Source organism: Cyprinus carpio, chromosome A23 (assembly GCF_018340385.1).
Source record: "Cyprinus carpio isolate SPL01 chromosome A23, ASM1834038v1, whole genome shotgun sequence".
Classification (NCBI taxonomy): domain Eukaryota; kingdom Metazoa; phylum Chordata; class Actinopteri; order Cypriniformes; family Cyprinidae; genus Cyprinus; species Cyprinus carpio.
The window spans coordinates 24,847,772-24,905,310 of record NC_056594.1 but is presented as its reverse complement, the minus strand read 5'-3'; the positions used below and the strand labels follow the sequence as shown (position 1 = coordinate 24,905,310).

Sequence of the window (57,539 nt, the reverse complement as noted above, 5' to 3'; positions counted from 1 at the left end):
TATCAACTTTTTGACTATATACTGTATGTGAGTCAGCACAGGTAACAATGCATGACAAAACTTTATTATAAAAGTAATACAGAACATATACACTAATGTTCAAATATATATTATATTCTTACATAATATATATTCTTATATGACTATGTATTTAGTAGCCTACATAATACCAAATATATACATATACCGATATAATATAATAGATGTACTTTGTTACATGGGTCTAGTAAGGGAGTTTTGGTTACGGAGCAGTTTCTTGGCGTTCATGTTGGGTCCTACTCAGTTCTCTTTAGATGATTTGAAGAGAATTGTATCATCGTTTTGGGTGTCAGACGTTTTTATGTAGGCTGGAAAATATTATCAGTAAATGAGGAAGAGTTGTCCTTGCCGGTCCACACTAGATGGTGAAGGGCTGTGTTTTGGTCACGAGTCAGTAAAACATGAATGTTTCGATATATGTGGGCGGGGGGGGGAGGGGGCCTGCCACTCTGAACTTGAAAAAGCTGAGAAGCTGTGATTCACTGCTTCATCCTGAATTATGCTTGAGTCGATTGAAGACAGTGGTCCGACCAACACAAGACAGATTATAACCGTATTTGTTAAAGAGGCCCGAGCTGTACTGAGCTTTTAATTTTGAAGTTTTCCTGTTATCAGCCAGGGTTTGGAATGCGATGCCCATCCGGATTCAAACACTGTGCTGATTCACCGGGGAAAAACTTCAAAATAAAGCTCAGTTACCGCGGGCCTTTTTAACAGCAGCCCCCAAGGATGTCTAAAGAATTGGGAAATCCTGTACATTATACAAAGGGCAAGCCATTTCAATCTGGTATCGCAGGTAGGCTGTACAACCTTTGCCACAGGTCGCACATAAGACTTGTCCTTACCTTTTCACTTCAACAGTCCTGATTCTATTGTCAAACCCAGGGGAATACTTCAGAGATCTGACCATGGGCCATAGGGCCCTGGGAAATTGAGGGTCCACAATCATAACAGTTTAGTTCCCACCTTGATATCGGGTGACTTCTCGCTGCCACTTGCTGCGAGTCTGAAGACCAGGCAAATAGATTTTGATAAACCGCCCCCCCCCCCCCCTATCCCCAAAAGCTTTTTGATCTGCTATAATTTTTTTTTTTTGGGTTATACGCTTACAACGACGTCGACTCACAGTTCACTTTGGGGGTACATCACTGATGAGGAAGAGACGAATCAGGCGCGCCCCATAAGAAGCGAATTAGGAGTAATAGGATCTGATCAGAGGCATTGATGATGTATACCCAGGGGTTTAGAATTTAGAATCCCTTCAATCCGCGATGAGCACAGTTTGAAGCGTTTCCTCTGGTATTGGTTTGAGTGTTCCCAGAGTGACTTGTATAGCCTGTTTCAGGGAACGAATGTCCCTTGTCCCAGCACCCACTGAACTGGTGTGGAATGAGGCTGGTGAAAATCGAAAGATAATCTGCTGACTGGCAATTTGGTCCCTGAAGCTCCCTAACGTAGTTCAGCATAGGTTCTGATGCAGCTACGCCTTTCCCCGTCCGCCTTTATAAAATTAAGATACCCTGATCACATAAAACCGCATAACTAACGGGTTTTACCCACGTCCCTGTCTTATAAATCCGTCTGAGGGCCATCAGGAATGAGTCTGTGGTCAAGTCTTGGGAGAATATCAATAATGGAGCCCAGCGCGTATAAGTCATTGCACTTGAAATAGAATACTCCCGGCCACGCCTGGTTAGCGCTTAACTACACCCGTTCGATCTGGTCCAAATCGTTAACTTGAATATGGCCCTACAACAGTCCAATGCCAATGGAATAGAAGGCATGTTTAAAATAGATGTAGTCGGTTGGGAGCAGGTCTGCCATCCTGGGTAGTCCTGGGGGGTTATTAGCGAAACTTCTGACAGCCCTAGGACAATCGTTGTTGCGCGTTTTTATGACGTCGGATTGCTGTCCCTCACCAGCCGAGAGACTCCAGTATTGTTCCCTATGCCATGCTCCCGCCAGTATTCTCTCGAAAAGACCTGGGTGAATAGCTTCGTGGCATAGATCCTGTAATGCGTAGGGGACTCTGACCTGGTATGCAGGGGATCACGGATAATATGAATTTCATATCCGACTCAGCTTCAATCCCCCCACCCTTCACAGCTCGTGAATACGACCCTCGGGCGCTATCCTTAAGATTTTGCTTGGCAGGCGCAAGTTCGTGGCAGATTGCCGAAGCAGTCAACTGTGTGGTCCTTGTGTGGTTTCCCTGCCGTAAGCTTGGCCAATCTCATGAAGGAAGCTTTCTCACCCTCGAGCTTCGCTGAATGATAGCCATTTCAGACTGTCGAAAGTCCTCAGCTGATACATTTGAGACCCATGTTTCCTCCATATGAGATTCTATCCTATGTGCGGCAATAAATCCTGGAAGGTCGAGAATTGTGAGGTTTGAATGCATTGTGATCATGGATCAGACAAACGAATTACAGATTATGAGTCAGACCACAGAACGTCAGAGTTTCTCAAGTCATCATCCTATGGAACAAGGGATGGCGTGGAACCGGCCATGATCAGATTGGAGTGTGAGGTACCTTGGTACCGTATTCCAACGGCTTTGTGGGCCCTAGTTTCTGCCAGCCTTTACCTCGAGTGCTGTCATCAGCAGGGTTACTTTCTGATATGCACATGCGCCATTCACAGAAGTGGTAAGGTTTCTGCCATCTCTGTTATTAGGTACAACTAAAAACATTGAATCCCGGCCAGAATCAAAGATTGAATCCAGGTCAAAACTGTGAGTGGAATCAGACCAAGAAAAACTTGATGGAATGGGCAAAGTCAATTTGTTCTGCAGGATCTTTGCTAAACTGGGCACCTCTGTCGGGCTGCACATAGCTCTAAACACGCGGGTATTTACAAGACGTTTCTTAGGAAGCCACGTCTTGATCTGGCCACTATGAAGGTGATCTCGACGACTTTCTCCACTCTTTCCTTTTGATCTTCTGTTCGACAGATATGCAACAGCCACCCCATAGGGCACTCTCCAGATGGCGTGTCACAACAAGATATGGATCTCATTCCGCTGGCTTGAAACATCATCCTTTGGTGCACTGGGGCAGCTAGCATCTGGGTTCAGACTATCTTTTGTAGAATCACTGATCTCTTCATACCCTGCCCACACTTATTTCCACTACATTGACTAAATTCTCAATGTAGTTTAGGATTCATCCCAGTCCCTCTTCGTACTTTTCCCGCTTATCGCTGACAACTATTACCTTTGCACCGTGTGGTATATGGGATGCATGTAGCCGAGAGGATCATATTTGTGGGCTAGCAAGCACGTTGTATAGATGTTGCGCATGGGGTAAACCTCTCGGGCGACAGGTCGACACGCACGGAGCTTTATAGGACACGGTATCAGTTTTCACAGTTCCACTGAAGTCCAAGCACATGATTCATGTGTTGATAGGCATTACCCTTTGCCATCCATTGCTCAGTACACTGTCAGATCTGGATGCCACTGGTAGATTGACTAATTGCCTGAAGGGTGTATGCTGGGCCCTTGCCTGAGTTCAGAATCCTCCCCCTGCTAAACATACTGAAGCAGGAGTCAACGGTTCTACCTAGCCTTGCGTCCATTCTGACAAAAGGCAGACTTTGCAGATAATTGTCAACATTACAACACGCCCTTTAGTACGGCGTTTATCGTACCTTTCAACCAGGCTGACTATTCTCCAAGTTCGATGGTGCTTTTGCTCTGCACACCGGTGCAAAGGACAGCAACAACATGGGCCTACTAGGTGGTTCCCAGGAAGGGAAGACACTTGCCATTCATTGCGTTTTTAATTGGGAGATTCTAGGGCTCCAACTTCTCTTCATTAAGATCTCTCCCATACGAAACGGGAGAAGGGGCCCGATCCTCTGGAAGATAGTCTAACCTGGTGGAACAATTCCTTTAATGTCACTACTGATAGAGCGATTGAGTGCTCCCCCCAAGTAGTAATCTTAGTAGCACCAGCCAGTAATGAAGAAGTCAGTGTTGGACCTGGAAGAAGGTTAAACAATCATTGAGATGTGTTCCCTTGAAACTGGAAAGAACAGTTGAAAAACCACCGCCGATGTTTCCATTATGGTTCACACATGTGATGTGGGATATACCAACTTATTTGAGTGGTCTTCCCTGCTCCTAGAACTGCAATGCAAACAATCCTAGTCAATAGCCTGCTCTTCGCTCCATTCTTTCATAATCTGAGCTTGGTAGACGTGATTGTGGCTGTGTTCTTTTGGCGCAGGGGAAGCTTCCTGAGACACACGCTCTAGGAAGAAGAGCTAAGGAAGAATGACAAGTTCTTCACTTGAGGCAATGTACTGCGTCTTTAGGTCAGCAAAGAGGGGGCATATTGTGTGGGACTCTTAGTGCAGTGGGGTAGCATATCGCTTAATCCCCTCAAACTGTGTCGCTAACAATAATGTGTGGAGTGGTCTTTTGGTTCCAGGTAAATATTCTATTGACATGCTGGTGCTGTGAGGACAAAAAAAAGAATAAAAAAGAGAGGTTATAGTCATCCGTTTCTCATCCCTGTACCTGAGCTCCGTGCTCTCCAGTGTGTGTGCGTGACCTCGCCGACGGTTGCCATATAGTCTTTCAACTTGTTCATGCAACATAGCAGAGGGTGACCAACTTGTTGTGAACAGACACTGTTGCTCTCTAAGAAGATGTTGCAACGCTTGAAACTGGTCCTTGCATAGTCCATCCAAGGAGAGTTCTAATTGCAGCAGGACCCCCTGGTGGACCCAAGCGAACTGGCTCAACCGGGGTAATTAAATGAGGGCAGTCAGATCCTATGAGCAAAACTGGATGAGCAGCTTCAATTTCTTGGAGGGGAAGTCCTTTAAGATGACGGTACCTTTTTCAAGTAAAGCCTTGACAGGATAACAGTGCACTCCAAGCCCCAACTCCGTGCTGCAGTGAATGCTCCATTGATCCGATACATCTTGTTTGGCTGGCAGGCTGGTAAAAGGTTAAAGGAAACAGCCACGCCCCATGCAGGACCTTTAATTCTTGTCTGACAGTCTGGCACCGCGAGGGGCAAGTCTCTCTCTCCCTTGCTTACCTTTCAGTTTCAGCTGGGTTGCTGCAGTATCTAACAAGATGGTTCTCTCGGAGCCATCATCCAGAATGGCATAAGCATTCATCGATTCGACAGGCTGAAATGGCTATCCTTCAGCAAGCTCAAGGGGAAAGCTTTCCTTCTGAGATGGCACAGCTTACGGCAGGGAAACCACTACAGACCAACAGTCGCACTGCTTTGCCTCAGCCTCAACTTGACGCTGCAAGCAAACTCTTAAGGATAGGAGGGTCGTCTTCGCCGCTGTGAAGAGATTGAGCCTGAGTCGATGCATCCTATTATCCTTGATCCCCGCATCCAGTCAGTACCCCTTCTCATTAAGGACTATGACACGAAGCTATTCCACCCAGGTCCTGAGAGAATACTGGCGGAGATGCGAGGGAAATACTGGATTCTTCGGGTAGGGGAAGCAATCCGACGCTATCAGCGCAAAGATTGTCCAGTGTGTCAGAAGTTTCGCGCAAAAACCCCAGATACCCAGGATGGCAGACCTGCTCTCCCCCCAGACTACGCTCTATTTAAACCTGCCTTCTATTCTACTGGCATTGACTGTTTTCGGGCCATATTCCGTAAAGATTGGACTTAGAGGTGAGAAGCTGGGGTATTCTTATTCAAGTGCATGACTATATCGTGCTGTGTATATTGATCTTCTCCCAAGACTTGACACAGACTCATTCCTGATGGCCCTCAGACGACGATTTATAGCCAGACGGGAAACCTTTTTTGAGGTTTTATGTGATCAAGGTACTAATTTTAAAGGAGGGGAAAGGGAGCTGCATCAGACATATGCTGAACTAGTTCCGGAGCTTCAGGAACAACTTGCGCTACAGTCAGAAGATTATCTTTCGATTCAACCGCGCCTCATGCCCCACATTTCGAGGTGGGTGTTGGGGAAAAGAAATTCCCGAGCTCCCTGAAACAGGCTCTACAAGTCACTCTGGGAACTCAACCAATAACAGAGGAAACCCTTTAAACTGTGCTCATCGAGATTGAAGGGATTCTAAATTCCAAAACCCCTGGTTCTATACATCATCCAATGCCTCTGATCCAGATCCTATTTACTCCTAATTCGGGCTTCTTATAGCGCCTGATTCGTCCCTTCCTCAAGTGATGTACCCCCAAAGTGAACTGTTGAATCGACGTCGTTTGGCATGTCATAGCCAAATTATAGCAGATCACTTTTGGAAGCGGTTTATCAAATTCTATTTGCCTGGTCTTCTTCAGACTCGCAGCAAGTGGCAGCGTAGAGTCACCCGATATCAAGGTGGGAACTACTGTTAGCGATGTTGTGGACCCTCACTTTCCCAGGGCCCTATGGCCCATTGGTCAGATCTCTCAAGTATTCCCTGGGTTTGACAATAGAATCAGGACTGTTGAAGTGAAAGTTAAGGACAAGTCTTATGTGCGACCTGTAGCAAAGGTTGTACAGCTACTCAAGTATACCAGACTGAAATTGACTTGCCTTTTTATAATGTGCACAGATTTCCCATTCTTTAGAAATCTGGGGCGGCTGTTAAAAAGGCCCGTACGCCAAATGAGCTTTTATTTTGAAGTTTTCTGGTGATCAGCCAGTGTTTGAATGTGATGTCATCAAGAAAGCAACCTAAAGACACTACGCTCCCGCCCATTTCCAGCATGTGGCAGTGATTAGTGTTTGGTAGAAATAGCCTGCACAGAGTAGGTGAAAGCAAATGGACTCGAGGCTTTCTCAAGTGTTGGTGTTGGTGTTGGTGTTGGTGTTGGTGTTGGTGTTGGTGTTGGTGTTGGTGTTGGTGTTGTGTGCGTGTGTTAGATGAACCAAGTAAGTTTATTTATGTACTTCAGCTTTTGATAGCTGTGACCCTTCTGAATTTTAGTTTATATTCATTGTTTAAGGGTACTTTAAATGCAATTACTGGTTGTCATCACACATTCTTATGTAGGTTGTTCATTTAAGTGTATTTTGCTAACTTCTTTGTATGAATTTACCTACTTTATTGATTTGTTTATACTAATTTGTTGTTATATCTTTTGTTAAAGACCACACACAGATGGAAACCCCAATGTAATGTCTGCACTTACGTGCTCAACATTTATGGAATTGTTGTGAAGAAAATAAATGCATCAAGGACTTAAACCTGCATCTTTATGTCTCTTACCGGACATCTGTGGTGAACTAGTCCCCCCACTGGCAACCCCAACTGGTTTAGTTGTACCAGTTTCCTTTACAAGTTATGAGCCTGCTGAAGGGACTGTTAGTAGTTATGAACATAAAGAATTTTGCATAATACCTAACTATAAAATGAATTTACATTCATTTGTTTTCTCCTTGAGGACCACTGCCACTAGTGTGAAACTAATCAATATCTTTCAACTTAGGTTGGCTCATTATGGGTTCGCGTCTAATGGCTACAATACAACAATATAACAAGGTCAGATAATAAAATAAAGACTCTGTAAGCAGGTTCCCACTAGACTGAATACATTCAGCAGAAAAAAAAGTGTATGCTGTGGTACTTGGTCATGCAAGAGTATTGATTAGATTTCGTGTAAATATTGTAATTACGACCATTTGTCGGAATTTTTGGTTGATGGTAATCCATTAAATATCAAAGTTATCTGACAGAGAGTATGAATTTGTTCTGGACACGAGGTTCTTGTCAGATTTTATCATCATTTTTTCTAAACTCAGCAATAAAAGTTGTCATATGAGAAAATGTGAAGGTGTATGAATAAATTTGGGTTTGACTGTATATTTATTAAGACTGTGCAGTGCTATTTTACATATGATATTCAGTTTCACCACCTGGACACACAAGCTTGGAAAAACTTAATTATTGTGTACAAAGCACAAGGTAAGTAAACAGAACGAACATACAAATTTTTTGAAATTTCAACAGGGCCCACTGGTAAACCTGCCAATGGGGTCCTCGCAAACCCAGCTACGCCCCTGATTATGTGTGGTTTTTCTGTTCAGTTTATTTTATGGTTGTTTTGAAAATCCCATGTTTGAGTAACATTTATAATACAGCATTCTGTGCAATCATTAGAAATGAACTTAAAAAACCAGGGAAAGTGAAAAACTTGCCACACTGGTTTTAAGAAACTGGTTACTTTCGTATGACTTCACTGTTTGAATCCTTCCATAGGGACAGTGTTTTGTATATGTGATTATTTTGACATGCTGTGACTTTGCTCCTTTTTTCCTTTGGTCAAATTTAGTCAGTTAAAACATCACTCCTAGCACTTTTTCCCAACATCGATTTATAGCAAGATATCAATCTTGACCCTCGGTAGCACTACGGCTAGACTTTGTAGTCAAAGAGCGCCCACAGGATCTTAAGGGATAATGCTCTGGGTTACAGCGCGTCATAATATATTCCAAATTCAAGGTTACAACTTTTAAAACACAATTATCATTGTCATCATTGCGTCTCTAATTAGGAAGTTTTCACCTCCAGTGCGGCAAATGAAAGTGGCACATCCAGTCATCATTCTGTCATTTATATTCTGGCCCACATATTAGGATATCGCATACTTCAAATTTCGACGCAAAATTTGAAAGTTTCTGTGGTAACTGCGGGTGGTGACAATCGGCATTGTACCCTATGCACACGCTTCCTATATCTTTGCTCTTGAGACTACGGAAACAAATATAAACGTAAAGATATTTTACCAGTCTTTTTTGATTACTATATACTTTTTTTTGCCGTGGCTGTAATGTTGGATCAGTCAAAAATGTTATTCCATAAGTAGACCTTATGATGGTTTGAGAGGTGCCTGGTTGTCTTTTGAAATGACCTGTTCAAAATTAGGACACTTGATTCACTCCAACTGAGGGTCATTAAAGTATAAACAACATGAAACAAACGACCTACATCACAATGTAAAACCCGAAACTTGTTATAGTGACAATGATCCATCTCCTAAACATAAAATGTACAAACCCAATTCCAAAAAAGTTGGGACACTATACAAATTGTGAATAAAAACAGAATGCAATGATATGGAAGTTTCAAATTTCAATATTTTATTCAGAATACAACATAGATGACATATCAAATGTTTAAACTGAGAAAAGTATCATTTTAAGGGAAAAATAAGTTGATTTGAAATTTCATGGCATCAACACATCTCAAAAAAGTTGGGACAAGGCCATGTTTACCACTGTGTGGCATCCCTTCTTCTTTAATAGCAGTCTGCAAACTTCTGGGGACTGAGGAGACAAGTTGCTCTAGTTTAGGAATAGGAATGTTGTCCCATTCTTGTCTAATACAGGCTTCTAGTTGCTCAGCTGTCTTAGGTCTTCTTTGTCACATCTTCCTCTTTATGATGCACAAAATGTTTTCTATGGGTGAAAGATCTGGACTGCAGACTGGCCATTTCAGTACCTGGATATCCTTCTTCTAATGCCCAGCCATGATGTTGTAATTGATGCAGTATGTGGTCTGGCATTGTCATGTTGGAAAATGCAAGGTCTTCCCTGAAAGAGACGACGATCTGGATTTAATGTGGCATAAACATTATTCATACCAGAAATATCATAACAAACATATTTATATCCTATAATTTTAATTTTCAATACATTAATGTTCTTATGTTGCATAAATGAGCTTCCATTTATATCTGATAAATCATTATAATTAATGGTGTGACTGCCTTAAGTACTTTTTAATATTATATAAAGAATAGATAATCTACAGTCAGTTCTGTGTCACCTTGTCACATTTTATTTTGTGATAATGACTGACTGACTATACATTATCCTAGATTAATAGAAACTAAGATAAAATATCAAATTCAAATTTTCTCCTCCAGATATTCAACCTGTCTCTACAAATACAACACATGAGCCTGGTAACACCACAACAACAGTATCCACTGCCGTATTTCAATCCACAAGACCTCATGTTGTCCCATGTGGAATTTTGGCAGTATTTTTGCAATACTATTTGGAGTCAGTAGTGGCGTAATAATTTCACACTTTACCAGTTAAGTTTTCTGTTAATGTTTTTCAATTTAACATACAGCTAATAATATAACACTGCTTTCATAAAAAATATGCTACATTTTGTTGAAATTTTCTTAAAAACGAAGCACAGTCTGGCTGATTAAAACTAACCTGATAAGCACTAATTTTCCTTTGTTATTTACATTTACATTACATTTACATTTATGCATTAGCAGATGCTTTTATCCAAAGCGACTTTTTTTTTTACCAGTATGTGTATGTAAATTTTACATGGAAAGTGGGAATGCTTTGGTAACCTTGTCATGGTTAATTTCTATACTTTTAGGTATTTTTATTACAATGTTAAATATTTATTCAAAAACACCATCTGTGTTTGTTTGTAAACCTGAAATGAAAAATCCATTTAACCCTCTTGAAATTTCAAAATGATTAATGAAAAACATTGTTAGAAAAAATGACGAGGACGTTGAAGATCTCGATTAAGATGTTTATTACAGTACAGCATTGACAAAGTACATGTAGTACCTTGGGTTCAACAGAGTCATAATGCTCCTTGAGCATCCTACACACAAACCTTTTATACAGTTAGAGTTTACTACCCTTAATGTAAATGAGGTTGCTCCTTTCGTAACAGCTGTGATCTGTATGTTACTGAAGTTCTGACACCTAATTGTCTAAGACGGTTCTTGGTGTCCCCACACTGTCCCATTCTACAATTGGTCACCATTTGCTCAAGATGTAATCATACCAAATGATCTAAAAACAACATAACTGTTGACTTTCATCCTCTCTATAATAATTTAACCATTTTGGCAAATAAGCAGGATTAAACATATATTGTGGAGTGGAATCTGGGTCTCTTAATATTTCACTGAAACAATAAATCACTTAAGTCTAACACTAATCTACTGGCCCATAATGCAAGCTTTGAAAATGTACCACAGCACTAAAATCTGAATGAATGTACACACTATAAAGGTAACCAAACAAGCTCTATTTTGAGCTCAGGGTGTTTGAGATGAATCTCAGAAGTTAGTCCAAAACACCAAAGCAGCATGTCTGATAATGTAATGTCATAAATATTAACCGGGCATTTTGAAGCAGACTTAACCAGAGTTAACTAGTTCAGTCATGTCCTCTGCACCCATTAACATTTTAAAATACAAAAAGACACTCAAAGCTCCTGAAAATTATAATAATCTAGAAAACTATTAATCACTAATTAACGATCCGTTCATTATCCTCATGCCCATTTGGTCTGATTTATCCACATTTATTCACGTAACGTGTTTTTTTTAACTGTGTACAGTATCTTTTATGAGCTCAGTTGAAGCGTAATTGTGTTTAGCAATGCTGTTAGGTTGTGTTTGTTTACTTTGTTATTCAGCCAACAAACTTACAGTAACTGGCTGGACTAATCATTACTCATGACAGATGCAACGACAAATATCAGTACTTACAGGTCAGGGTAATAAGGTTTGAATAGAAATACATACAGTATGTATTTAATATGACATTAGTTACTGTAGTGTATACTGTAAGTCACTTGGGATAAAAGAAATTGCCAAATGCATGATGGGTGTGTAGTGGCCTTGAAATTGTAATTAATATTCAATAATTCCCTTGAAATTTTAATTGCTATTTATTAATTACGATTATCTCAATTTACATTGAATTATGTATATACCATTGTTTGATACAACTGCATGCCGTATTTTTATATGAAAATAAGCTGAAAACACTCTAACTGAAAAACTTTTAGTGCTTTTCTATAGTATTAAGCCTCAAATGTCAACTATACATCGGATTGGTTTCTTCTTTAAATTATAAAAAAGTAAAAATATGAATGGTATTATAATGTTATACTAAAACTAAAATAATGGGAAAAACCCTTAAGATAATATGTAGAAAGAACAAATGCATCTTAAGCACACAGAATAACATAAGTGGACTTTGAACAATCAATTGCTGCTTTGAACGATTACGTATTTTTGGAACCCATCATTTTAATTGCGATTAGAAATTCCATTAATTGTGCAGCCCTACATGAATGGACGGACATACCCTGCTGTCAACAAAACTGGACATCTCGGTTGTTGTCCTTGTAGTGAATGCTTTTGCATTTCACCAAAGAAAGAAAGTCATTACAGGTTTGGGACAACATGAGGGTGAGTAACTGATGGCACAGTTTTATTTTTTGGGTGAAATACTCCTCTAGAGTGAAGAAGGTGTGAAGAGCAAAGTTAATAGCTATCAGAAACTATAGCCTGGAGTGAATGAGTCAGGTCAGCTGAATGAGTAATTTAGGCCCCGTCCACATGGAGACGGAGCTTACCCCAATCCGATCTTTTTTTTTCCTTCGTCCAAGAAATATCCGCGTCCACCACGAAACCGCAAAAATGATGTAGTATACATGCCAGACCAGCATGTGGCGCTGTAATTCTGCCACAGAGAGACACTAAAAACGGAGAAGAAGACATGGGGCACGTTTCAGCTCACACCGGTGCGCAACGTTTTGCTACGTTTTCCGGGTTTTGAAACGACACGTTTCCTGGAAACGGTGTGCAACGGTGTGCAACGGTTTGAAGATGCTTTTTCTCTTTGTTTGGTGGGGTGTGTCAGAAACGTCGGCCCAATCAGCGGCAGCATGTATATAAACCACGCGGTATATTAAAAGAGACACCTCTCACAATGGGTCCTAGTAAAGTAGTTTACAAAATGTGTCCGCTGCAGCTCGGTATATGCAACAATTGAAAGACATTAGAAGACATGTTTTGCCGTAAGTTTTATAGTAAAATATAGCATATCACCATGATGATGTAGTTGTTTATCATTTTTAACTTCATTGCAAGGCAAGTTTATTTATATACCAAATTTCATACACAGTGGTAATGAGTGCTTTATCACAAAAATGAGAATGATAATTAATACAAGGTATTTTAAAAATTAAGAACTAGAAATAAAATAATTTAAATTAGAATTGATTAGCTACCAGAGATAAAATAGATGTGTTTTCAGTCAGAATTTGGTAAGATGTTCTATTTCATTCATCTGGACGGCAAGGGCAGTGACTGTAACATCGAGGGTACTTTGCAGTATTAAACAAGTATTTATATCAATATCATCAGGGCTGGGCTCCGAAAATTCTTCAAAAGAACACAGAGAATGGCCTTCCTCAGCTGCCATAGTTGCAACGCTTTGCGTCATCACAACAGGGTGCTCTTTTTGTAGGGCGGTAGATCTTCAGGAACAGGATTGGACACCCATGAGCTAGATAGTATTGAATAGAGTGCTGCATGCTCATAAACCTTGCGCGTGGTACACAAACGAACATGGAACAATTACATTTATTAATCTGGTGTAAATGTTAGTTAATAAAAAGACAATCGTTCAGTGTTTGTTCATTGTTTTTGTTGCTGTTACGCGGACGTAGAGGTTGTCTGACTTGGTGGAGTCGTGGGCTGATGACCGTCATCGTTTCAGAAAATATACGGATTAGCCGTCCAGACGAAACGCAAAAAGACGGCGTTTTCAAATTTATCCCATCCACTTGGGACCCGGTTTCAAAAAATAGCGGTTTCGACCTTACGAAAACGCCGGATCCCGTGTGGACGAAACGCCTATCCAATAAAAAAAAATTGTGAGTATTCACAGAAACAGCCGTCTCCGTGTGGACGGGGCCCTATAAAGTAAATCCATTACATACACATTTTAGTATTTTTTAGAAGAAACTGCAGGGGGTGTTCTCTAATCATACAAATGGAAAAAATTAAAATTATGAAGTTGTGATCATCCTGTCAGTTTATTGTGGGCCATAATGATGAACAGTCATACAGACAAGTGTTCTAACCTGACACTGTCTTTGACATTTGCTTTGTCCATTACGGTTCTCATACAGAGGGTGTGTAAACCACCTGGTTGTGACCTTGCTCAACAATACAACAGTATGTATGGTGGTAGGTTACCTTGTACCATTTTACCAGTGCACGCCATCTCTGTTTTATCAGTTACTAAGGACCTGCAAGTGTGTGGCACACAGGATGACATGCAAGACTAATGACTATGGACTAACAGAATGACATGCAAAAACTAGCAGAGCTGATCAAGACAGTTACAGAAGTGCAGATGACAGACTCTGACTGTAAAGTAGAACTGCAGAAGGGGCACCTGTGGCAGGTTGGACTTCCTCAGCTGGCAAAGGAAATAGAGGTTGTAACCTCTGCTGGGCCTTTTCACAACTGAACCTAAAGGCCCCGGTATACTTCAAACAAAGTTTGTTTTCGTTCTTCATTTTGGGGCAAAAAGAAGTTAGAAAAGACTGAGCGACAGTATACTGTTTTCGAACATTCCAACACCCCCGCACTGCTGGAGGCAGGGTGTAGATTAATGTAAACATAACTTGCGACGCTCGTGCGTATCCCCTAAACACAACAACGATGAAATGATGAAGTTTAGGCAATCTAGGTGTGAGATGGGCACCAATGGTCACAATATTATAGACAAAAGAATAATGATTAGCAGCAGTTCAGAGTTAAGTATCATGTTTGCAATACAAAAGAACCATAACGAGTCCTTTATGGGAAGTGTGAATGTCTCAAAGTCTGTAAAACTTTAGCATGATGTGGAAAAAAAACATTGGAGTCAGTTTGTTACTTTATTTTATTAGTTTTCATTTATTTTATTGAACTGGGTACATTTTTACACCTTTTTATATTTTATGTGGTGGTCTTCATTTACTTTTGATAAAAACAAAGGATTATTATTGTATGTTCGTTTGGCATTCCATTTACTGTACATCCTTTAAATTCGCTTACTGAAAGAAAAACAAAAACAGCAGCAGCAGCAGTATGGTGTAACATTTATTTGAAACATGTATTTGGTACTTGCTACCTTATATCTTTACTCTTTCCTTTCATTCTTTCCAAGGCTTTGGAAAACTTGTCTCGGATGCTTCTCTACGTCGCTTTTTGCATAACTCCGGGTCGTCGACACCAAGCTTCGTTGTATTTTCTTTCTAAGAATTAAATGCTTTCTCTGAATTTTTAAAGTCTCTCCGCGAGTGATCGTACAAGTGTGGATATATCTGTGCCAGCTCAGCTATTCGATACTCCAGTGTATTCATGGTGCTAGTGACTAGGCCAGAGATATTGTTCTCTCTTGCCTGACCTCCGTCGATTTAGAAACAAACCGGGAAAAAAAATTGCACGTCAAAGAAGGTGGAGTTTCAGAACACAGATTGCGTAACCGCCACGGACCAATGGAAGCTCAAGGTGTTTAGGAGCTAAACGAACTCCCCCAGAAAGTTCGCTGTGGTCAGCTGTTTCGAACTGCCGAAACAAACTCAAAACGAACTTCGTTTCGGCCTGATTTTGTTCGAAATGATGTCATATCAGTTCGTTCTTCGATTTCGTTTGAAGTACATCAGGGCCTTAAGTGAGTTTCCTATTCAGGTCCTGTGAGATTATAGTGTCCAAGAACCTGAATGACTCCACTGTTGCCACAGTGCTGTTCATGATGGTAAATGTGGGTAATCCTGGGGTGTTTCTCCTAAAGTCATCTCCACTGTTTTGAGGGTGTTCAGCTCCAGTTTGTTATGACTGCACCAGACAGCCAGCTCCTCAACCAGACTTGTCACCATCATGGATGAGGCCGATGACTGTCATCCGCAAACTTCAGGAGCTTGACAGAAGAGTCTTTAGAGGTGCAGTCATTGTTGTAGAGGGAGAAGAGCAGTGGGGACAGTACAAATCCTTGGGGGGCACCAGTGCTGATTGTTATAGGGGTTGGATATGAATTTCCCCAGCCTCACTAGCTGCTGTCTATCTGTCAGAAAGCTGGTGATCCACTGACAGATAGAGTTGGGAACAAGTAAGGGTACAGTAATGTTCTTCAGGTGGGTCAACACTAGTCTTTCAAATCACTTCATGACCACAGATGTTAAAGCAACAGGTCTGTAGTCATTCAGTCCTGTGATTTTAGGTTTCTTTAGGATGGGGATTATGGTGGAGCATTTGAAGCACAGCTCCAGTGATCTGTGAAGATCTTGTGAAGATAGGGGCCAGCTGGTCAGACCAGGATTTCAGACAGGCTGGTCAAATGCAATCTGGGCCTGGTGCTTTCCTTGTCTTCTGTTTGTGGAAGACCCGACACACATCCTCGTCACAGATCATAAGTGCAGGAGGGAGGGAGAAGGAGGTTGCTGGAGGTGTTGATGAATGTATAGAGAGAAGGTCAGAATGGGTGTTTTGGGGTGTGAGACCGGGTTTTGCAAACTTGCAATAAAACTTATTCAGGTCATCAGCCAGTTATTGATTCTCCACAGTGTCTTGAAACTGGTGATGTCTGCCTTTCCACGCTGATGCTAGGGTTAATGGCTGAAAACAGTTTTTTCAGCTTTTCACTTAGCCAGTCTAATCTTCTTTGTCAGTGTGTTTTTGGCCTGATTATACATGCATATCATCCCATGCCTTCGTTGCTAATTCCAAAACATAATTTTAGACCAAGGAACGGAGGCTTGAGCCGTAAATAGCAGTTTTTACTGCAGCTATTAGAAAGAGAGAGAGAGAGAGAGAGAGAGAGAGAGAGAGAGAGATTATAAAGCCAGTCAGCATCCCATCACAATGACATCCTCACAGTGCACTAACCTGTCTTGCAAAAAAACATTTTGATAGACTAATTAAGCAGTTCTTCTGGCTTCCCTTCTCCTTTCATGATGTTACTGGTAACCAGATTTTTTCCCCTAGCAATTTCAGTCAGTCTCTCTTCCACTGTAACATTACTTCTAACTTCAACTGTTAGATTAGGTGTGCTACTTTGATGTCATACACCAATCGGTCTGTGCAGCCAAGTCAAACAACACTATTAATAACCATCAGACTAAAACATTTTTATGGAGGGGAGAAAGGAGATATTTGGAAAGCATTTTTAACTAAATTGCATGTTTTTTAGGTTTTTATTAAACTCTCAGGCTTAGGGGAATATATAGCATAACTACTGGATTTAGTGGGCAGTGGGGGTCCCTATAATTGTTATATATATATATACATATATATATATATATATATATATATAGGGGAATATATAGCATAACTACTGGATTTAGTGGGCAGTGGGGGTCCCTATAATTGTATAGGTTGCTGTGTACGTGTGTGGATTTTTTGTGCATATTTGTCAAAGGAACTGAGACTGTATACACTCCATAAATCTCTTATTTACCTCATGTTACATTGTGTTTGTTGTAATGAGAGATGCCCGAGTGTGCAGCACTGAACAAAACTGTGGCTTTTTGAGTGGTGAGTGGACTCTTAACATTGCATTCATGGCCAATCAACTGAAAATGTTGTGACTGGCTACATTGATCAATGCTACAAAAACACGTTGAAAACAGAAACCTTTGAAGCTCTCCAAAGTTCAAACACAAATATACACTGGAGTATTTGGAAAATGTTTCCCCAGTATCCTATTTCTATAGCTTCAACTCAGGTGCTCTTTCTTTCTGCGGTGCTTACAAGATAAACAAAAAATCTATTACAATTACAAAAGACTGTTATGACTGCAACAGTCGATTTCCTAACCATGTGTCACAATATCCAGGACAGATGACAGAAAGCAGCCGTTTCAGGGAAATTCAGTTGTTTGTTTTGCTTAGTCATCATTGGTATTATGCAGGAGTGAGTTGTGTGTGTTATATAAACGATAACTCCTGTCTTTGATACAGCAGTAGCAGACAGAGTTTCTTGACGGATACAACCATCACATTATAATGACCAAACTAATTTTTCTAGCTGGTAAGTGATTGTTGATCTTATAGTATGAATTTTTAACAGCTTCATGGCCTCGGAGTGTTTTATATGTAAACATTTCTTTTTATCTTGTTTCAGGCTTTTCCCTGGCATTGTGTCACTTTGGTATTTTTTTTTTCTTTTAATTTGTTGTTTCATTCCTAATTCATTCCTAATAATAATAATAATAATAATAATAATAACAATAATAATAATAATTTATCCATTCTGCAAACCACTTTTCTTATTAGGATTGTGGGAGTGATAAATACTAATAATTGCTTTTATTATTATGCATTACTAATAATATTTATTATAATGAATATTTGTATATTATATTATGTTATATTTTATTTATTTATTTCAGGTTGGGCCTCCCAGCTCGCATGCTACTTCACAAACTGGTCTCAGTACAGACCTGACGTTGGCAAGTACCTGCCAGAAAATGTGGATCCACATCTGTGCACTCATTTAATTTATGCTTTTTCCATCATTAATCAGGCAAATGAGTTGGTCAAGTACGAATGGAATGATGAAACTCTCTACAAATCTTTTAATGGACTAAAGGAAAAGTATATATCTGATGTTTTGTTTGTGAATGCATTTGATAAAATAAAATGCATTACGTAATGTTATTTTGAATAATGATGATTTGTCAGACAGCAACACAGCAAATAATGATTCAAATATTTGACAGAAATCCCAACTTGAAAACTCTCTTGGCTGTCGGAGGATGGAACTTTGGCACAGCTCAGTAAGAATGCTGCTCAAAACACTGAATTTTGAAGGATGTGTGATAAACAGTTAAGTTTATTTCATTTTCATGAAACTTCTCGCCATGACTTCAGGTTTACTATCATGGTGTCCACATCAGCAAACAGGCAGACGTTTATTCAGTCCTCCATCACATTTCTGAGGAAACATGGCTTTGATGGTCTGGATCTGGACTGGGAGTATCCAGGATCTCGTGGAAGTCCTCCAGAAGACAAGCAAAGGTTCACTCTGCTCTGTAAGGTACTGTAGTATTTACAGATTTTTATATATTATATATAAATACATTATTATATAATATTTATTGTATTTGTATTTAGATTTAGAATTAGATTTTATATTTTGAATGACATATTTGACATATTGGACATATATTATATATATTTGTTTCTTAAAAGAAGAAAAAAAAAACATCTTAATCTACTGCAAACCTGTGACTATAACAGGAGCTCTTTGAAGCTTATGCGGCAGAGAGTGCTGCCACTGGACGCCCCAGACTCATGCTCAGTGCTGCAGTGGCTGCTGGGAAAGGAATCATTGATGCTGGTTATGAAATTGCAGAAATCGCCAAGTATGTCTTCTGAAGAGTTTTTGTTCATTTTAAATCATGAAATACCAATATGTTTTGGACAGCATACCTTAAAACACCAATCGAATTAATATTTAATGATTTTATTTTGCTTGAATGTCTTGAGCCTGAACTAATGATTCTGAATTTGCGTTTACCTTCTGGTAATGCAGGTATTTGGACTTCATTAATGTGATGACCTATGACTTCCATGGCTCATGGGAAAGTGTCACTGGGCACCACAGTCCTCTGTACCGTGGCTCTGGAGACACAGGAGACAACATCTACTTCAATACTGTGAGAAGGCCTTATATCCTACTGTATTCTTATCTTCTGAAATATAACATCATGTATATCATATAAATGATTGCGAATTATACTATGAGTCATTGTAAATAACAAGAAGCTGGAAACATGCAACAGGAAATAAGTGATTTGTCATGACAATGCAGGATTTTGCAATGAAATACTGGAGAGATCAGGGTGCTCCTGTGGAGAAGCTGAGGATGGGGTTTGCAGCATATGGAAGAACATTTCACTTGACGTCTGCAGCCAGTGGAGTTGGAGCTCCAGCTAGTGGTCCTGGTTCAGCTGGAAAATATACCAAAGAGGCCGGATTCTGGTCCTATTATGAGGTCTTATCACAACCTAAACACATGCACTTACATTATAGTATGTTATTTGATTGTACAAAATAAAATCAGAAAGAGTTATGGACCAATATTTTCCTATCAGGTCTGTACTTTCCTTCAAGGAACCACCGTGCAATGGATTGATGATCAGAAAGTTCCTTATGCAACCAAGGGTCAGGACTGGGTGGGATTTGACACCAAAGAAAGCTTTGAGACTAAAGTAAATACATCATAAAAGTTACATAAAATGTAATGCAACTCTAATGTTCAGAATAACTAGATCTGGTTTTCTTCAGGTGAACTATCTAAAGGAGAACAAGTTTGGAGGAGCTTTCGTCTGGAATCTGGATCTTGATGACTTTACAGGACAGTTCTGTGGGCAGAGCAAATACCCTCTCATTGGACATCTCCGTACACTTCTTAATATTGGTATGTCTCATATCTTAATGAAACCCATTTCTGCCACAGAAGACAAACATTTTTTTTTTTTTGTTTTAGTAAAACATTTATAAAATAATTAGAAATTAAGAGATACTAAGCTTAATATTCATGAGACAAAAAGTCGAAGTTATGAAATCATCATTAGGAGACAAAAAGTCTTAGTATCTCACAATTCCGACTTTTGATCTCGTAACTGACTTAATATGCCATTATTTTTACTTTTTGACCTTTTGACCTTGACCTTTTATATCATTATATTTTTATGCCATAATTTTTTTATCATGTGGCAGAAATGGGCTTCCATACATGTCTTATACATCACATCTGTACAAAGATTATAAGTCAGTTCTCTCGCCCTGACACAATTTATTTTGTGATAATGACTGATAGACTGTACATTACCCCCGCTTATTGCACGACTACACTCTTAAATTAATACATGTATGTGAAATATTGATTTGACTTGAGATTGGTTCATAATGGTTCATTACCTGTATTTATCTTAAAGTTTTTGCTAAAAAAACAAACAAACAAAAAAACAATAGTCCATTACAGTGTACAAAATGATCGGCCGAGCAACAAGACAAACAATGCAACAATATCACAGTAATTATCACAGATGCATTTGTAGACGTGACAGAGCTTAATGTATGAGATATGACAGTATCACTGATTTCAGTCACAGTGTTGCTATGACAAAGCCAAATATTAGGAAATATCAGACAGCTGGATGCCACGACTGACCAATCAGAATCAGGTATTCCAGAGAGCAGTGTAATAACTTAGATTAATAACTGGAAAACTAAGATAAAATATCAAATTCAAATTTTCTCCTCCAGATATTCAACCTGTCTCTACAAATACAACACATGAGCCTGGTAACACCACAACAACAGCATCCACTGCCGTATTTCAATCCACAAGACCTCATGTTGTCCCGACAGCTCCGTCAGAGTTTTGTGTAGGCAAACCGGACAAGATATATGTAAACCCAGATGACCCTACGACCTTCATTCAGTGTTCTAATGGCAGGACCTTTGTACAAAGCTGCCCTACAAAGACCGTCTTCAATCCTGACTGCTTGTGCTGTGATTGGCCTAAGAATTAACCTTGTGTTGTCCCTGTTCCACTCCTATTAAGAAATTGTGTGGATTTTTTTATTACTATTAGGGGCCCAGTAGTGGTTTAAAATCTTTACACTTTACCTTGAAGTATTTTGATCATGTCTTTCAATTTAACAGACAATCAATGATATAATACTATTTTCTAAAAATAATAATATGCTACATTTTGTGTCTTAAGAAAGGAACACAACCTCTCTAATATGTCTTAATAAAACTAACCTGATTAAGCATTAATTTTTTACATTTTTTACATTTTTTTCTATATTCGAATATTTATTATAAAAAAGACAGAACACACATCTACGTTTGTATTAAAACAATTTATTAATTTAAACTTGAAATAAAAAAAATTATTTAACCTTCTTAAAATTTCTAATTACTGCTTAATGTTAATTAAACATTTTTAGTCATTTTCAGTCTCAGCACAGACCATATCAGTGCCAAAAATAACTAAGGATTCACAGGTATCTGTGTTCAGCAGAAATGCATCACTTGTCTTACCAGGGGCCACCGTGAGCTGAGGAAACATGCTCTGCACCATTTTCTTTATGATCTGGAAGCCAAACGCCTGCTCATCATAGGAGCTGATGGGCAGCGGGTCGAATCCATTGACCAGCTCTACCTTCACACGCTCATCTGACTTGACTAACTCCAGAACCTAAAACAAGACATAAGATCGAACTATGAAATAGTTCAGACAGAAAGGGTTTTGTTTCTAACCATTGTAAATAGCATTTGAATCAAAGGGATAACCCACCCAAAAATTCTCCAAAAACTCTTATGTCTATCCAAATTATAAATGTTCCTTTTTTTGCGGAGAACTGAAAAAGATTTTTCGAAGATCAATGATGTGCTAACAACACTGGACTGTCACTGTTTGGACACACATGGGAACATTTTTCAATTACTTTTGCGTTCCACCAGAGAAAGAAGGTCATACGGGTTTGGGATGACATGAGGGTGAGTTACAGATGACACAATTTTAATTTCTGGGTGAACTACCCCTCTAGAGTTAATCAGTTTTTTAATCAGAATGATTCATGAGAAACTGGTTGGTGTGAAGAAGGTGTAGAGGGCAAAAGTTAATAGATGAGCAATCAGAACTGAATGAGTCATGACCTCTCACCTCCTGCAGTGTTTGGGCTGAGTGGATCCGGAAATTGACAAAAACTTCAGCATAGGACGGGATTATGTTAATCTGTCAGAGAAAGAGAAATAATCAGATCTCCATTGATGCTACTTTCTGAACTACAACAAAAAAGAGAGGCCCACCTTTACACCCGAGTTAAACATTGTGACGGCTGTCGTGGTCCTCACAAAAGCATTTGTGTTATTTATTCTCTCCAACACCCTGCATATGAAAACTACACAGATAATACTGCGACAAGGGTTTTATGTGCTTACATGTTGCAAATAATTAATAATATGGTGAATATATACAGTGGAGATCAAAATTAGAGAATTTATGAACACTTTTTTCACAAGTAATGTAATCTTCATTGTTCAAAATTTGAAGGTATTTTAGTTCTGGGTATACCATGTAGAATAGTGTTTTAGAAAATAACTAAGACACTGTAATAATAACTGCTTTATTTTGTGGAAAACACATTGGTCAGAATTAGAGAACAGTAATGACTGTAGCACAAAGAAAGATTACAACTAAAATTTCTGAAGGTTACAGCAGTCAAAAATGAGTAGGAAGTGTAGAGGCCCTTGCTTTGAATGACTTCAGCACATCTGCGGCCACAGGATATCACCAGTCTCTCACACTGCTCTGGTGTGATCTTGGTCCACTCTTCTTCCACAGTTCGGTGACTGTAGTGGGTTTCTTACCCATAACTTTGTCACCAAGGATTTACCAGAGATTTTCAATTGGGTTTAGATCAGGACTCTGTTGATGAGAGGATTCATCACTGCAGAGTGCGCTTTCAGTCCAACTTCTCTTAAACATGCAGAGACAGATCCTCACCATGTTCAGCACTGAACTGGCAAGCAATTCCAGCTGCAGTGTTGAACCGATTGCCCATTGAGATTCTCTGCACTATCCTGTCCTCTCGTGAATTTGTCTTTTGTGGACGACCAGCCTTTTTGGGGGACTTGAATGAGTTGGAGATATTGTAAAGATGCAATATTCTATAACAGATTTGGAATGACCAACTTCTCTTGCAATGGCTGCTATTGGCCTTCATCTGGACAACCTGCTGTCGGAGGGTTTCAATCACTTTAGAATGGCCCACCATCTTGCAAATCAGTGAAAACTGGTAAGTTAAATTTATTCTGTGCTTCAGAATATATTTAGCTCATGAAATATGCTTAAAAAACTGCACTTTTACTCCTGTTAGAATAACTTCAAATAGGACTAAACAGTGACCTCAAAAATTAGAAAGTTGCAGGTTCTCTAATATTGATCTCCACTGTGTATACACACACACACACACACACACACACACACACACACACACACACACACACACACATATACATTTGTATATATATATATAAGTTGGTGAGTCTCTTATGTTCAACAAGTATTACTTTGATCAAATATACAGTAAAAACAGAAATATTTTTAAATGTTATTAAAATTTCAGATGGTATATTTTAAATATAAATATATTTCAGCATCATTACTCCAGTCTTCAGTGTCACATGATTTTTCAGAAAAATCTGATTTGATGCTTAAGAAAGATACCTTACTATTATCAATGTTAAAACCTTGCTGCTTAATATTTTTGTGGAAACCTTGATACAGTTTTTCAGGTTTCTTTGATGAATAGAAAGTTTAAAAAGAGCCTGACCTGTGTAAAAAAACACACACAAAAAAACAAGCTTCTCATATAAAAGTACAGAATGGGATGTGATGACAGTCATGTCTGTAGGAAAAAAAATCCCATAAATCTAAAAAATTGTCTTTGGAGGTCCAAAAAATCCTGAATAACATATAATTTGATATGTCATTAGTTAGTGTAATGAGCATTAATGTACCTGCTGAGTAGCGGAGAGAAGAACCACAGGTTAGACGTGATGAATCTGAGAGGCAGACCAAACTACAAAAGAAAATGGAGAAGAGAAATAGTTTTCACATATACAGAATACAGGGCAGTATTTCCCGAAATGTGGCCTGTAAAATCCTCAGCTTTTTACCTTATGGGCCAGGTGTTCAAATGTGCTACGCTCAGGACCATAACCAAACAGCCTGGGCATCAGATTTTCCTCCAATCTGGGAAAAGATATTACCAAGTACAATATGGCTTAAATAAATTTAGCTCAGTATAATACTGATTTCACGCAGCTGTTTTGAGAATAATTTTTGGACCCCTTTTTCCAATTATTTTTTAAAAATAAAGTGGTTTAGGGGTTTCCACCTGCCTGTTGACAGCTGAGGCCAAGATGCCAATACTGCTCTCTCTGGGTAGCATGGATGAATGTCCTGGAGCGCTGCTTACACTCAGCTTTACTGTGGCTTGACCTTTCTCACTGATACCTATTCTACAAAACACACACACAGAGCAAATATTACACAATAATTCAATTACTAAATAACTCTGCTAGTAGAACTGCTCAAAATAACAGTCTCGCAGAGCAGCAGGTCCATCCAGGCCATTTATGATCCCATCCAGCACCGCCAGGCCTTCATCTAAAACATACTGGAGCTTCACCCCCTGACTCTTCAGGAGCTTCACAATATTAGCTGCCCCATATAAACCATTCACCTGACAAAACCATATATATAAGTTCATATAAATAAATATTCTAAATGACAACTAGTCAATTCACTTGAGACTGACCTCCTCATCGTGACCCAAGCCGATGTAGAAGCTTCTCCGAGGAGTGTAACCTCGTTCCAGCAAGTATTCCGATGCCTGAAGGATCCCCCGAAACATACATCACTACAGTTAGCATCAGGCTGGACTGAACAGATGTGCAGCTGTTTCAGTGAAAAGCGATGTAGTGCTGATTCACTGTACCATCACAGACTGTTTATTGTCGATGGTTCCTCGTCCATAAATGAAGCCATTGAGCTCTTGAGCAGAGAAAGGAGGAGCATCCCATCCATCCGCCTCATCAGCCGGCACTACATCAATGTGTGCCAGCAGCATGTAGGGCTCCAGATCAGGCTCACTTCCTGGTATCCTGAACAGTTGGCTGTAGTTTCCCACCAGCTCATGTTGGACCAAGCTGGATGAGAAGATCTTAGGGAAAACTGAGAAAGAAATAAGCCTTAAATAACACTCAACACAAAATTGAATTATTATTAAAGGCCAAGTAAACAGTTACAAAATATAAATGATGTCAAAGGAAGTGCTTAAACTTTAGAAAATATTTTATATTTATTATATATATGTGGTTTTTGTTATCCTGTTACCAAATTTGTCAAATTTGTTCACCGTTTGAACATAATTATTAAATTATTTTCATTATATAATGTTATTTGTTAAATATATTTTAATATGTTTACAGTATATAAAAAGATTACATATGAATGAAATCTTAGGTTAAATCGTACTTGAATTTTTTTTTTAATTTTGTAAAATGCTGTTCAGTCTAAAATGTGTGTAAAACTTGTCTTGCTGCAGAAAATGTCCACATGATGTGTACGATTTTAAAATGTGCTTCAATTTTTTTATTATTATTATTATTTTGTTAAGGGAAAGATCGAGTGGTAGCAGGATTTAACTCAAAATGTAGGACACGGCTAATTATGTTTTTAGTAATTAAAATGAGTTTATAATTGTTTGGTGTTGTTGGGCAACGCGCGGTGTCTCTCACCCTTCCTCAGCAGCAGCCCGTCGAACTCGCGCAGCGCGCTCCTGTTCACATTAATCTCAGTGAATGACACAGTGGGAATCTGAATAGCCGCTGTGAAAGAGACGAAAACAAGACATTACAGCATTTCTCATATCTACAGCAGCAATGTTGACAGCACATCCCTTATCTCCGTTTACTGTATCTAACGCTATGAGCCTTCCTGATCTTAAATTAAGAGAAATGGCTGTTGTATTTTCCCACTTTCCCAGCTGAAGCCCCGCGTCCACATCAAAAGTAAACGTCCTAACTGTGGCAACAAGGAACAGAAGTGTAATCGAAAATATGACACTAAACAGCAGCGCTCTGAGAAACTTAAATAATTTCCTCTAAGCGCTATGGACTGTCATGTTTCAGGAAGTGCAGAAGACAGTCCTTCCATGTGTAATGAATAAACATGAACTCTACACATGGAAGGACTGTCTCTTCCATGTGTAGAGTTCACGTTTATTCATTAGCTCAACGCTCGCGCGCCCTCTGCTGCTGTATGACAAAGAGCCGCAGATTGGACAAAACAAACAAAATTGCTTTTAGGCCAGTTATTTATATCTTTTGGTGTAGTGTGTCAGTAGGACATATCAGTCTACATTTACTAATTTTTGCTATTAATTGTAATAATTCAGAGAGATTTTTGTATGCATAAGGAGTCTGACTACAGCCAGTGCCGCACACAGAGATCTGATCTCAGCATCATCCAGTCTGTCTGGAATAACATGAAGAATCAGAAAAAACTGAGACAGACTAAATCCAGAGGAACTGTGGCAACATCTCCAAGATGCTTTTCTAGAAACCTACCCACAAAGCCACAGTACTGTGAAGAGTTTTAGCCACTTGTGTAAAAATGCTGTAAAGTGAGGATGCTTTCAAAAATAATGTCATAAATAGATTGTATTTATCAGTTAACTTTTATTAACTAAACCAAATCATCATTTGGTGTGACCACCCATTGCTTTTAAAACAGCTTTTGTACTATGTACACTTGCGCATAGTTTTTCAGGAAGCTTTGTAGGAAGGTTTCTTCAAGTGTCTTGGAGACATTGCCACAGTTCTTCTGGATTTATTTGTTTACAGTTTTTTTTAAGTAATTTAAAAATAAATGTATTTATTTATAGATAAATTAAAATATAAATCATATTTTATTTCTGTTGTATTTCAGTTAACAAAAATATTTTAAATAGCTTTAATCAATAATAACAATTAATTAATATTAACATACTTTTTCTACATTACAATTTAGAAAAACCTTCAGTTATGTGGCAAATGTGATTTGCACAATGAGAATCACCTGTAGGGCATATTTATAGAAGACAGGTAATAAAAGATTCATTGCAGACAATAGGAGACTGATGAAAAGCAACAGGGAAGAAAATAAATGACTGTTTGTGCATGAAAATTGAGTTCCTTCTGAAAGGCTGGACTTATTGTGAGGCATATAATAGCCTTAACATGAGGCTCAGCTCATTATTCAAACACATGTAATTAAATTATAGTATAATATGAAGCATTAGCTTGTTTAATATGCAGTAATGTTGTAGTGAACCTTTTTTCTGAATTATTTATTTAATATATATATAATTTTTAATATATATATATATATATATTTTTTTTTTTTCAGGTCTGCGCTTGCTTTAAGGTTAACTCCGATGCAAGCAAGGAAATTATCGACTACAATTTGACACCAAGGACAGCAATGAGACAAAGGTAAAATACATAACAGAGGTTATAAAGTACATAAAGGCTTTGTCATTTTGAAGGAGTCTTTATCTGCTGTTTTTAATGTGATGTCTTTGCAGGATAGTTCTCTCAGCCAGATCCATAAACATTTGGATACTGGTCCTTTTTATGTAACGTTTGAATTATTAATCACTGACAGCTTGACAGAGGAAATTCAAAAATATAAACTCTGACATACAGCAGAAAAATGACATTAAAAATGCAATAACCTGCTACCTAAGATCTTCTATTCAGGGATTAGGAGCTGTGGTCTGTGTAGACAAAAGTGCAAACCAGCTGAGCTGATGTCCTTCATTCACAAAGAAGCTCTCTGCATGTGCTGCGACTGGCCACAGAATTAACCTTGAGTTACTCAGCACTAACACAATAGCTAGTGAACAGCATTTCAGATATTTTTTTTCAATAACAGTTATTTATTCAGTAACTGAAATATTGGAAGGAGTATTTTGCACAGACAGAAGATGCCCCTTTTGAACTTTTAAACCTAAAAAAGTTTTTAAAATAAATTCAATCCCTGTGGTTATGCATTAAGGCAAACATCATGAAAAGCAAGAAATGTTATTCACGCTTACATTGGTATGGCATGAGTAACCTTGAGATTTGTATTTTAATATAGTAACGTTTACTCACCCAGGAAAAACTCCCTAAAGATTCTCTAGAAAAGAATTTATATCAAAAAAAAAAAAACTTTTTTTTACTATCCATTATATAATTTTCACCATTTTAAAAGGCAAATTAAGAAAATATATTTACAGTAATTTTTAAAGGTTTGAGGTTTATAATGTTTTTTAATATTTTAATATTTTTGAAAGACGTCTGGTTTCCTCACCAAGGCTGCGGTTATTTGATCAAAAATACATGAAAACAGTAATATAGTCAAATATTAGTATCATTTAAAATAGCAATTTTCTATTTTAATAAATTTTAAAATGTAAAATGATGACTGTGTTACTCCAGTCTTCAGTGTCACATGATCCATCTGAAATCATTCAAATATTGCAGTTTTGCTGCTCAAGAAAGATTTCTTTATGTTTAATGTTGAAATCAGTTGTGCTGCTTAATATTTTTGTGGAAAATGCTTTATTTTTCAAGATTCTTTGATGAAAAGTTCAAAAGAACATTGGAAATAGAAATCTTGTGTACCATTATAAATGTTTGCTGCCACTTTTGATCAATTTAAAGCATCCTGCTGAATAAAAGTGTTAAATTCTTTCAAAAAAAAAAAAATCTTACTGCCCCCAAACTTTGAATAACTAGAACAAAGCTTCCACAGAATTTCACAGCATGGCACTTGTTTATTTTTTCAGGTGCGAGGTGCCGGCAAATTTCTGATGTCACTGTTCTGTATGAGTTGAAAGTAGAACAGCACAATCTCTTCATAGTTCTGGAAGGAGATTCTCTCGTTCACACCATGGAATCTAAAGGGAAGTTTAAGCTGTTTAATATTTAGTTGTATATACAGTACATGAGCTGATAAATGTCCGGAGACAGTTCTGTGTAGTGACGGCTATCAGTGTTGCCCATGCAGATTCCTGTGAGAGGAAATCGTAGAGCTGCTTTGTTGACAAGACTAAGAGTGAAAGTAGCTCTTCGAGAGTCAATGTTGTATGTAAGGGCCACTTAAACCCCTTGAGCTCTTACTAAAGAGAGCAAACATGCAGTACTTCATGACACAATGCTGAAAGCCTTACAGGGAGATACAGTGACCTGAGGAAAAATGTCATGCACTGTTTTCTTTATGATCTGGTGGGCAGCGGATCGAATCCACTGACAAACTCTACCTTCACACGCTCATCAGATATGGTGGATTCAATCAGATTTACAGCCTAGAAAGGAAATAGGGAATTAATCAGTTCACTTTTAGGTTTAGTAAACTTTAAGAATTATATTACAGTTTGAAATCTGCAGGTCATAATGAATGTATTAAATGTAACCAACAGCAACATCATATCAACATAATATTTGCATAATTAACTCTGACTGTTGTTCTTTCCTGTATCTGTTTCTATTCTTTTTCTATTTATTTATCAGTAAACAAAAACAATATAAAAATATAAAAATTCAACATTATATAAAAAGATGGGTGTAAAACTACTTTAAAAAAAATAAACAAAAAAAACAAAAAGAAAAAAAAAATAAAAACAATAAAAACACAAAAAAAGAAGTATAAAACCAAGTAAAAATCATAAATAATTAAAATAAATACTTTATAATCACACATTTTTCTTAAAAGAGTAATAGTTCTCAAATACCTTTTTTGAGCACTGGTATTTCCTTCAGAAAATGCAAATCATGTTAAAAGTAGGAACTAAATAAATGTGCTAATGCTGACCTCTCACCTCATGCAGTGTGTGGGAAGAGTGAATGCGGAAATTGACAAAGGCCTCAGCATATGCTGGCATTACATTAATCTGTCAGAGAGAGAGAGCAAGAGAGAGAGAGAGAAACAGTTGGATCTCCATTAATGCAGAGTATTTTTATGTGAAATATATATATATATATATTATATATATATATATATAATATATATATATATATATATATTATATATATATATATATATATATATATATATATATATATATATATATATATATATATATAGAAAATAAAATAAATGTAAATGGCAGCCCAACTTAACACCAGAGTTAAACATTGTGATGGCAGTTGTTGTCCTCACAAATGCACTTGTGTACACTGCACATGTGATTTGAAAGTACTACAGATCAGAGCATGTACTCATTAGTTACTCTAGTGAGCAAAACATGTGGCCTACCCGCTGAGCGGCGAAGAGAAGAGCCACAGATTAGACATGACCATTCTGTATGTCCAGCCAAACTAGAAGGCAAAAGAGAAAGTATGAAGCAATTCAGTATTTTTTAGGAGTGTCATAAGCATTTTAAATCATGTTTAGTCCGGTTACAAAGAATTACTTAATTACTTTATGTTCGTACGTACCTCCAACCTTGGAAATTTTTTTTACCAAGACTACTTAATTACTTTATGTTCGTACGTACAGTATGTATTTATTTGTTTGTCTGTTTGTTCAAAATATTTATTTTTTTATCAGTAAAAATCTGCATAATACATTTTGAAAAAAAATAAACATTATACAAAAATGAGTATAAAACCACTTCAAAATCAGAAACAAAGAAAAAGAAAAATGCAAGGCAGAATGAATAATACAGGTGCTGGTCATATAATTAGAATATCATCAAAAAGTTGATTTATTTCACTAATTCCATTCAAAAAGTGAAACTTGTATATTATATTTATTCATTACACACAGACTGATATATTTCAAATGTTTATTTATTTTAATTTTGATGATTATAACTGACAACTAAGGAAAATCCCAAATTCAAGTATCTCAGAAAATTAGAATATTACTTACGACCAATACAAAGAAAGGATTTTTAGAAATCTTGGCTGACTGAAAAGTATGAACATGAAAAGTATGAGCATGTACAGCACTCAATACTTAGTTGGGGCTCCTTTTACCTGAATTACTGCAGCAATGAGGCGTGGCATGGAGTCGATCAGTCTGTGGCACTGCTCAGGTGTTATGAGAGCCCAGGTTGCTCTGATAGTGGACTTCAGCTCTTCTGCATTCTTGGGTCTTGCATATCGCATCTTCCTCTTCACAATACCCCACAGATTTTCTATGGGGTTAAAGTCAGGCGAGTTTGCTGGCCAATTAAGAACAGGGATACCATGGTCCTTAAACCAGGTACTGGTAGCTTTGGCACTGTGTGCAGGTGCCAAGTCCTGTTGGAAAATGAAATCTGCATCTCCATAAAGTTGGTCAGCAGCAGGAAGCATGAAGTGCTCTAAAACTTCCTGGTATACGGCTGCGTTGACCTTGGACCTCAGAAAACACAGTGGACCAACACCAGCAGATGACATGGCACCCCAAACCATCACTGACTGTAGAAACTTTACACTGGACCTCAAGCAACGTGGATTGTGTGCCTCTCCTCTCTTCCTCCAGACTCTGGGACCCTGGTTTCCAAAGGACATGCAAAATTTACTTTCATCAGAGCACATAACTTTGGACCATTCAACTGCAGTCCAGTCCTTTTTGTCTTTAGCCCAGGCGAGACGCTTCTGACGCTGTCTGTTGTTCAAGAGTGGCTTGACACAAGGAATGCGACAGCTGAAACCCATGTCTTGCATACGTCTGTGTGTAGTGGTTCTTGAAGCACTGACTCCAGCTGCAGTCCACTCTTTGTGAATCTCCCCCACATTTTTGAATGGGTTTGGTTTCACAATCCTCTCCAGGGTGTGGTTATCCCTATTGCTTGTACATTTTTTTTCTGCCACATCTTTTCCTTCCCTTCACCTCTCTATTAATGTGCTTGGACACAGAGCTCTGTGAACAGCCAGCCTCTTTTGCAAGTACCTTTTGTGTCTTGCCCTCCTTGAGCAAAGTGTCAGTGGTCGTCTTTTGGACAACTGTCAAGTCAGCAGTCTTCCCCATGATTGTGAAGCCTACAGAACTAGACTGAGAGACCATTTAAAGGCCTTTGCAGGTGTTTTGAGTTAATTAGCTGATTAGAGTGTGGCACCAGGTGTCTTCAATATTGAACCTTTTCACAATATTCTAATTTTCTGAGATACTGAATTTGGGATTTTCCTTAGTTGTCAGTTATAATCATCAAAATTAAAAGAAAAAAACATTTGAAATATATCAGTCTGTGTGTAATGAATAAATATAATACACAAGTTTCACTTTTTGAATGGAATTAGTGAAATAAATCAACTTTTTGATGATATTCTAATTATATGACCAGCACCTGTACATAAAACAAAAAGTATATAAAATAAAATAAAATAAAATAAAATAAAATACATAATTGAAATAAATACTTTATAAAGCTCACAAATATTTGTTAAAATTAAATTTATGTAAAATTATCTTCTCTATTTAGAGGGTGAAGAGCCTGGCTTCATTTAATAAGACCATATTTTGTATAGTAAATGTACATTTATAAATGTGAAATTCTGTCACAATTGTAAGAATATTCATTTTCATGAAAATTGGTACTTTACACCAAAATGTAACTAAATGAGTAGAATGGCAAAATAAATGCAAAGAAGGTTCATGGTATTTTTCTATAATACAGTAAAATAGTTATGTAAATGTGCCAGCCAGACGGACATTGGTAATGGCTTTTGCATTGGGTTTATTCCATTTTGTCTTGCTCTTTTTTTAAAATGCAAGATCATGTTGACCATGAATGGACCCATTAGAGATGCAAAACATTTTATATGTAAATGTCCTACCAATCACAACAGCAAATAAAATTAAAACTGAAAGTACAAGGATTAACAGCAGTATTCCCAAAATCTTCAAAATTGTCTTAGTGATTTTGGTCTTCATCTTTCAGAAGTTCAGGAGGAATCACAGTCATCTGCATGATCAGGGTTCACATTTTTTTTTGTCTAACTGGTGATGCAACATAAGGGGCCTGGGCTTGTGTAGTATAGAGCTAAATCACAAATGTAAAAAGCAATGGAGATTTTTTTTAACCACCTGCTGAGTAACCAGGAGATAGCAATCAGTTTGAGCAATAAAGATATTGAGCAATATTTTAGATCATTAGATATCAAATAAATGAGCAATTTGAAATAATCTGCAGAATAATGAGCTGCAGTACTCCAAATAACTGCCTTCATTAATCTATCAGTCCCTTACATGACATTTTAAAGGTTCCTACAGCTATTAATAAGCTAATTTAATTATTTTCCCATTTTGGCTGTCTGTATTTTTCAGGGCCATTGGTCCCAGTTACACAAATTTGGCATCTAGAGACCCTCCTGGTGTTAATATAAGTTAATTTATCTTTATTAATACACAGAACAATCTTAGGAGAACAGATTTATTTACTCACAAATAAAACAAAACAAAGTACACATTAAAAACGGCAAGATATTATATGACTTATTAGTCCAGCTGTGCAAGACTGTAAGAGAAGAATGTGATTGTTTCTGTGGGGGTTCAGCTCAAACTAAACTGTATAAAATACACGTCTATGGTAAAAGATTAAATCAGAGAAAACACCATGCACAGGATTAGCCAACTACAGTACGTCTCATCAATTCAGTTTATCATCCTATATGGTCTTTGAAGGCAGGCATTGTGGCAGAGAATGCAGGTGTTCTGATGTAGCTCTTTGAGTTTCATTCAGTCCAGTTTCCTCTGACACCAGTTTAAAAAGATAATCTTCTGAAGGATACTTGGCTGACTAGAGCCTGAGGTAAATTTGAATTAACCTTCTTTGGCAAGCTGTTGTGTCAGTGGCAAATTAGTCCTGTGAGGTGGATATGAGAGCAGCTTCATGCAGACCTTCGAGCAGAGCAGTGAAAGGATTGGAGAGCGGCTCCTCCATGGATGAGTAGATGAGGTACAGCAGGCAGACCACCAGGAGGAAGACCACGATCTGAACCCACAGAGGCACCACATGCTGCTGAATCTCCTGCCTCTCCAGTGTTGTGGGACTGAGAAGTGGCATTTCAGGGTATTTATATTGCACAGGGCGGCCCGCAGCTCCCCTTATAGGCCGTCTCTTTGTAGCACTGCAGGCAGAACAAAAAGACCTTAGAACATACTTAAAATGGTGAATTTAAATATAGGCATGCAAATCATTTTTTTTTGCGAACAATGGTAGTACTCAGTTATGAGCAAAGTATCACAGATGGTACTCACTAGATTCCAGTGGGGGTTCTGGCAGTGTCAGGAAACATCTCTGAAAGAACATCGGTCACAGATTCCTATTGGGCAGAAAAAAAAAAAAAAAAAAAAAAAAAAAAAAAAAAAAAAAAAAAAAAACACCTGAATAAGAAAACTACTCAAATGTGCAGTTTACAAATGAAAGAGGAAGAGAATTTAGAGTAATACAAACATCACAAAATATGAGGATGGAGTGAAAAGGAATTGTGCAATACCAGCCCAAACTCATGAAAAGCATGTGACAGATTTGTAAGTCATGTGGAAAACAAATCACAGTGCAAGAGGGAATTTCAAGGCTCATACACACACACATTGTGTATGCATAACTTACATATATATACCCCTGTATGTTTTTAAATTAGAAATATTACAATTTAAAATAACTTTTCAATTTTAATATCTTTTAAAATGTAATTTATTCCTGTGATGGCAAATCTGAATTTTCAAAACCATTAATCAATTCCACATTATCACACAAAAATCATTCTTATACGCTGATTTGCTGTTCAAGAAACATCAGTACTGAAACTGATACTTTAAGGATTGATTAGTAGAAAGATGAAAGCTGATACTTTAAGGATAAATAGAAATATTAGAAAGATCGTCACTTTTAATTAATTCAATGCATCCATGCTTTAAAGGTTCATTTGTCATGCTGACCCTTAACATTTGAATGGTGGTGTATAATTTTTTTATAATTAGATTTTCATGACAATTAAGTATATTTCCTCAGGTTCTCAAAAAAAAAAAAAAAAAAAAAAAAAAAAAAAAAAAAAGTATCACCATGATTTGAGAAGTACTTTTTTTCCTTCTGCTTCTGGATTGAAATATAGCACAAGATATATAACAGTGCAGCTCAGCCGTACAGGGCTTAAGCATCATGTGAGCTGCATTCATGCGCACAGCATTAACATCGAAGACACATGAGTCAGAAACAAGAAAGCCAGGCCTTTGATAGAACTCATGAGCTCTTTTCTCTGTCTGACCTACCAAACGTCAATGCTGTGATCACAATAAGGAAAATAAGTATATTAGTAAATCTCTCTACAGTTAAAAATCCTTTTCCTTGCTTTTTCCTTTGTACATTTCACATTTTTGTACATTTTAGAGCTCTCAGATCTGGAAAGTCAGTGATAAAGGGAGAAAAGGAAACAAGAGAACTCTGAGGGATTTCCCGAAGGACAGAGTAAGTGTGAAAGCCCATTAGATGTCTAGCAATGCAGCATGTCTGCTGAATTAAACATCCACCAAAAGAGTGAGGACAAATGAGAGGCAGATCTGGAGGAGAGAAGAGGAAGGCTTAGGGGGAAAAAGCAGTTACTGTGACTGTTTAGTTTCTGATGGGATGATGGAGAAGTTAAACAAAGAGATTTGCCAGTCATTGTGTCTTTATCCAGTCTCATGAAGTCCTGATGAGAAAACCAGAGCTTTTGTTAGATTTGTTGAGTGACAATGTTAAAACAAACATATGTTCTAGCCACAGACCCGCAGGGCCCTGTTGTCCACCGTCTGCTCTCTTCTCTGACCAGATCTCCTCTCAATCTCTGTTTGTTTTGACAGAGGACTGAATTCGTTCTCAATCTGCGGACCAAAAAAATAAATAAATTCACACAGCAAAAATAAACCCCCAGACTCGCATTATGGTAGACCAAAACAAAAACCACAAAATCATCCCAAAAATTGAGATTCTCGATTTAAACACACTCCCCTCTTCCACCATCTGAGTGATGCTGAAGGATCTGTAAGGGGACCAGCTTTAAATCAAAGACCCATTCTGAGTGGAATCTGAAGCCTTGTGCTGAATCTTTCCCTGTAAAAGAATCAAACTGAGTAAGCAGAAGTGAACATCTGGAACAGTCAATCAGATGCAGCACCGAAAACCCACAATCCTATAGTGCAATGCAACCCAACATTTCCTAAAAACCAAAAAGTGAAAAGTACATATTTTTTATTAATTTCACAACAAAATCTGTGGAAGAAACCAAATTATAGTGCTGTCAACCCCTTTATCCCCTGCAGAAAAGCATCCCTTCAGATCTGTGGCCAAAAGAAATGTTCATACTGTACACTTATTAATCCAGCTGTGGGCACAAAGCAGTGTGGGTAAAAATCTCTACTCTGACTGAACGTCCCTGTCTGTGGATGTCAAAAATTGCAGTATGACATGCATTGCAATTTAATGCCATACTAACTTTAACCACAGAGTGGTACCATGGTGCACACTACTGAAAACCAGAGAGACATTAAAGCTGCAACATCAATTTTTCGGTGTTAAATACGGTCTCCTCCCCAGCTTAATAAGATGAAACAACTACTAGAAGGTGGTACTGTAGGTTGAAACAATGAGGCTCTGTGGTGCCAAACATTGTTCTGTGTGCAGAGCTTGCCTCTCTTTGGTGTGTGGGTGCAATTAGGTGAGCTAAGATCCAGAAATTAAATTAAGTCCATATAAAGCTGCAAATAGGAAACTGAAGGAAAATGGCTCGATTGACATTCAGCTGAAACTACTTTTTAAACTGTAATAAAAATATATGGCTTTTCTATTTAAGTGAAAAAAAAAAAAAAAAAAGTGACAGCCATTTAGGTGGCTATAGATACATAGCACCAAGTGAAGCTCTGCTCAGTTTGATTAAAGGCTATCTGCAGGGTTTGACAAATCCAAATTAAGGCTTTTTGAGACCCTTTTAAAACCTGCACAAATAAAAATACTGTATGTCCATTCTGAACAAACTGATATAATCTCAAAATAAATCATTACGAAATGCTCAAATCTCAATCTTTTGCTTAATTAAACAGGCTGCAGCACACATTTAATGAGGACTTCATAATGCTAATTGGCAAAACAGGCGAATTTAAAATACTCAAAACATGTTTTATTCAATATTTAATAAAAATGACTTTTTATTAGTCACCAGCATGTGCATGGATGAATTATCCATAAAATGGATTTAGAAAATAGATTTTAAAGTTTCCATTTCATGCCACTTTAAGCTTATGACCTTACACTTTTAATAGAACGGAATTTCAGATTAGGAGCCCACAAGTATCCTGATGTATCCCGAGTAGGCCAACACAGCAACATTGGCTCTTTAGGGCAGGATTATATTGTTTGTCATTATTTATCACAGCATTTTGTGATGCTAGAGGCACTGGAATTACACACTTCAGCTTTAAACTCATCATACCACCAAATCAGCTTGAGTTACCATCAAGTGCTTCTATGGCACATCAAAAGTATCCCGTCTCACATTCATAATTTATGGCGTTACACAACAAAACTGACAGACAGCTAGTTGTTTGACCACTTTACACAGAAAGATTCAAGCAACAACTCTTGCCCATGTTAATGATCAACATACACTCATAGAACATGAACAGTCAGAGGAGATAACGGATGAATCATGTTTCAGTCTCAGGGGGAAACAAAGAATGGATTTGGGTTCATGTAGAGCTACTTACGCTGCTTGCGATTTTGCTGGTCTCTGTCCAGGACACCGTTTCAGACCGAAGCTGCTCTGACTCTAAATAAACATGTAAAACACACGTTTAACCAGCAAGAACAATAACAGACACACTGCCTTTAAATGAAACAGTCAATGAAGATATAATACGACTATAACTTAGTGATGGGCCACAACGGTCAACAAGACTTCCAGTTTTTAGAAACTAGTTTCGATCATTTTAAAGCCACTTCTTTAGTTAACATGCAAACAGCATTTTATGCCTTTTCAGTGTGCTCCATCCAACTGCATTTGAACAAGTGCAGATCCTATATGAGGTTGTAAACTCCTCTAATTGGGTTCAGGTGAAGCCAAGCAAGCCTAATCAATCATTAATTTGTTAATAATCGCCTAGTCATTCAGGCAACCCAAAGACTATTCTTAAGTCAGTGCTGTTCCTTACCGGAGTTCTTGTCCTCGTCTTCCACCCTCTCATCCTCTTCCTCAGTGTCTGAGAAGCAGCCTGCATCCCTTGTGCCATTGACCCTGTGCTGAGATGCCTGTTCTGAAGAATCCAGCAGCCTTTTCAGCTTCTTTTCATATAAAGCTCTAGTGGAAGCTGCTCAAAACACACACACACAGACACCATATAAACCTGCTGGATGTATTGCATTTTCAGTTTTGAAAGAAGGGGACTGTGACTCAAACAGACTGACCTACAATAGGTCCGGCTTTAACTCCATACTGGAGCAGTTTGGCTTTTAGCTGATCATCAGTCAGTAAGCCCAGGTCTACCATTTCTGCTGCCTCTTCTTTCTTGGCCTGTACGGTGAAATACACACACAACAAACTATTTAATAAAAAATATTCTGTTGAGGCAGTGAAATTAAAGCGATTCATCATGGTGGAGTGAGGAATCAGCACATTTTAGCATAATCTAATAAACATACGCTGACACTAGCTTGCCAAAGGGTGAACCTTGGCTCACACAATCCTCAATAGACTCTTGTTTTGAGTCTTTCTCGCCTTTGCATCTTGCACTGACACGTTCTGAAAAGGGGTCACATCCAATATTAGCTGCTGTTGCAGTTTCCCAACCAACCTCAGGCTAAAGAAACTTTTACTTTTTAGCAGAATTGAGCAAAAAGTGCACAGAAAAGACAGTGATTAAAGTGTCCAGATGGAAAGTCAACACATTTGTGACATTGAGAAAAAGAATAAAAACTAAACAAAAATGAAAAAGAATGATTTTGCACTAAAATTTGAGGTTTGTGTTATGTAAAAATGCACAGCAGTGCTAATGGCTCAGAACAGATGGCATTTATCTGAGCCATTTCATTGTAGCATTTAATCAGAAATGCCTTTAGCACTTTGTTCCTGAAACTTTTAGGCAGCAGACCACTCTAAATAGAAAACAAATAGATAACCTAATAGTCTCATTTGCTAATAGTCTTAACGGATCCTGCCTTGAGCCACCAATAATATACATGATTTTTCCAGCAAAAGAGCCACACAGCAGTTTTGTGCTCATTTCACTGGAATGAACGGGACTGCTACTTTCAGCTAATGACCCTAAATGAGCCGACTGTTTGAAACAGTACATACATTTACATACACTGGCAAATGACGGAGTCACATAAAACAGAAACACTTAAAACAAGTTATATATATATATATATATATATATATATATATATAAAAAGTTATATATATATATATATATATATACACATTATATATATATAGAATACTATTTTATAGTAGTATATATTATATATAATATATAGCTAATATAGTATATTTTTTAGTAGTGTTTATATAATCTAATATAGTATTTTATCAGTTTACCTTTTAATTTTTAGGTTTCCGTAATTTTTTTATTTTTCCATTAAACTTCAAATTTTCATTTAATTTCAAGCAATTCAACCAATACAAAAAATTAACAAAAAGCAACAAATCCAAAATTCATAAAATTCAAATAATTTCATCCAATATTTAAAATAAATCTATTTTATTTTAATTAATGGAGATGATTTTAATATTTTTTATTTATCAGTACAGGTATGGTCGCAAACAGCTTGGTTTTCATTTCCTATAGCAAATACTGTGTACATGCACTGTCAATCTACAACATTATGATCAATTTAAACCACATGCATCTTGTGAGAAATCTTCTCAAATCTTAAACACACTATGTGCTGGTTTTTCTACATCTGCTCACCCTTCAGAAGGTTTCTAACATTTCCTTAAAATTAACTAAATTTGCATCAGTAATATATTAAAAGTGGTAGGGGTTTATGTTAATACATTTAAAAAAATGCCAACTCATGAATCTGGCAAAAACATGCTAATTTCTAGTCCAACACAACTTTGGCCATCACACATTAAACACATCTAATCATAAACTGAGAATTTGACACCCAAGTCTAGATGGCTCTGACCCAGATTCCCCAGCCCCCTCTGAGGGCCCCCGGACCCACACACACACACCTGCAGTGGTCTTACACACTGCCAGCGAGTGTGTGTGAGACAGCTGGAGCCCTATTCTACAACTCTGAGGAATCATGTTTCACTCTCAGGGAAAAAATAATAATTCCCCATTTTGACAGAACACTCTTTGATGTTTTGAGAAGCATGCGTGCTTTATCTGTATTTCACTGCAGTTGGGAGCTGACAGGCAATGACCTACAAACCTCTCAACAGCATGAAAGCAAAGAACATATGGGTATGCATATTCACAGCACAAATCATATCTATTTCAATCACGCCACCTTGCGTCAAACTGTTGGATAGACAAGTGTGTGTGTGTGTGTGTGTGTGTGTGTGTGTGTGTGTGTGTGTGTGTGTGTGTGTGTGTGTGTGTGTGTGTATATATATATATATATATATATATATATATATATATATATATATATATATATATATATATATATATATAAAGTTTTGGGGAATCCTTCAAAATCGGTCTGCAAGATGTTTCACATCTTGCGTATCAAAACACTGTTAAGGGCAGTCTTCAGGAATGGAGATTAATAACGTGACCTCCACAGCTGCTAAACTCACGCTGCCACTGAGGTGATCCTCCTCTTCATCGCTAGAGAAATCGGTGTTGTTTGTCCTCACATGTTTGAGATAAAGCTCCACATAAGCGTGTTTCTTGCTCTCCGGTGGGGGTAGGTCCACATTATGCGCTATGAGCTCCGACTTCAGCCTGTCTTTGGAGAACTGAGCGGGGTCTTCCACGAACACCGGCATGTCAGGTGTGGAAAGCCAATGCATTTGAAAACACAGACCCGGAGGAAAAGATTTCCGATGTTCAGTGAATGAAACGTCTGCTTTATTTTCCAGAAAACTAAGTAGTGAGCTCACTAAGTTTTGAGTGTCCAACTGCCTTGTCACCAGCAGCAGCTGCTCACAGGGGTCTCCTCTCCCTACATGCGAGAACAGCTCAGAAAAGACTTTTGATTCATTCACGTGGCCGTAAAAAATACTACAAATACGAATTTCCACCTTTATATCAACAGAGAAGTCACGGCAAACTATAGCCTATATAGCCTCCGGAGATTAATTCATATTTAGGGTGAATAACATAAGTCGGTTGCATGTGTTAAATAGAAATCTACTAGTGTGTTTGGTCATGTGTTTTGGCGTGCAAACAAGTGGCTTGTTTAACTGTTAATTAATTAATGAAGCCGATTATATTTACAAACTCACCTTGCTAGAAACTGTTGTGCGGTTTACTGTGGACTAGTGATGGGCGCGTTCGAAACACTGCTTCACGAAGCTAATTTTGCCCTTCGTGGCAACTGTGAGGGGGTGAATTTTTTTTATAACTCATTCCTTTAAATTATATTATGCCTTAAAGTTCTGCATAATTAAGGGCGTGGCCACTTGAGTGACAGGTAAATTGCCGCTGCTGTCACCAGTGTCGAGCTAGGTGGGCGTGGCTTCAGCAACCAGCTCTTTGCCCATTTACGGAGTGACACATGCAGGTGACTTGCTGCCAAGATGGCAACGGCCAGCTCCACCCACTTTGAGCTTCAAAAACACTCTTAGGAAACCTACGGGTGACGCCACGGATACTACGTCCATGTTTTTATACAGTCTATGGCAGTGCTTACCAAACCTGTCCTGAAGGCCCCCCTGCCCTGCACCTTTTGTATTTCTCTCTTATCTAACACACTTGATTCCACTCATCAGCTCGTTAGTAGAGACTACAAGAACTAAATCGGGTGTGTCTGATTAGGGAGACATACAAAATGTGCAGGGCAGGGGGTCCTCCAGGACAGGTTTGGGAAGCACTGGTCTATGGCTTTAAACAAGCCATGTTGAAGCTGCTTTACCTGATTAGTATTTCAATGTCCATGGACTCGTGCTGATGCAATGGCCTCTGATGATTCATGACAATGTCACAAGTTGGATGTTTTCCCGCCATTATCTCAATAAAAATGGGAACTGCACAAATATCGTGATTTTGTATTTTAACCATAAAATAGATTTAAATTAACCATGATATGTAATGTGATAATGACCTGCTGACTGTACATTATTAGGCTATCCTTTTTATCACACTACTTACCAAATAGGCCTAAATAAATACATGAACTTAAAATACTGATGTGAAATTATTTCTTACTTAGATTGGCGTAAAGCTCACGAAAAAAAAAAAAAAAAAAAAAAAAAAAAAAAAAAAAATATAATGAAATATATATAATATATATATATATATATATATATATATATATATATATATATATATATATATATATATTTTGATCATCTATCCATGATCTATTCCATAGCCAATAAGCACAATAAAGTCAGATGATCAAAAACAGCAATCTGCTGCAGGGAGGACATTTTTGTAGGCCAAAACCCGGAACCTGCTAAAGTTTTTTTTTTTTAGCATTTTTAACCATGGTTTTACTACACTAAACATAGTTTAAATTTGTAGTAGAACTGTGGTTATGCAAATGGTAATCAATCTGTCAAAAAAAAACACTTTTACTATAATAAAACCATGGTTAATTTTCATAAGACATTGTTCAGAACTCAATGTACTTTTTATTTGAAAGTTAACACAAGGAAAGAAAAAGATGATCAACTTCCATTTTCATGCCGAAAAGGACCTCTGGTATGTTGCCATGGTGAAATATCCAGTTTATTGGTCATACAAAATAATTTAACCATTCTTTGCTGCAATAAGTATCGATCATTCCAGTGATCCACACAATTACAGTTTTCCCCTGGCAAGGCAAAAATTTGAATGATATAATCTACATTTTACAGATAAAAGGCAGATGCCTGCTTCAAAACTACCTTGCAACAACCTGCAAATAATTTTGTTATTCTTCACAGACTGTAGGTTTTCAATTCCATGCTGGCTATAGACTGTATTTTGGTTGTTCACCAGACTTATATCTGCCTGATACATTACTCCGTAGGGCTTCTAGCAAAAGGATTATCGTGTACTTCAAGCCGCTTTAATAAGCTTCAAGAGTCCAGAAGGATCTGCCAACAGTAAACGTGCCGTGCATCACAACTGCGCTCTGTCTCCCTCATGTCTCTGGCAGGCGCAGGCACAGATGCTGTGTATTTCACCACTAAGGTGCATCCCTAGTGGATGAACTCTGAGTCACTCTCCTTCTCTATTTTGGAAATGCAATGCTTTGGCTGTTGCCCAGATTAGTGGCATTCATTCGCTCATCAACATGCATAACCCACGTCCCTCCCCCATCCCGTCTCTCAGTGTTTTTCTTTCTCATCTTTTTTTAAATTTTTTTTCTCCTTTCATTCTCAAATGAATGCATCTCTTCTCCCAGGAAACCATGATGCAAGGGAGGGCAAATGTGAATGTACTATCACCCAAATGCTCACCCAGACAGTCTGAGACTGGAGCAGCAAATTGCATGTTTAACATTCAAAACTGACACTCAGTTAAACAATAACATTGCTATCTATTTAGGCATTATTATGTTGCTGTGTATTTCTTGTAAATGAAACATCTCACTTCTCTTGTCCTGTTTAATAGCCCATGTCAGTCCATTCAACAGACAATTGTGCCTAAACTCTGGCTCTGGATAGTCTATATATTGGACTGATTATATCTACTGTTGATAAGCCACTCTGTACCTAATGGCTTTGAACCCTACATGAGTCAACATATCAAAATCACATAGGAATAGAAAGCCATAAAGCACAGTAGTGTTGAGTTGAATCAGGCTGTACACGTGTTTAGTTCTGAGGTGAAACCACCATGAGACTTGCCGTGTTTCCGTTCTTTTATTACTTGACTGTTTTTCACAACTAAACAGAGTCTATTTAAACCACTTGAGCCAAGTTGCAGTTTGCAGAGAAGATTAAAGAGAAAAAAACTCACATCATCATGAATAATTAAACAAAAGAGAGATTATTATTCGTTTTTTCTGGTTTCTGGGAGGATTAAAGTGTTTGTATCTCATTGTTCTTTTTAAAGTTTCTCCTTGGGGAAAATTCTGGGATTTTTCTTGATTTATGTATGGGTTTACTTTTTTATTTCTTGCACTAAATCTTCTGTGAATTCCTCATCACACTTAAATAGCAAGATGTGTTTTTGTCCATCAGTCTCCAAGAACATTCCAAACAGTCTTTGATGAAGCACTGTAACGATGCCAAGAAATAAAAAGGTACAGCGCTAATCAAAAGGCTTTTGTGATTTCCACAGTGGCCCTGGTGAATGCTGAGGGGATTATGTAAATATTCAATTTACAATTAGACTCCAGAAGTCTAGCTGACTTTTCTGCCTCTGACAAAAGACTTTTTACATCACAGCTCGAGGGAGTTTAGCAGATCTAATTAAACACAATCTACGCACAAACAGTTAAGCAAACTTGCCGTTCAGACACTAATGAAATGCTTGATGAAAATGGCACATTATAATCTGATTTTTGTTTTGAGCTCTTTGCTTGGTGCTGTGATTTATTCACACAAATAAATGCGTGTTTTGAGAATCCCAAAAGAAACACCAAAAATTACTGCTAATGTTAATGTCTCCTCATATTAGAATTTATGCTTAAAATTATTATAATAAAAAACTGAATTAAAATGCCCTTAAAGTATGCACTTTTTTGGAAAAAGGAAAACGGAAAAGAAAAAAAAAGGAAAAAGTACACACTTTTGAGTGTGTAGTAGAAGAGTAGGCAAGCTTTGGGACATACTATTACGTCATACAATTGCGTCTTTAATTGACTGCTCTGTCGGATAGTTACATGCACCCTGTCACTGTAAACTGGCCTGTCAATCATCTCATCACCGTTAACATCCTCCATATTTCATTTCATTTAACTTCATACTGTACTGGAGTGAAAGGTAACTCATTGATCTGCGAGCTGTAGATCTTTATGCAGAGAACTGCTCATATTTTATGCATAATGACGCATTTTAAATTTTATGACCAAATGGATGTTTATAAAAGTCTACATCCCCACTACATAACAAATATAACACAGATAACATTAAGTAAATATTTTTAACCAGGTTAAATGTTGATTATTAGTAACTCAAACCCCTTTATCTAAACCTCTCTACTTAACCATCGGTCACGCACATCCACCATGTTTGTATTTTTTTTTTTTACGCTTTTTATTCGTGTTTGTAGTTCACAACCAAATCATTCGTCAAAGCGCAATGGATTGTGGGTATTATTAGCCATTAGAGTGTGCATGGATCCACACTTCAGAAATCGTCCTGAAATAGTAGACTATCCGGGAACTTTTGGCATACACTTTTCAACATACTATGTTTTGGGACACACTTATTTTAATATCACATACTTTTTAGGATGGATAGTATGAAAATTGGGACTGAGGGTTGTTGAGGGATGTTTTTAAGAATTCAGCAACTGTTCAATTCAGGAAGGAAACAAACTCTTTATGAGTGAGTCATTGCATCACACCCACAATTGATTTGTTCAAAACACTGATTCATTCAGGATAAAACAAGTGACTCTTCATGATTCATTAATTCATTCATAGTCTCGCATAGCCAGACCTTCAGACTGACGACTGAAGGTCTGGAATTCATGGCAGCTTTCATTGGCCAAGACCCACCCATGAGGCCGTTTGACCGACATGTCAAACAACCAATCACAGTTTGTTTCATTCAGAGTCACATTTCGGGCGTCAAAATGTCGCCAAAATAACCTTCCAGTGTGTAAACCTCTCGGATGTATTTTAAAGATTCTATGCCGTGAACTTTAAATATTTCACATATTTTTGAAACTTCAGTGTTTAGTTGATCCTGATAAGTGCTCGTCGTCACAGTTGTAAACACGACAGCTTTCTTCTTTCGTGAGGGGGTTTGGTGTCACAGCATCTTTGTTTCCAGGCAGAAAGTTAAAGAACGCGACACACATGTCTCCCGGAAATCCTGTATAATTCAACCAATCCGACGGCCACTTTTGTTTACCATATGCATCAGACGTTTAGCCAACGGTATGTGGGCGTGACATCTGAGGCTGAGACTAATTCATTCACTCAACTGATTCTTTCAAAATAATGATTCATCCAGGAATGAAACAAGTGACTCTTTACGACTGAGTCATTGAATCATTTTCTGAACTGATTGGTTCAAAAACACTGATTCGTTCAGCAATGTCACTACTGTGTGATTATGGAAGACAAGCAAGCTGTTGCTTTCTTTGGGACTATTTTGCAGAGCAAAAGACAGACAAACTAACTGGTGTCTAAAATGTAAGTTATTCAGTATTTTCTTCTTGTTTATTGAACTGCTCTATAAAGGCAATGTCAGACTCACATTTGTGCTGAGGGGTCTGAAAATCAGCACGGTTGTCAATATCTGACTGTCACAATTAAGTAGCCTAAGTTTTGGCAAAGACTAAAGATTCTGGCAAAACAAATATGTATATGAAAGCTAGCGTCATATTTCCACAACATTTATTAGTTCAGTATAATACAGTTGCTTATTTTCTGTGAGTCTCATATTCTGTGTTGCAGATTGTCAGTTTTGATGGTTGCATCTCTCTCTGCCTCTCTCTCTCTCTCTCTCTCTCTCTCAATCACATTGGTCGTCTCTGCCCATTCATCCTCATAAATATCTGGCAAAGAGCTGATTATAGAGAGAGTCTACACATGTCATCAATTCCGCTGTGTATCAGAGATGATTAATATTTGATTAACATTTTTATTCATAGCCTAATGTATTCTGACAACACAGTGTAGTCAGAATGGGAAAAAGAGACCTGTGTGTGTCATGACAGCACATCACAAACAATATTCATACTGCCATTGCATATCTTCCTACCTCATTATCTGAGCATTACACTTCGAATAGAAACCCCTCTCTGGATGTGATTAAAGTGTCTCTCCAAATAGACTAGAACGGATTGATAATAGGAGGAACATAGGCTAGCAATCGCAAATTTTAGCTGCAGAAAAGCCCTAATTTTCCTTGTATTATGAACAGCGTATTATTTGGAGCATATGAACTATAAATTGCTTTCAACGATTACAAAAGGGGGGGTTACATATGTCAATTTTCTGAAAGCTATAGGATATGTTGAATAATATTCATTTGTTGCTTTGCCTGTTTTTGTTGTGCACAATGCCTCCTGCCATTTGAAGGTCGTTTAGTAAACCGATGCTATTTTGATGCTTTTGATTGGTATTTTTGTTTGAATTTGCAGGGCATCACGTCTGCCAGTTACATGAGTCCACATTGCTGCTGAAAGCTTTTTAGGTTACAACCTGTCTGAGAATTGCCACCATGGCGAGTGATAAAAATGCATCCCTGTGCTGGGGGAAAAAAATCAGAATGATCTCAAAGTAAAAAAAGAGGTGCTAAAGTCTAATTTTGTGGTGACTGTGCTTTAAAATTAAATTATTATAATCTTAATTCAAGTGAAGAAGGATTTTGAAAGTCTGACAGTAATCAGTGTTGAGCACTGCTGTAAGGTTAATGCTGCCTGCTTTAAATGTTTGAAAATGATTAACAGTTGACAACATTCATTAGAAATTTAGAAAAATAATTAAAAAAGGAATCAAATGTAATCAGTTACATTACTTTAATAAAGTAATTGAAATAGTTACACTGCTTATTACATGAGTAACTTCTAATCTGTAACCTAGTACATTTCCAAAGTAACCTTCCCAACACTAACTGTAACATATCTGTGAAAATACATGTAAACCTATTCAAAATTTTCTTATTTTAAACTAAAACTATTACAATTATTTTCATTAATGGCTAAAGGCTAAAATACAGTAACATTAATATTTGATGAAAAGCTTAAAAATCTTAAATAAAATTTAAAAATGTGACCCTGGCCACAAACTGGAATAAAATAACTTAAGTTGAGACACTAAAATCACTGAGCTAAAGAGTTGTAAATAATACTAAAATAACATTGTTCCATATTGAAAATAATCATATTCATCTTTTTAGTTCAAATGTAAGAAAAGAAAGAATAAATACCAGAAACAAGGCTATTAAAGCTCAATGAAAACCTAAAAAGTTGTGGTTCCCAGTCATTAGGGTGGTGGTACATTTTATATTTTGAATTTCGAATACATACTGCACACCTTCACTGATATGAGCAACAATGTGCATGTGTGAGCTTATTAAGTCTCCGGCAGTCAAGGCTGTCGCCCCCTTTCTGATGCTTATTCAAGGACCCTAATTCAAATAGAATAACTAATGGCAACAGTAATAACTGCAGTAAATCACAGTACCATGGCTCTGTTTTTATATCTTGTAGGTGACAGCTTTAATCAAGCAGCAAACCTAGCCAATTAAAATGTTGTCAAGAATAACTTGTGTGACAGATATATAAATACAAATGTAATCTGACAGGCTTGTTTCACATGCATTATAATTCAGCCTCAGGAAAGGGACGAGGAAAGATTTGTGACTTACTCAGGCCAGTGAGTTAAATGAAGTGATTCAGGTTTATGCATTAGATATAACTCTAATTACTCACATTATAACAGACATATGCACTAATGATCATTATGCCAAGCAGGTGCGACACAGCAAAACAGTGAGTTTAGAGGCTCTTACGATCGCTCTGATTGGCTGTTAACTCTGAATCGCTACCAAATCACTATAGAAGTCACATCCCATGAAAGCTAATTAGACTAAAACATTACAGTGCTCGGTCAAATGGATGTTGTTATTGTAACATAAAGCACACTCATTGTTTGAGTATGTATTAAAAAGACATAATGATGGATGCTTAAAACATTAAACATATTAAACAAATGTGTAGCTCACCAGACTCATCTCTGAGACATACCAGCTCATCCCCCAGGATGAGGGAATGGGCAACCAACTGCATGTGATGTGAAAAAAATGGGACAGAGAGAGCATGAAAAATTGAATTGTTTTAAATTTGGTCACAATGTTTCTGTGACATGAAAGAAAACAACAAAGAAATTCAAACATTTTTAAATGGCACGATGAAATATGAAACAAGGGTGAGAACGTGCCCCATCTTTAACCAAGCCTCTTTCTTACTTTTTTCAATGAGTCCTTGTGATTCAGTTTTGGCTCTGAGCCATTCCCTCTTAGATGGAGAGCACGCAGAGGGAGGGGGAGAGCTATTGTATGTGTCCCCCACTTCTCAACACTACAATTTGAGTTACACAAACACTAGATGCTGCACTCTTCGTGCTCCGGAAAGGAGCACCAGAAACCCTATTTAGGTGAATTCTCTCATCTGAACACAAATGTGTTTATCAGAATTCCGACAGAGAGTTCAACACCTGTTTAAGAGCACAACATTTAAGTCTAGGGGTGGGACGTAAAAGCAAGACTGATCGGGTTTCATTTCATGAGGAGGGGGGCAGATTCTCCATCATTCTCCCAACTGTTAAGAACAAGGCATAGCAAACTACACATTTTAATGACATAAAAAATGTAATTGCGACAAAACTATATATAATATTACATAAATATTAAATAAAAGAACAGCAAGTGAACATTAATACACAATATTAAAATTTAATAAATATCACATATTCTACTATATATACAGTAAATCTTTTTATTGTGAAATTGATTTTAAAAAGTTCTACCAACTGTTGAAAAAAGCCATTGCTAACTTCCCATACATTATAACAACATCAGTATTTTAATTATGAAAAAACTATACTCTGAATGAAGCTTAGAAAAATAATGATCAAATATTAATTATAAATAATTATAAAAATATAGAAATAATAAAGATATTAAATAATACATAAAATATTCAATAGCATATTAGAATAAATGTCATTTATGTATAAATTAACTATATGTAGATGCATTATATTAATATATCAGTATCTACATATATTTAATATTTAAATTATATATATATATATATATATAATACATATATATATACATATATATATATATATATATATTGTGTGTGTGTGTGTGTGTTAGAAATATGTGTGTGTGTGTGTGTGTGTGTGTGTGTGTGTGTGTGTGTGTGTGTGTGTGTGTGTGTGTGTGTGTGTGTGTGTAATAAATAAAAAATTCTTACCAAATATGATGTTTTCTTCCATAGCCTTTTCCTTTCTGGTGCCCCTTTAGGTGGGTAGAGGAACACCGAGCAGCAAGGGGCTCTGTGCAAGTGCTCTGCCTCTCTGAGGTGAATTCATTCTGTTTTTTCTCTCTTTCTTCAAACTAGAATCTCTGAAACGTCTCGTTTTACAGAAATCCGGCATATCTTCACTGAGAAACTGGAAAAGCAGATGAAAAAAAATGGAAATCACAAAGAATTCAGTAGTATATTTTCACAACTCTTCTCCTCTCAGTGCCGCTTTTCACAGAAACCTGGCAGACCCTGTCAAGAAACTGAAGGGAAAGAGGACAAAAAAAATTTAGATTACATAATAATTCAGTAGTACATCTTCAGAACTCCTTTCCCTCTGTCAGAGAAAAGCAGAAGTGAGAGGGGAGGAGTGGAGGAATGGGAAGGCTGTCTCCATTCTCCTCTGCATCCCTCTGCCTTATTCTCACAGCTCTCCCTGCAACACACACACACTGCACAGCCCCCGCCTCTTTCCCCTTCTTCTGCTCTGTCGAATAGACACACAAGCTTAGTTCATTACTATTCACTGGGTCCTTCTAAGACGCTCAACGCTACCCTACTAAGAGAGGTAGCGAGTGAGGGGAAAACAGGCTTGTTGCATCTAAATGGATTGTCTCATGCTTCGTCCATTCCAAAATATCAAAAGCCTTCCACCTCCCCTCGTCCAAAAACTGTGACGCAATAAGCAGCAATGTAATATATTCCTTTGTCTGTCCTTTTTGTTGCTCATGATACACGATAGGGGTATGTGCTGAATGTGGGAATGTCTTGAGTCTTATCTCAAAGTTCCTATCCAACCATCTTAAAACGCTGTCTTATCCCATTCACCGAAATCCGCTTGTGTTACCCCCAATCTATGCTTTTCTCCCATTTTCCCTCTACCAGCATTTGCTGGGAGTGATCTGTCTCGCTTGGCAAGAGAGCTGGCAGCAGGGCTGAGGTTAGGAGAGAGAGCGAGTACACTGAAGTTAGCCATGTGAGTCCTCCAGCACGCTCAACTTCCCCAGCCACTTCCCCTGAGGAGCTGCGTGCCTCTGGGCTCTGCACTCGGTTTCGATCAAGTTCAAGAACTTTTTTTGATGTGAAGCTATGAGTTTTGATGACATTTGAAAGATTGTAACAGAGAGAAAATGTAACAGAGTTTCATTGAATTCCTGTTCTGTCAGCTTGTGATTCCTGTGTGTCCATGAAGAAAAAAATGGACATTTTTGTTTGCAAATTCTTGGAGGTAATTCTTTGTTCGTGTGTGCCAAATTCCTGGCAAGGACGGTACTCTTGCGAGGTGCCTTTCCTGCATTTTTCGCCATCTTTCTCCAGTCGCCAACGTTGTTGACTGAGGAGTGAAATGAGAGAGGAAATCCTTTTCCGAATGATCTGGTCTGTTAGGCTTGGTTGGTGGCGCCTTTCTGCTGTAGTTTTGTATTTGGTTACTTGTCATTTCTGGTCTGTGTTAAGCCTCTTACAATAAACTAATTGTAAGATCTCTGGACAGAAATGACTTGCTTGCTTGGGGTTGAATGATTTTTCAAACTTGCATGTGATGGTATGAGCGGCCTAATTAAGCTTACCAAAAAAAAGTTGGCATGAAATGGAAATTAAACTTATGTGTTTATGATCTTATTGTGAAAGATTCATCCATGGGGTATTCTGATTAAATCCGCTTTTGCAATCATTTATTTAACTTAAATCCTGTATCTTTCTTACAAGTGACTGCAAGCTCAAGAACCAAGTCCTGCCCTTCACTTTGTTTTTTTTTTTCTTTTTCAATAATCCATTTCACTTGGTTGTATGTCACAATATGGAAAAAAAGATCTGTCGCTTCTTTTGTTACATTGCACTTTAATGTGAATAAATGTCATTAATTACTCACTTTCATGTTTTCTTTTGTGGAACCCAAAAAGTGAATTTCTGTAAAATGATATGGCCTCTCTTTAATATACCTATAATAAAAGCAAATGAGAAAAAAAAAACACCATAAAAGTGGTTCATATGACTTGTGTGCTTTCTTCCAAAGACATAAAAATGATCGTGTGAGGAAAAGATGGAAATTTAAGCCATTACAGATGTAAATATATTGACATCTGCCCTGGCTCTGCTTGTTGAGTTCGTAAAAGTTTATGAGAGCTGTAGTGATTTATGAATGAATCATTCTTCTGAGTCAGATTTTTTACCTCAAAAGAATTAAAAAATTCATATGAGTTTGGAACAAATGAGGGTCAATAAACGGTGACATCTATTGCAAGGACATTTACATTTATCTTTGGTGGCAATTTAATGAAAAATTAATATAGTTCGCCCAAAAATATACATTTTGTCTTCATTTACTCACCCTTCACATGTTCCGAATCTGTGTGAATTTTTTTCTTCTATTGAACACAAAAGAAGATATTTTTAAGAATGTAACCAAACAGTTGCTGATAGCCATTGACTTCCATAGTATAATTTTCCATACTAATTACCATCATTCTTCAAAATATCTTCTGTGCTTTAAAGCTTGACAATTACTGTTTGAGCACTCACAAAATTGCAGGTTTGAAACTAACCTAATCGCGATTAATAAATATCAGTAGTATGAATGAAATTCACCTTGTTTCACCAGAGCTCAAGCATTTTAAGTGGCAGATGACAAAACTGCAGAGCTAATATGGATGCTAATAAAGTCATTGTTATAGTTATCTTTATAGTTATCGTTCTTGGTGTGAACACTGGCATATAGATGACCTCAAAGCTCAAAGCCACACTATACTTCAGCTCTTTACGTACAGAAGGATGTGTGATGCTTTGTGCACTTATCTAGTGGGAGTTCATTTCTCTTCTCTCTCCCTCTCTTCTCCCGCTCTCCCTCTTTCTCAGCTGTCAGTCTGGTCAGGTCCAGTCTGTTTGTAGCTCTATTTTAAGCGAGGACACCGCCGGGGGGAGGGGAGGAGGAGCAGGGGAGGATGAGGGCTCCAGGGGCGAGAGGGTGTCGTAATGAAAGACTTATCAGCAGGCCAGAACACCCATCCAAACAGTCTGTGAGATCAAGCAGCAAGTCGATTTTCATATCCATCCATTGACACTCACCTCACATATCAAAACTGTCAATAATTAACCAGGCCTGAAGCTATAATTATTCATTATCCATCAGAGGTGCTGGTAATCTGGTCATGGCTTTACGATAGACTCGCTGCTCAAGGTTATTTGGAAATGATGATCATTAAAGTGACCTTGCTTGCTTATAAAAAGCGTTATGCAGCATTTCTGGATGCTTTAGATCTGTTACAAAAGGCTTGCTAGATTATATGAGCGAGTATGGTTTTGTGGGGTATTTGGCAGGAGATGTTCAGTGGGACTGTGTTTTTCATGTGGTCCTAAAAGGCAAGGCTCAGAACAAATTGTGGCTGTTGTTGATGCCAAAAACGAGAGGCGTCTCATCAGAATTATGGCCAACTTATCTTCTCTCAGCCAGACGGCTGTGTGCGAGCACAATCTAAACCTCTCAGAAACCTTCAGAGCATCTTCCTGTTAATCTGCATATTCAGATGGTATTCAGCATTGTGATCATCACACAGGCCTGCTCTTGTGTGCAAGGAAGGCTGCTTATGTCTCAGATCTGCACAGACGGTTTCCATCAGTCTGAACAGCTGGCTGAACAGCAAAGATGATTTACCTTTTTTTTCCCTAGCATGCCTTTCATGATTCTTTACATATCAAATACAAACATTTTTAATTTACATACTTTCATGAAACCTGTTTCTAAAGACGACCACATTCATGCACTAAAACCAAATGATTTTGCCAACTTGACCTCAACTTCTGCTCTTCAGCTACAGCAATCTGCTAAATCAATGGCTATAGAGCATAGGATGAATACTAACTCATGCAATGCACAAAAAGTGTTTATACTAAGCACATTAAAGCAGGTGAATATTAATGAAGTATGATGTTTCATATACAAGTGTGATACAGTGCTAACAGTAATAATACTAAATCATGATACAATGCTAATAATAACTAAAAAATTATATATAGCTTGTATACTAAAGCACGGTAAAGAGTGTATACTAAAGTATGATACAGTGCTAAAAGTATATATACTAAAGCATGATACAGGATGCATACTACTGTATGACCCAATGCTAATAGTTTGTATACTAAAGCATGATACAGTGCTAATAGCTTATATACTTAAGTATAATACAGCGCTAATAGTTTGTATATTAAAGCATGAGGATGCATACTAAAGTATGATGCAATGTTAATAATTTGTATACTAAAGCATGATACAATGCTAATAGTTTCTTTACTCAAACATGATTCAGGATGCATACTGAAGTATTATCCAGTCAATACAAAACTAATAGTTTAAGCTACTAAAGCATAATACTGAGGCAAAAGGGTGCTTGCTTAAACATGATAGAGCAATAATAGGGTACAAAGTAAAAGATGCATTCCTGTTTCAGGACTCCATTCAATCTCAGTCAGATGCACAGAGCAGCAGCACAGTGAAGTCTATAGAGCTCTAATTATGACAGAACAGTCCGCCTGTAACCAACCTGCAAACAGCCCCACCGAAGCCCCATCTCATGCCTCTCATTTATCTTGTTTGGAGGATGGGAATTGGGTTCCAGATAAAGCATAGGATATGGTCCTGGTCCTGCCTCAAGGCGGTGGGATAGATAGCCTACCTTGGTGTGTCAAGGTGGAATAGATTGATTTGTTGTAGTTGAGGTCTGTGTGATGGATGTTGGAAAATCTCGTTTCAATTTTATTGCCTTTAAAGCCTTGGGAAGGCTTTTTTTTCAGCCATTGTATTGTACACTGGAGAGCATTTGATGAAGATAACTTCAGTTCAGAGTAATATTTCACCAATAGGCATTAGTTCTGGGTTTCTTGATTATTTTTCTTTTATTATCTGGTGAAATGACTCTGAAACAGCACTGTTGCTCATGCGATATTGCTTAAACTGCTCCTCAGATTTGGATGTTTCATTCTTCATGTTGGTTTTTGGTCGGAGTGGAGCACAGATACTATCAAGGTCATGCCAATGAGCATGAGATCCCCTTTAAGTGTTTAGTAATGTCAGCCTGTCCTTTGGGAAGTCCCCCAGACCGGGATAATGTCAAGTCCATGCTACCCCTGCTGTAACTATACAGCTTTAATTACAAACCTGTAGAGTATTTCTGTGTATGTGTGTGTGTGTATGTGTGTGTGTGTGTGTGTGAGAGAGAGAGAGAGAGACAGAGAGAGAGAGAGAGAGAGAGAGAGAGGGGAATGGAAGATATTTAAAGATTCACTGCGTGAGACAATAAAAATTCACTGTGGAAGAGTCAAGCAATTATTCTGTGTACAGATTTCTAATTATCCGCTGTTTACGTGTGTGTACACATTAGTGCTGGGAGTGAAAGTGTTGCTAAATGTCAGGCAGGGGAGGAGGGTCATGCCAGCTGCACAAACACTGACGTGACACCCATACCAAATATCAGCAGACATGTCTGGATGATGAACTAAAGACAAGAGTCTGTTTTTTGTGTCTTCTGTATTTTCTTTTTTCTTTTTCTGATTTAAAGTTTTACAGATTTTAAAAAATTGAAATACATGCAATTTGAATGTATGAATTTGACAACTGTAATATGAAAATAAATATATTAATTAAATATTTGCAATAGTTGTAATTTAATAATAAAATGTCTCAAGGTACAGTTATAAAACCATTTCTCACCCGATTTCACACAACTTCATTGATTAGATGTCACTATATTATGACATCTAGTGGAGAAAAGAAGAAATAACAGTTATTTTCACCAATAATTATTTGTGATTCGGGATCCCATACAACTAAAATTAAGATGAAACAAGGGCAAAGAAAGCACACGTTTGTGCATCATATATATATAAAAAAAATTGAAAAATAATTAACCTGATGTTGCATACTGTAGGCTGTATCAGACAGTGTTACATTGACCAAATAAGAGAAACTCGAAAATCAGTTACATCTACTTTCGCTCAAGGGATATTGGAACATTAGTTACTCCATTATTTGTTGATAAATACAAAATAATAGCTTCTTTAGGAGCTGTTTTAAACTATTTGCCCTTACGAAAAAGGAATTTAAACAAGTGTGCTATTAGTATACTTCTTTTAAACTAAAAATGGGAAAGTATGCTTGTAGTTTACTTCTTATGTACTTCTCAGAAATGGGCTTTATGTACTCCTCAGAAATATACTTAAAATGACATTTAAGTATACTTGACTTATACTTACAAAAAGTCTAAATTTATTTGAGCTATACTGCTCCTAGAATCCGTGTTTTCATTGTTATACGGTAGAGGGCGCTAGTGCACATCTTCTGTACAGAATTTCCAAAAAAAAACACAAGTGAAAAAGAAAAAGAAACAACAGATACTAACACATGTAATCTAACACCATCATCTGACATGAAATAGCATCAGAACTGTAACGTTATTGAATAAAATGTCGACTGATTAAGAGGTAATAATTACAGTCAAGCTTTGAGATGTTGATCGACTCCATCTACGTTTTGATTATTATTCTGAATCCAATTCATAGTCTTTTTTCAGCTTTTTGTTCAAAAGCTAGAATAAAATGTTTTTTTTTTTTACAAGCAGATACCCTATTCTTTTGATGATTTGTATGTTCAGATATTCATATAACAAAATATATAGAAATTAATACCTAAATAGGGATATAGTAAAGTATGATGTAAAGTTCACTTAAAGAAAACTTATGAGTATACTTGCAGTATAAAACTACTAAACTAGTAGTTTACTGAGAGTATACTTCAAAGTGAACGAAGTATTTAATTAGTAAACTATCAGTATACCTATAAGTTCACTTTTAGTATAATTGCAGTACAAACTTAAAACATAGAGG

General features: G+C 37.5%; 3 protein-coding genes and 1 long non-coding RNA gene across 9 annotated transcripts; 1 reads left to right on the top strand and 3 right to left on the bottom strand.

Moving 5' to 3' along the window:
* Positions 1-17,710: 17,710 nt before the first annotated feature.
* Positions 17,711-21,610, top strand: LOC109049481 (acidic mammalian chitinase-like). 2 transcript variants are annotated; one of them, XR_006153368.1, is made up of 12 exons: positions 17,711-17,846; positions 17,940-17,966; positions 18,208-18,412; positions 18,538-18,594; positions 18,689-18,854; positions 19,058-19,182; positions 19,353-19,476; positions 19,632-19,814; positions 19,915-20,031; positions 20,108-20,240; positions 20,932-21,009; positions 21,092-21,233. XR_006153368.1 is itself a non-coding variant. In XM_042713722.1 (11 exons), the coding sequence occupies exons 1-11, from the start codon at positions 17,822-17,824 to the stop codon at positions 21,358-21,360; spliced, it is 1,431 nt and encodes a 476-aa protein (XP_042569656.1). In that variant the 5' UTR covers positions 17,712-17,821; the 3' UTR covers positions 21,361-21,610. The 2 variants fall into 2 exon arrangements, 1 of the variants encoding a protein (XP_042569656.1); XM_042713722.1 differs by lacking the exon at positions 20,932-21,009 and having other exon boundaries at positions 17,712-17,846; positions 21,092-21,610.
* Positions 21,611-21,686: 76 nt separating this feature from the next.
* On the bottom strand, positions 21,687-26,258 carry LOC109049482 (N-fatty-acyl-amino acid synthase/hydrolase PM20D1.2; the record flags this gene model as incomplete). The annotated part of the gene is made up of 10 exons (XM_019067165.2): positions 21,687-22,034; positions 22,503-22,574; positions 22,649-22,727; positions 24,362-24,423; positions 24,521-24,596; positions 24,746-24,865; positions 24,956-25,089; positions 25,165-25,251; positions 25,345-25,580; positions 26,147-26,258. Coding segments are annotated over 10 exons (1,233 nt in total), but the record flags the coding sequence as incomplete, so codon positions are not given.
* A 2,812-nt stretch (positions 26,259-29,070) lies between these two features.
* Positions 29,071-30,780, bottom strand: LOC122135136. The gene is made up of 3 exons (XR_006153371.1): positions 30,693-30,780; positions 30,256-30,327; positions 29,071-29,742 (listed from the first exon to the last, which is right to left on the bottom strand). It is a non-coding gene; the product is annotated as an uncharacterized LOC122135136 (long non-coding RNA).
* Positions 30,781-33,784: 3,004 nt separating this feature from the next.
* Positions 33,785-41,605, bottom strand: LOC109049257 (lamina-associated polypeptide 2, isoforms beta/delta/epsilon/gamma-like). 5 transcript variants are annotated; one of them, XM_042713723.1, is made up of 8 exons: positions 41,153-41,605; positions 38,806-38,911; positions 38,553-38,708; positions 38,109-38,170; positions 36,135-36,230; positions 36,025-36,058; positions 34,626-34,690; positions 34,353-34,495 (listed from the first exon to the last, which is right to left on the bottom strand). In XM_042713723.1, exons 1-7 carry the CDS (start codon positions 41,366-41,368, stop codon positions 34,653-34,655), a joined length of 708 nt encoding a protein of 235 aa, XP_042569657.1. In that variant the 5' UTR covers positions 41,369-41,605; the 3' UTR covers positions 34,353-34,495; positions 34,626-34,652. The 5 variants fall into 5 exon arrangements, 3 of the variants coding, with proteins under 3 accessions (XP_018922537.1, XP_042569657.1, XP_018922535.2); XM_019066990.2 differs by having other exon boundaries at positions 35,971-36,058; positions 41,153-41,518; XM_019066992.2 differs by lacking the exons at positions 36,025-36,058; positions 36,135-36,230 and having other exon boundaries at positions 33,785-34,495; positions 41,153-41,518.
* Positions 41,606-57,539: the final 15,934 nt, after the last annotated feature.

Excerpts from the sequence above, each read along its gene's own strand:
- LOC109049481 (XM_042713722.1), top strand. The coding sequence starts at position 17,822 with ATGACCAAACTAATTTTTCTAGCTG. Across the intron at positions 20,032-20,107 it reads AAGAAAGCTTTGAGACTAAA|GTGAACTATCTAAAGGAGAA; the intron begins GTAAATACATCA and ends GGTTTTCTTCAG. Across the intron at positions 20,241-21,091 it reads CCGTACACTTCTTAATATTG|ATATTCAACCTGTCTCTACA; the intron begins GTATGTCTCATA and ends TTTCTCCTCCAG.
- LOC109049257 (XM_019066992.2), bottom strand. The coding sequence starts at position 41,368 with ATGCATTGGCTTTCCACACCTGACATGCCGGTGTTCGTGGAAGACCCC. Across the intron at positions 38,912-41,152 it reads AGGATCACCTCAGTGGCAGC|GCCAAGAAAGAAGAGGCAGC; the intron begins GTGAGTTTAGCA and ends TTCACCGTACAG. Across the intron at positions 38,171-38,552 it reads AGACGAGGACAAGAACTCCG|AGTCAGAGCAGCTTCGGTCT; the intron begins GTAAGGAACAGC and ends ATGTTTATTTAG.